Source organism: Malania oleifera, chromosome 5 (genome assembly GCF_029873635.1).
Source record: "Malania oleifera isolate guangnan ecotype guangnan chromosome 5, ASM2987363v1, whole genome shotgun sequence".
Lineage (NCBI taxonomy): Eukaryota > Viridiplantae > Streptophyta > Magnoliopsida > Santalales > Ximeniaceae > Malania > Malania oleifera.
Window position 1 is genome coordinate 97,996,520 of NC_080421.1, and position 70,431 is coordinate 98,066,950.

The window sequence follows — 70,431 nt, forward strand, 5'->3', positions numbered from 1 at the left end:
TTCTTATAAATTTTCTATTCATAATACTTCTAATAATCATAGATACATCTACTGTTTCAGTAAATCCGAATATACATATAATAACTGAGAAAATTTCTCTAGATGGATAGTTGTATGTAATGATGTAACCCCTCATGACAGGGTTGTGCGGCCCGTAGGCGAGACCTATCACTAGCTGGCCTACCAGGATAAGTCACTATACTTCGAAAGTCAGATCGGCCTCCTCAACCCTAACTGATGGGGAATCTGTCCACTACATAGGCACGATCAACTGCTGTAAATCCACATACTATCTGAGTTATGTGGTTGCACTCTGAACTATAAATAGCTACGGTACTGTACTCTGTAAACTGATCTGTAATAGGTCATCAGGGTCTAATACTATATAATACGTTTCTATATAAAATCTATCTATTTTACCATGATTCTGTATCAACTGTACTAACCAAGCTGTAATAAACTGTATTTCTATATTGACTGTATTTTTGTATCAATTGTATTTCTATATGTCATGATCTGTAAAACTGTATAATCATGGTACTATAAAAACTGTAAAAACATCTTCTTGTCTGTATATACTGTAAATCATGATCTTGAGAATATTGAAAAAAACATCTTTTTGTAGATATACTGTAAATTATGATACTATAAAAACTATATTTCTGAATAAAGTTGTATATCTGAATAAAACTGAGAATCCGAATAAGACTGTGTATCTAAATAGCCGTAATGCTGTAATTTAAAATTGTTTATTCTATGAAAAATAATTCTATAAATCTATATACTCGTAATTCTGTAAAAACTGCATAGAACATTGTACTATACCCGTATTTCTCATGCCACACAAATAAATAATACTCATTAACCATAACCAATAAAATTGTACAATTCTTGCTCTAGAAGACCCATAAACAAATACTATATTTTTTTGATGAAAATAACTGATTTACTAGCATAGCATATTTCCCTTACCTGAATTCTGAAAAACCCCTACAATGTCTAGTCTTATACCTGCAGGGTTCCCTATTCAACATCCTGAAAATAACATCTCGCAGATCAAAACTTCAGTATTTCTTTGACTACTACATTTTCTATAACTGTAAGTAAGCCAAATACTAAATTAAAGACCTTACCCTGAATTTAGGATGGAATTCAAGTTAATCCCGCCAATGATCCACTCCAGCAGACTTGAAGAGAACTTCCCCAAGAGTGTCGTGGTAGCTTCGAATCATCGAACGGGCAAGAATCTAGCCTAGAAACTTAGAGAGAAGGGAGAAGGGATGAAGAGGAGAGAGAGTTTCTGTGTGAAATTTCTACTGCAAAAATAGAGTTTGAACTATCTATACACTGGCTTTCTTTGTCGAGACACGTCACCTCGTTGACGAGGTCACAAAGGAAGTTCATCGACGATGCTTATTTTTCATCAACGAAATTTAGAGCTGAGAAATAGCCTCTTGGTATCTTCTTGTTGACGAAACAAGCCCCCATCAACGAGCCCAGCGCGTTCGTCGACGAGGCCCCTATTAAATTTCATTTACAATTTCTTTTCTCTCCTCCCTCTATTATTTAAATACTATAATTCTTTGGGTCGTTACATGCACCAAACCAAATAAGGGGAAACTAGCAAGTACCCCGAAGTGGAGGTGGTCCAGCACGTGTGTATACGATGACCCTGGATGAGGCAGATATTGCAAAGAGGGCAGGTATGAGTTTATGTTTAAGATAATGATAGTTTTATTTAATTATAGATGACGCAAAAGTTTATTTGGTGGTATATACTGAACTATATGACATATAGTGAGTTAGTAAATTGTAGAAATGTAAAAAGATGAATAATTAGCAAAATTTTGAGGACGAAATTTCCTAAAGGAGGGGAGAATGTAGAGACCCAAAAAATTTTAACTATTAAAATAATTAGGAAAGATAATAAATAGAATAAATAAATAAATAATAAGGAAAAAATGGGAAAATTTTTTTTTAAAAAGATAGCAGACCTCATCGACAAATCTTCTGTCTTCGTTGACGAGTGTCTTTCTAGAAATCATCGATGAAGTTCAACCCCTCATCGACGAAGAGATCCTAAACGACAGAAATTTCAGAATTTGGGTTCGTTGACGAAGTCCTACTTTTGTCGATGAATGTGCTTCATTAAGCAAACTCAAAACCATCATTTTTTTTTCTCTCTAAAACGGTTTTCTCTGCCTTCTCTCTAAGATTCCGGCCCCGATTCAGCCCGAATTAACAAACGGAAATCGCTACGGTGTTAGATTCTCTACACATTTAGCGGGCAGATTTCTAAACTAGGCTTTTCAGGCATCGCTCCAAAGTTGAGGTAAGGGTTAGGATTCCTATTTTTTGGAGTTTTAAAATATTTATTCGAGGTTTATAAGTTGATAAAATGTTGAAATAGTAGGTTATTTGGGGTTTATTTGATTAAACTAGGGTTTTTGATTCAGAGTTCGGGTGGCGCCACATGTATCATTTTGGGGTCCCTGCTGGCGTAGTTCGAGAAATCAGGTAAAGGGAATATATTAAATCAGGATTTTTGAGAAAATAACTGAATAAAAATGGAAATTTTATGTATATATGTATATGATTTTCATGTGGGTTCTAAAATGCCAAATATTTGAATTGGAAATTTCTGAGCCTAGGGCTATGCTACTAGATATTATTTGTGAAAATGGAAAGTTAAAATGACAGATTTTCTGGTTAATAGTATAAGATATTAAATGTATATTTTTAGTATATGAATGATGAATGTGGGTTGGCTTATTTTACAATAAACATATGAAATATGTTGTTAAATCGTGTGGCATGAGTAAAATGAAGTTTCAGTGTTTAACTATGATATATGTATGAGATGTAGGAAATACTGGAAATGTATTGAGAATTAAAATGTGATATGATTTATTTGCATGTGTTTGGTAATGTTAAATTACAATATATGGTTTGAGAACTCCAGTGAATCAGAAAAGGGCACAGTACTGCTGCGGATATATATGGTAATACTAGTGCACCCACACGTCTTAGATAGAGTATGGAGATGCGATGGTCGATTATGCTGGGAAGGGTAGTGTCCCCCTAGAGTCTAGACCAGTATGGGAACAGTCAATTGGACCTACAAACTGTAGAATATGGTTGATTTAGCTCTAGTAGGCTGACCATGGTTAAGTCCAACCTTCGGGTTGCACAACCCATCATGGGGCAGAAGCATGACTATGATTTTACACCGATATAGAGAGTTCTAAACGCATAATTGTTATTTTAACCATAGATAATATGAGAACAGCAGATATGGGAACAACGGATATATGAACAGCAGACGATAATGAAATGAAAATAGAGTGTGTGAAAATAGACATGAATATACAAATGAGAAATGTAGAATATGAATATGAATGTGAAAAGTGAAATGTGAAGTGAATAATATAGAGATAACAATACAGAGTAAAGAAAGAAATGTATTATATATTGTATTATAGTATGTATTTGAGGTGAAGTATATACTTCGCCTAAGGGCTTGCTGAGAAAGGCGAGTACTCTGATAGGTATCTGATGTAGTCATATTGGGCTGCATAACGTATTAGGGTAGAGGAAAGCTGCTTGTATGGACGGGTAACCTTCCCTATTCTTAAGAACTTCCACCAGTAAACCTTTGTGTGAATGCGTGAGTACGAGATAAACTAACCACGTGAGAGCTTACTGAGTAAAGTAAGTGCCCTGATATGTTTCAGTTGTGACCGTAGGTTGCTTAAGGTACCAGAGTAGAAGGGTGCTACTTGTATGGGTGGGTAATCACCCCTATCCTTGGGAACTCTCATTGGTAAAATACCTCGTATGTCTTTGTGTTGGAAAAGAGAATGACTTCATAATTGTGGTTTCATTTGAAAATAATGAATATATATATATATATATATATATATATTGAAAATAATGAATATATATATATATATATATTCATTATTTTCAAATGTACTTAAACCTCATGATTGTCACATACTGATTTAATGTATTCTATCCTTACTAAAATGTGTCTCACCCGATAGTTGAACTTTATCTTTTTAGGGACCTTCGCATGATAGAGCTTAATGAGTTCGGGGGCTGGCATTTTTAAAAGAAAGAGAGGGTATAAACTTTGGTTATAATTTTTGGGGTTGTAATATATTTATGCTTTCAGAGTTGTGAATGGTTGGGAATACTGGACGTTGGTTTATACTTTTGAAGTGTATAGATGTAGAAACTCTAGTATATCATTGAGGAGTTGTTATTATTTCCGCTGCATAATTGATTTAAAGTTAGGTATAGGTAAATGGAACACGTGGCACTCGGGCCCCACTTTGCGGGTTCGGGGCGTCACAATGTGGTATCAGAGTTATATTTAAAATAACACTTAGGACCCTAGTTTCGGATTCAGGGCGTTACATAGACCCTTCTTCGGGACATTGCAACACGAATGATACAGTATGTTTGAATTATTAGGGCGTAGTGTAATTGTATTATCATATGAGGGTATTTTCGGATTTTAATATAAGAATATGTACATATTGTAGCCGAGTGTTGGTAGTTCTTGTTCGATGATATGGTGGAAATTGTGTTGGGGCTCTATGGACGTGGGCACACTATCAAATCGTATAAATTCGTTATTTTTCTTTTCGATTTTGATTTTTTTTATATTTTTTTCATTTGTTGCGCATGTGTGCATAACCTTAAGACATAATTCACCACAATTTGTATCAGGCATATCCATCACTAGATCCCCTCCCCTTCCAACTGGCCAACAAGAATTAAGCTATTTTCGCACCCAAAAAGAATCGACTTTACTAGTAAACACTAACCAAACGAAACAAACATGCACAACCTAAAATAATGAATTATGTTACATACGTAATTTTATTTTTATCTTAAATGCCAAACATTTAAAAGAATATTAGCTATATCAAAGTGAAAGTGAAATATTAGTATACATAAACAATACAATTCACAAGAGGCTAATAATAAAAAATAAATAACCAAAATATCCCAATTTATTTTGACTAATAGGTCAACCCTTTGCTAAGTGCAGTGAGGACAATGGCAACAAGATACAGGGGGCTACATTAATTAGATATTAAGTGTATAGGAACAAAAGAGTAAAAAAGCAGGAATTTTTGCTTTGCATTTACTATGATACTATCTATGACATCCTCTAAAGCCTTTGGGCAATATTTTATTGAAGATTGAGGTTGACCCATTGGACTTCCTAAAGAGTGCATTTGATAAGGAAAATCATAACTGGAGGATTATGCATAATCTTCAAGAGGCCACCTAGATACCCATTCTTTTGTTTGCCCTAAAGTCTCATCTATATATTTAATTATCCAAAAAAATATCATATGTAAAAAAAATATTATATTATTCACACGATCCAATTCCTTGCATAGTTAAATATTCATTCTCATCTTTTTTTTTTCCTTTCCGATGTTTTGATTTTTCGGTTAAATTAAAAAAAATATTCATCGGATAAATATGTCTATATATTTAAAGTATCTCATAACTGTTTTTTATTTTTCAAAGATCTCGAAATGTTAAGTATATTGAACCAAATGAAAATGATCAAAAACTAATTTAAGGCATAAATATAGCAAACTAGATAATTGTGCTAGTAATGAAAATGTGACTCATTATTAAAGTACAAAGAATGATTTTGAAGAATAAGAAAACATAACACACTTGAATTTATTTGAGTTTTAATGTCGGCTTAATCAAGTAAAACCATATATAATTGATTATCAAAGGTTTATATCTATCTTTATGTAGAAGTAAGTTTGACTTTTTTTTCTATTTAAATTTTAATTTACATAGACTGAAATAATTAAACAAAGTGAAATTTATCCATTTCATGATTATTGAGAAAAACCATACAAATCTATAAAAAAAAATGGCCAAATAATTGCATAAACACATTGAGAAAGCAAAGCAGTAGATATTGGAATAATAAGATAGGTGTTCTTAAATTTTATTTACTTACTAATTTGTTTATTAATTACTTGCATTTACTTATAGCTTAAACTGCATTTGGGTGCATAAATTTCGGACCTTAGATTCGAGTTTGACTAGATTTGGATAAATTTTAATATAATTTTATATAACATCTTATTTAAATCAAATACAAATCTAAATTTTGACCCCCTCCAAAGACGGGATTAGAAAATTTTAGTATTGAGTTAATGTCCAAGAACTATGCAAATACAATGCATTAATTCCTGTATATAAATAAATAAAATTTATATATAAAAAATTAAACAACCAAATATATAAAAATAAAATATAGTTGGGATCCATCGAGGTGTGAGGATAAAGGCAAGTAGACAAACAGCTTTGACTACGCCTGTCATCATTGAATCATTCCAACCTAAAATTATGTATGTCAATATGACCAAAAACCCAAAACCAAAATGGAAAATTACCACGCAACTTCCATTCTTTCCGCTGGGATAACGGCGCTACAGGGGCATATTGGTCAACTCGGGATATCAATTCCCACCCCATTTTCCATTTCCACTTTTTCCCTTTTCCGGGAAATCGCCGGGAAATATCTTACCTTTCACCAAACAGCAGGCAAGGGTAACTACTGCCCTTCCAAATCGTAACACGTGGAAAACGAAGATGGGAATTGGAATTCCTTTCCATTATTTAGAGAACAGAAGTGAAGCGTAAATTTCATGTCGGACGCGATTCAACACCTACGCTACGCTGTCTTCCCCTGACAGAGGCGTCCGCGGGGATTTGTAATTCCACGCGCGCGCCATTCAATTTCTTCCCAGCCACCCAATCTCCCTATTCCGGATAAGACACATTTTGGATTTCAATTTTACTTTTTTTTTCTTGGATTAAGCACCGGATTTCCACGGGTTCGTTTTACGGTTCACGTGACTAATCCCCTCGTTCCTTGAAGCCGATTCCATAACTCCAAAGAGAGGTAAATTTCAAGAATTTGGAGGCGGAAACGAATCCGAAAAAGTTTGAACACCTGACCTCGTGAGAGGCATTTTCGCAACCCGCACTACCACCTGAACCACATCCTGTGGATTTAGATTTCAATTTACTTCACTCTTTCTTTCGCTTGCATGCCCTCCATTTTTTAGATTTGGTTTAAATCGTAACTTTTTTTTATTTTTAAAGTTTTATATTTGCATTAGGGCTCAAACACTCGATCATTTGGGTGTCTGTTAGTTTGTCTCGACCTAAATGGAATGATTCTCTTAATTACAATGCACTTCAACCCAAGTCCCCATATTTACTTTTTTCTGCACATAAGAAACTCGAAAAGCCACCTACGAACATTTTACATTCGATCATTTCGAATACTGCCAACATCCTCTATATGATCATGCTATTGAGTGTCAGCACGCAATTAATCAATATTCCTTCATTCTTCAACCATCAAATATAATGGGGTTAATTCAACCATCAAATATACATGAGTTTGATGATGCAAAAAAGTTACATAATTAATTTTAGTAAATATACAAATAAAATTTTACTAAAATTAATAGAAAGGATTAAAAACAATTACCACTAAAAAGGAGCGGAAAGTAAAATTGAAATTTGTAAAGGAGAGAATTACTTTTAAATTCTTAAAAATAATTAAGAGAAAGCATAATTATAGGCAATAATTTGCAAATTCTTAATTTTTTATTTTAAATAAATTACATTTGTTATTTAGTAGAAAAAGATATTTAAATAATTAAAAAAAACAAAAGATAAAAAGCCAATGCCAAACAATAATCACCTTTAACAAGTAATAAATCTATAATAAATAACAGGTACGTGACAAAAAAAATATTTTTATTTTAAAAAAATACACATATACTAAAAATTGACCTTTTATTTTTATATGGAAGTATTAACTTTAAAATATTTTTTATTTTAAATTTAATTAAAATTAACCATTTTTAATAATATAATTCAAATACAGTTCTATAGAATTGTGATATAATAATAATAATATAATTTATTATTATTGTTAAAATTATTATTAACAAATCGGAATTTGATAGTTGAAACGGGGGAAGACAGCATGTGTGCGGGAGATTCTGTAAGTGATGTGGTTGGGGTCCACGTGGGCGGAGTTTGAAGTTGACGCGCGGGGGAGGCGTCTGCGTTGAATATGTTTGTATCCAGAGAGACGGGGATTGTTTTGTAAAAAGAGAAAGTAGAGGGGCAAATGTGCAGAAGGACAAGAAAATGTTTTCCGGCATGGTAAAATATTTTCTCCTCTGGCCTCTGGTTAGATCGGTCTGTATCTGTGTGGACTTTTAATTAATTAAAAAAATGAAATAAAAACAAAACATTTTCCCGAGAAAAGGAGAGAGAGAGAGAGAGAGAGGAAAAAAAAAAAAAAACGCGGCTGTTATACACCAAAACCTGAGTCTCTTGCTAATCGAATCCTGCTTCTGGTATCGCACGAGGCGATCCGAAGGCAATAAGGGTTTTCAAGTCAGTCGATTTTCGTAAGCGATCGTGGTTTAAATGGGCTTGACCGGGAGTGGTTTAATTCAATTCTTGAAATTTATTGTTTGTTGGTGATATTGACGCCAGTTTGATTGTGTCTGATCTTGATCGAATCGGGAGAATCACTGGATGGGTTTTGGTGGGTTTCTGGTTTTCGCAGATGGGTCAGGAAATTTGTCGGGTTGGGGCGTGGGATTGTAGAGAAGGGGGTGCGGATTTGAGTGTTTGAGGGCTGGTTGGTTTTCTTTTTGATGATTTCTGTGGGTACTAGGGATGGACGGAAGGGGTTAGGGCTAGGGTTAGGGTTTGATGTCCGGAGAAAGATGGAGGAGACTGAGCTTGAAGAAGGCGAGGCTTGCTCCTTCCAGGATGATGATCCAAGCATCGACCCTGATATTGATTTCTCTTACCTCGTAAGGGTCTCTCTGTTTTTCACTTCAAACAAGTTTGGTCTTTTGATTCATTATTTTTTTTCCTTAGTTTTATAAAATGTGAATTTTTATTTTTTTATTTTTTAAAAATTTATATATGTTCTTGTTGACTTGCCTGAATTTATTAGATCGAACCTGTTAGCTTGTTTGAAATGTTGAGGAACACTAATCCTTTGGCCGATACAGATGTATTGGATGGTAGAGCCAGTGTGTTAATTATTAGGAACTTATTTAAAGAAAACTAACAAAACATGTCGAATGAATTGTCTTAATTGTTAGCTAGTTACAAAAAGGTAAAATTTTTATGTGTGCGAGTATATTTTGATCCAATCTCAAACTGGAGAGACATTTCTCCTTGACTTATAGTCAATATAAGGAACTGATAGGCCACAAATTTCTGGGTGTGGTTTGTCATTGAAGTGTATGGGTACTGGCATAGGGATTGTATGGTGGCTAGACTCAAGTTTTGGACTCAAATGGATGCAACTGAAGTTGCAATGGGAATCGCTCTATCATTTTATATGTTGATCAGAACATTTCTGAATATGAAAGTTGGAAGCCAAGAAAATTAGTTCATTCATAGTAGTATAGTGAACTGTAATTGTCTGACAAAAAAGACTACTTATTTCTAAAATAATAGCTGTGGCAGCATTATGATATAGTTTCACATCTATATCATTCCGAGCACTTCATTTCTACTTCAATCTCAGTAATATTTCTTCTGATTCCTCTAGTAATACTAATCCTTGTGGTTATAAAAAAAATCCTTATGTTTTATTATTGTTAAAGGATGAGAAGATTCAAGATGTTTTGGGGCATTTTCAGAAGGATTTTGAAGGTGGGGTTTCAGCGGAGAATTTGGGTAAGTCAAACAAAAGAGTTAAACTTTAAAATTTTCAAAGAGTTGCATATGAGGGGTTGGAGTTGATACTCTTAAGCTAATTGGGAGTGTGTGTGTGCGTGTGTGCACATACACGCACACATATACATATATTCATTTATCTATATCTCAGTCGTATGCATATACATATATTCATTTATCTTTATCTTGACAGGGGCAAAATTTGGTGGATATGGTTCATTCTTACCCACCCACCAGCGATCTCCTATTTGGTCTCATCAAAGGAGTCCACCAAGAGCTCAAAATTGTACACCAAGCTCTCCAAACAATTTGCAACTGGAGGTAGATATATTTTTCAGGAAAAAAAATGCAAATGCAAGGAGGAATTTATATTGGCTGTGATGGTTTTGGGAATTCCTTGTTTACTTGAGCACTTTAACTAATGCAATTATACAGGGTAACCGTCTTCATTCTGTAGTCCCATCAAGTGCACCTCAACCAAGGCTTGAACATGCTCTTACTGTTGGTGAGTCACTGCCTGCAGTAAAGGTACCCTTTGTGACAGAGTCAGCTAAACAAGATGTATCCGTGCCATCTGCTCGATGTGCTGCTGAGGAATTTCCTCCTAGATATGAATTAGCAAATAAGTCTGCTAATGTACCAGACCAGAAAACACTGAAGGTTCGAATTAAAGTTGGTTCTGATAATCTTTCAACACGAAAAAATGCTGAAATCTATAGCGGTCTTGGTCTTGATGTCTCTCCATCCTCATCATTGGAGGAGAGCCAAACAGAAAGTGAAGGATTGTCTCGTGAACCTCAAGATGCCTCAGATGAATCTCCTACAAGTATTCTTCAGGTGAATGAACTCTCTCTACTTTTCCCTTCTTATGTTTCTTCATTCTAAATGGATATGTGTGTTTCTTTGTCTTGTTGATGTGTTGGGGCAGACAATGACATCCTTTCCTGTGCATGGGGGCCTTCTGTTATCTCCTCTTTCCGATGATCTACTTTGCTTGACCAACAGGGCAAAACTTCTAAGAGATATTAGATCTGGACCTGTTTCTAAGGGCAGTCAAGATATTCCTGTCATGATGGGGAATGGATCTCTTTCTTCCAGAGGTGATGGGAAGGTGTTAAGGGATAAGAAAACAAAGTCATGGGAGAAAAATAGTTTTTCAGTGGCTTTGGAAAACGGAAATGATAAGGATGCTCGGAGTACATGCAAGAAGGAAGTAGACATTGATGCTTCAGCTTGTGAGGGGCTGGTTTCTAATACATTGAAGCTTCCGCTTTTTGCTAATCCATGTGGTTCTGCTGGTGGGGTAGAGAAAAGTTGTGGTAGGGCATTTGACATACCCAGGGAGGCCAATAAGGGTGTTGTAAAGGACAAATCTTTCTCTGATTTAGCAAAAGAGGAATCGTTGGAACCAACGCCCTCTCATGATGTTGGCTGGGTTGAGATGCCAATTGGAAAGGTTAGTTCAGCTGGAAAGGTTTCTGAGGATAAAAGGACAAATTCTCTTAATGATGCCTCAGTCTGCAGGAGGAAAGATGGTGATCGTAAAGCAGATAAAACTTATGACTCTGTCAAAACTGACTCAAATGCATCTAAGGGGAGCAAAGCTCAAAATGCTGAACTCCTGGATCCTTTGAAGGAGAAAGCTACTCAAAAGGTTGTGTCTCATGAGCAAAATAGCTTGAAAGGGCCCATTGGGAAGGATCTGTCATCTTCTGGGGGAAAGAAGAAATCAAAGGGAAATCAAAATCATGGCAATTCAGCAGCAGATTTACCAAAAGAAACGTTGCGAGTTGATTCATCTTCATTGCCCAAAAATAAAAGGAGCACTTATGCAGATAATTATATGCCTAAAAATGAATTAGAAGATCTCAAAATGCAAAAGGATTTTGGGAAGGCCAGTGATAGATACAGAGATTTTTTTGGGGACATGAAATTAGAAGAGGAAGAGAATGGAACGGATTCGTTGGAAATGCCCTCCGATGACCTGCTCAAGGATGCCAAAGTGGTTGAAAAATGCACGACTGTATCTAGCAGCGGATCAAAATACAGATTGAGTAGTAAGAAAATTGATAAGCCATCAAATCCAGAAGAGTGTCCAAAAGTGGTTTCAAATGCAGCTCCCCCAAGTGAAAATGGACCCTGTTCTGATCCGCGTCCTGCAATGGTGGCTCCTGCAGTCATACTTGAAAGTTGGGTTTGTTGTGACAAGTGTCAGAAATGGCGGCTACTTCCAGTTGGCACAAATCCTGACAACCTTCCTGAGAAGTGGCTGTGTAGCATGCTTAACTGGCTGTAAGTGTTATCCAGTATGATTTTAATGTTTATGATAGTTTATAACGTGATAGACTGGATTTTTTAGATGCATAATTGGACGAGTTTATCACTTGAGTAGGCACTAATAATTGGATATATTCATTAATACCATGACGAGAATAATAAATCAATGTGCATAATTTGAATTTTTAAGTTAAAATTGAAATTTCTGAATTGATTCCCCTGCCCCACCCCCCTTTTCTCTCTCAAAGTTTTGATGCCTTCACTGTCACACTTTTTTCAGGCCTGGAATGAATAAGTGCAGTATTAGTGAGGAGGAAACAACAAAAGCTCTATTTGCTCTTTACCAACTTCCTGCTCCTGAAAGTCAAAATAATCTGCACGGTCATGCAGGAGGCGTTGTGTCTGCAGCATCCTTGGCAGATGTTCGGAATCTTGATCAAAACTATCAAAACCATTTCCGTGCTGAACCTAGTAGTTTAAAGAAGAAACATGGATTAAAAGAAATGTCAAATGCAACTAATCAAGATGGTCCTATGAAAAAGAATTTACAGGCCTCGGTAAAAAGTAGAAGCTTAAATGATGTGAACCAGTCTCCTCTGGTGAATGAACCTGACTTCCAGCATTTTAGTAAGTCTGGCGACCCACCTATGGAGAAGCATAAGTATAAGCAGAAAGAGAAGCACAAACTACTTGAGCACAAATCTGATGGAGGTATTTGAAGCAGTCAGTTATTTGTTCTCGTTAAACTCCTTTATTTGGAAATGTGGTTTGTTTTTCTGATGTAACTTATCCACAGGTGATTCCAAAAAATTAAAGATGAAAAGCAGAAGGGAGATTGACCAAGATTGTTCTAGAGCTTCTAAGAAAATTAAGAAAGAAGGAATGCGTGGTACTGATGAGGATTGGATGTCTGACCATGTTGGGGCTATTGAAAAGCTGGGTCCTAGCTCAAATAGTGTTTTTCCAACTAATGCTGCAGGGAAGGATCGACCAAAATACAAGGATCGCTCTTCGTCCAGGGACTCAAAGATTGATTCAAAAGGAAGCTTACAAGTTTCTGTTAGAAAAACTAAGAATGAAGGTCAGGTTGCCATGGATGGTACATCAATTGACAAGGGTAAGCATGATAATCGAGATGGTGCAAAGAAGAGGAAAGTGAAAGAATCTCTGGATAATGAAATTTGTTCAGGATCCCTCACAGGTACAGAGCATCATCTCCGTGACAGTGGAGGTTTTGTGAAGGAAGAGTTCAGTGAAAGTGATCAGAGGAAGGAAAAGAAAACAAAATTATTGAACTTTGGGGGAATAGAATCCAGTGCAAACAAAGCTGCTGCTAGAGCAGACAACAAAGGTGAACAAATGGGGCAAGATCTGGGGATTACTTTGTCTCAACGGAGCTTGGATGGTTTGGATTCTTTGAAAAGGGATTTGGGAGCGCTGCAACCTTCTGTAGCAGCCACATCAAGCTCTTCCAAGGTTTCTGGATCCCATAAAACTAGAGCCAACTTCCAGGAAGTAAAAGGTTCACCAGTCGAATCAGTTTCGTCATCACCTCTGAGGATTTTGAATCCAGATAAATCTGCACCGGCAAGAAGGGATCTCCTGCGGAAAGACGATTCTCGAGATACTGGTTTTTTGGTCAATGGTAGCCCCAGAAGATGCTCAGATGGTGAAGATGATGGTAGGAGTGATCGATCTGGTACAGCAAGGAAGGATAAAACTACAAATGCGACACATCGTAGGTCTCTAGAGTCTTCTGTGCTTGATTTTACGGATGGAGATTTTAGTCATTTACCAAGTTGTAAAGTTAAACCACAGGTTTTATATTCTCCCGAATATGCAAATCACAATCTAACAAATGGTGTTGTTGATACATCGGGTCGCGATACTCAATATTTTAATGAGCCACAGGCTTTGGATCGATTCCACAATGAAGAAAGGAAAAATGAAAACTATCACCATGCTAATGGGTCTCGACCAAGAAAGTCTGGGAAAGGCCCCTCTTCATGGTCTAGGGACAATAACCGGAGTTCTAAATCTGAATTTGACAATGGTAAGATGAAGATTACCAGTTCTTTAAATGAGTCTCAAGAGCATGCACTTTCCTATCTAGAAAAATCAAGGGAGGGGAAGCATAAGTTTCAGGAGAAGTCTGGGTACAAATCTGACAAGATTGAAAGTAATTTTGTTGGCAAGAAAGATAAATTGTCAAGTGAGAGTAGCAAAAGAGAGAAGCAGTTAAAATTTGGAGGGCAAGATGGTCCGGATATTAAATCAAGTGCAATTTCTGGCCAGATTGCGATATCTACTCCATATCAGAGCCAACAGGAGGACTGTGATGGTGAAAGATCTTCAACAAGGTTACATTCTGATAAAACCGATAGAACAGAGATAATCCCTGCTAGAGGAAAGTCATCAACTCTGCCACCCTCTAGAGGATGTCCAAACGAAACCCTAGCTCGTTGCCCCCAACCAGCTTCTGTGTCTCAAAAAGGAACTGGACCTGATATGTTATCAGTTGACGCTTCTGAAGGTGATGATGCATTGCAGGTGGCAAAACATACTAGGAAGCTTGATAACCAAAATGGAGCTCAAAATCTAAGTTCAAGACAATCCACACCCAGCGGACACAGGGTCAGGGATGCTGATGCTCGAAGTCCAGTTAGAAGGGATTCCTCCAGTCAGGCGGCACTCACTGCTTTGAAAGACGCCAAAAATCTTAAACACATGGCTGATCGTCTTAAGGTTCTTACATATTCTTGTCTTTTGAATGGGTTGTATTGCATTCCCTATGGTTTTAACTCTGGGCAAATTTGGACATCGTTTTGCAGAACTCTGGGTCAAATCTTGAGAGCACAGGGCTCTACTTCGAGGCAGCTATGAAGTTTCTTCATGCAGCCTCTCTGTTTGAATCTTCCAACAGTGATGGTGGCAAACATGGAGAGATGATCCAGTCAATGCAAGTGTATAGTAGCACTGCAAAACTCTGCGAGTAAGTAAAAATCTGAAGCTGCATGAAATACCTTCCTTTGGTTTTTAGTTTATCATTTGAAGAAGTTTAGGGAAACTGAGATCTTGCATTATATTGTCAGGGATGTTTGTCTATGTGTTTGAGCATGTGCATGCATATGTTGTAGGTTGCCAAACATTCGGTTTGATGCCTGTACATAAAGAGTAAGTACTACAATTCTACTGTATGTGACAAGTTTGAAATTTAGCCTCTGGAACCACATGGCTGTTTAAATTAGTTCTATAAACCTAGTTACACACTCCAGATTTCGTTAGGAAAGCCCTAGAATACCACTATTCCTTGCAACCCATTAGGTCAACACTGGGGCAGAAAGGTGCAACCCCATAGCCAACAAGAACATTGGTGCCCCAAAAATGTCACTAACCATGTACTGGATTAAGCTCAAATCTCACCTCAGTTCTTTCCTTTCCTCTCTGTCATTAAATAATTGCAAACTTGTCAAAACTCTATTCTGTGTCAGTGGAAGTGAACTCAATTGATCCGATTCTTAATTAAGGTTACTTGAAGACTGGAATTTTTATTTTAATTTTTTTGTCAATAGGGGGTGAAGAGGGGGGTGGAGGTTCATGGAGAATCTATTATGTGGGCAGAGGTTTTATAATACTCACTTGTTTTTTTTTTTTTAACTTGTTTTATTCCTTGTATGGGTAAGTGCTAGTTTATACGATGTATTGGTTATGAGCATCTCCCTTGAGTCTAATGATAGTATGATACCTTATTGCTGTATGTTTATTTATGTTTGTGATGTGCTGCAGCCAGAGAAAAAGAGAGAAGAGAAGAGAGGAGGAATAAGAATGAGAGATGAGAGGATGTGAGAGGGGAGTGTGAAATAATCGGAGAGAGATGAGGAGATTTGGGGCAGAAATAGTTTATTCGATTCAATAATCAATAAGCCAACCCAGTCAACCCTAAAATATCATATTAAAAAACTAGAATTTTTTAAAAAGTACATGTAACCCCTTGCTAATAAAATAAAACCCCCTAAAACTCACATATTTAAAAATAAAACCCCACATGAACATACCCCGAACAAGTAACCTAAAACTGTTGGGCTTTAGGCCTTCAACAACCCATAGCTCTATTCTTCAAAATTGGCCTCCCAAAAGGGTTAAAGAGATCCATCAAATTTCCTGCTTCCCATCCTGCATCAGTTTGTCGTAAAATATGATTAAAGTTGTGGTTTGTACTTCTTAGTATCTGTCTTTTTCATTTTCCACTAGTTTCTCTTAGATATATTCCTTAACATGGATAAGAGGCCAGATGGGAGAACTGCTTACATAATAAAACATCAATTGTGGATTGTTTCATGCTCATGGGGCATTAAAAAAAATTGTAGCTTCCCTTTCCCTGTCTTTTTCACCAATCTTTTTTAAGATTTGCAGGTTCTGTGCCCGTGAATATGAAAGATTTAAAGACATGGCTGCTGCTGCTCTGGCCTACAAATGCATGGAGGTGGCATACATGAGGGTAATTTATTCCTCTCATTCCAGTGCAAGTAGAGATCAGAATGAGTTGCAGATGGCTCTACAGATGGTTCCTCCAGGTAATTAAACTAAAGCCTTGACAACATGTAATATATTTACTTAATTAGCTAACAAGAAAACTGTTTGCTAGTTTATTTAGTTCTCATTAGTAATTATGTGCCAACGGACCTCTGTTATCTTGGACATTTAGTAATGGAAAAGCTTAACTAGTAACTTAACCAAAGAAGAGGACGACTTAGATGGTATGGAGACTTGCAATGTAGGCCACATAGTACACCTGTGAGAAAGAGTGAGTTAGTTACTGTAGGGGGCAGTAGAAGGGGTAGGGGTAGATCTAAAATGACTTGGGAAGAGATAGTGAGTAAGGATTTAATATCCCTGAATTTGTCAAAAGAAATGGTTCATGATCACATAAATTGACGGAAAAGGATTCATATAGCCGACCCCACCTAGTGGGAATTAAGGCTTGGTTTTTGTTGTTGTTGTTGTATCCTTTGCATTTGTTTTGGTCTATAGAATGTCCATCTTGCTGGAGTAAATGTAGCTTTCCCCTATGCATTTTTTACCTGTTGCACTGCGTGTCCTTTTTGTGTGTTGGCTTATTGATGTTATTGGCTACATGCGTTATGATACATCTAAGCATCATCAATACTTGTGATAGTTTGTCTACACATTAGCATTCATTTACTCAATTATCTGACTTTAAATCTGAATTCAACCTACCGTATCAAAACAAATATGATTCAAAGGGGTCGGGTGCGTGTGTGCGTGCGTGCGTGTGTGTGTGTGTGTGTGTTGGTGTAGAGAGAGTGAGCTTTAGTAATAATATCTTGGTATTGATGTGACATTTGTCAAATTTTTTTCTATTGTGTTAGGGGAGTCTCCTTCTTCCTCTGCATCAGATGTGGATAACTTAAACAACCCACCAACATTGGACAAGGTTGCCTTAAATAAGGGTGTAAGCTCCCCTCAAGTTGCTGGAAACCATGTCATTGCTGCCCGAAACCGACCTAACTTTGTGCGGCTGCTGAACTTTGTAAGTATAGTAAAATCGTCTATGGTATCTTCAAACCTCAGTTCTGGGGTGTGAGATTTTACTATCAAATAAAGAGATGTTTAGCACATATATGACCTAAGAAATATATTATATACGAAGTCCAGGGTACACACATTTGCTTCCATGAGAAAGGTAGGACATTTGGAATAATAACCTCTATTTTGGCATGCTGCTGAAGCAAAAGCATCTTATATGGTGTCAACTCATTTTCCATGTCATGAAACGGTGTCAAGGGCCCCTTGACTTGAATTTGATGCAAGTGGGTAGGTGGAGAATACATAAGAGCATGAGACAACTGTTTCAGGAACTCAGCAAAATAAACCCATCATTTCAGTCATTCCTTGGATATATTGTAGGTGCATTGTGCACATCAAAGCTTATTTTGTCATTTCACCAGTAAAACTAGGGTTTTATATCTAATATGTTTTTTCAGAGGGGTAATTGCATCTACAAAATTGATGATACGCAGGTGCATGATGTAAATTTTGCAATGGAAGCCTCAAGAAAATCGCGGTTTGCTTTTGCGGCTGCTAATGTTGGCCTGGAAGATGTCCAATACAAGGAGGGTATTGCATCTATTAAAAGAGCCCTCGATTTTAATTTTCAAGATGTAGAGGGATTACTACGCTTGGTACGGCTTGCAATGGAGGCCATTGGTGGAGGATGACATTTTGTTTGTTTGGTTCTTTTGATGATGGGTACTAAGCCTTCAAGGCAGGAAAGAAATTTTTTTTTTGAAAAAAAAATGCCGAACTGGATATCTCTGCTGGATTGTTTGATACCTCTGTTATAGGAGATGGGTACTGTCAACTCAGTGCCCTTTGTACATGTGTACAGTACAAGATGAATTTGCAGTTTCTAATAGATTCTTTATAAAGTTTCATCTATTTTTGACACGGATTAGGCCCTTACAAGTTGACTTAATTCTGGGATTGGTAGAAGTTGTGATTTGTTACTAATTTATGCGGAAAAGATTCAGTGCTTGTACAAATTGGCAGACTTGTGGTTGATCAGGATTTTGGATGGAGAAATATTGTTGCATAAAGTTTGAAAATCTATTTCTAAATCAGTTCAGCATTGTTGAATCCTGGTACCTCAGCTTGCCATATGCCTGGCTGTTTTCATGAGGGAGTTTTTCTGCATGTCAACTTTTTATTTGATATTTACTTGGATGAAAATGAAGAATGGGAAATTTCTGGGATGTGAATGCATTTGTCAAAAACTACCTTTACCAGCAGGCACTTCTACTGTTCTCTGGGGTAAAGCTTTATTCGGTGAGGGTAAAGGAAACACCAGTCTCAGGTATACTATTATTTTATTTTCACCATCTTTTAATTATCATGTCTTTTTTACATCCCATCCATTTGTTATATTAAATATTAATCAATGCATGTATATGCAGGTTATCTTCTTGAGCATCTTTTACTGCGGTTGGTGCAATTTGCTCGTTTTTAAGGGAGTAGGAAAAAGTTGGCAAAAAACTCGAGTGATAAATATATGTATAGGATAATCTACATCTAGCTTCCGTTGATGAGTTTTCTTTAAGGTTTGTGGATTAATTGTTGAGCAGACCCATTGCTATTTAATCCGTGTTGACTGCTTACAGTTTATTCTCTTTTTTTTTGTGGCAGTGGCTATGTACATGGTAATCATTGAGTTAAATTTTAACTGGGAGCAGCACTAGATTTCTTCTTATTGAGAGAAGGAAATACCATTTTTATCAGGTTGCAGGCCCAGGAATCTAACACTAGACTAACAGGTAAAATTATTTACAGTAGCTCTTCCTAAAATATCTTCTTCCTTGAATGAAACTTCAATTGATTTGTTTAATGAACTCCTCATGAACTATTCCCTTGATCAACTAGTCTGCCTTGCTATTCATAAAGTTCCTTTTTGTTTGAGAGATTGATGAACAAAAAAGTGGCAGCCAGGGAGTGGCTGGTCCTGAGTTCAGTTGGCAGTTTTCAATTATGATTTTTTGCCACATCTATCCTGAAATTTTAACAAGAAAATGTAGGAGTTTCGGACAAAGAAGGTCAAATCAATCAAAATTTTGAAACTGCCAGGACTCCGGCCAAACTTGTTGAACGATTTGTTCCAGAACTTGATTCATATATGTAATTAGGAATGTCTGCTCATAGACAACTCCCAACTTACTGGGATCTCTTTCTAGCCATCCCTGCAAATTATTGTTCCACCATCCAAAGAAGAGTATGCAATTGTACGGAACTAAGGCTATTGTAGGAATGTTGAATGCATGCTGTTTAGTGGGCATTTCACGTGTAAATAATTTTCATTAATTGTTTAGCTGCTCTTAAACAAGAAGCTACCAAGTATAGTAAGTGCCCCTGCTGTTCAAAGTGAAGCTAATACTTTCACAGTTCTGCTGGCTCTCCCTCCCATAGTCCCGTGTGTTGAAAAATTCTGGTGATCAACTTGTAGCATTTTATACATTTCTACTTTGGGGCCCAGTCAAATTATAAAAATGAGTAACTTTCTTCCCCTTTCCGGGTGGCTGAGCACCATATCAGGCTAGTTTTCCACTTAGCCGGGTGTTGGGTTTGAATTTCTAATTGAATGCGTGCAGTGGTAAGCTTTATAAAATTGGCAAATATTGGACAGTTACTTGTGCAAGGAAGAAGATTGTTTACTGCTAACCAAACAGGATATTTTGGTTTCAGGTTGAGAAGATGGGGGCATTTGCTGTGGCTGGCCGCTTCAACTGGTGAATAATCTGGTGATAGAGCATTTGCTGCATTTACATGCATACTTTTACCTTATTGCTGATCTTTCTTTGCTTCTATTTCTTCAAATTGTAAAACAGCATGTTTATGCTATTCCCAATGAGATTTTGACCCTTCTATCTCATTCTTGCTCACCTACTCTGATGTGTATACCGGCAACATTTGTTTAAACATCAAGTAATAAAAATTTGGTCATGAAGAATCCCATTTCAGTTTATCTAAAGCTGTTTGCAGAAGTCCAATGTTTAGCGTCGTTTGTTTTTTTTCTTGATCAAGCAACATTACCATCACTTTTCTTGTGATTAGCGTGAAAGATGATAAGCCAAAGTAGAAACTTTAGGATGCTGTCTGTTGGGTGGAAATGGCCTGAGCGTCACTTGTCAATGAAAGGTTAACATGTCCAGATGAGACTTCTAAGTCGGAGTTTTTTCTAATACTTTAAAATATTTAGAAAATGTTTGGGTGGAACTTTATTTCCACAATGGATCTGCATTTCTATTTCCACGTCGGCTCCATTCTCCTCACCCAATCTCCTCTGCTTTCACCTCCGCCGCCGCCGCCAGTCGTGGCCGCGACCCAAACATCGCTCAAGTAGAAGTTGAGGCCATTGATGAAATCCTGGCAAAAGAGTGGTGTGTCGGTGTCCGCCCACCCTTCACTGTCCACGAACATCACGACGCGAGGCGAGAGGCGCTGGAGATTGCTCTACAACTTCACGATTCATCAGAATTCCCTCAGTGGATGAGTTGTTGGGTCTAGCCAGTGGGATTGAGGAGACTTGTACAGCATTCACCGCCTGGTGCTCCGGTTCTGCCTTGCAGGGCTGCTGCTGCAGCGCTTGAGGCCGACGAGACGACTGAATTGACAAAAGGCTTCGAAAATTTGAGCTTTGATGCGGCCACCCACCTCTGTTCTGGACATCCGCCGAGGCCCCAGCCCAGCCCCGCTACAGTGCAAGGCAGAACCAGAGCACCATGCGGATGCTCTACAAGTCTCCTCGACCCCACCGGCTAGGCCCAACAACTCATCCACTGAGGGAATTTTGATGAATCGTGATCTTCGGCGCCTCTCGCCTTGCATCGTGGTGTTCGTGGACAGAAAAGGGTGGGTGGATGCCGACACGTCACTGTTTTTCCGGGATTTCGTCAATGGCGTCGAGTTCTACTCAGCGATGCTTGAGTCGCTGGATGCAACCAGCGGCGGCGGAGGAGATTGGGTGGTGCGGATGATGGAAATGCACATCAATTCTGGAAATAAAGTCTCACCCCAACTATTTATAAATATTTAAAATTAAATTCAGAAAAAACTCTTCCAAGTCGTGCTACTTTTAAACTATATGAAGTTTTCCTAGTTCATCAAAATCCAATGTCCAGATGATAGGGTTTTGTTGGTGGAATGTTAAAAACCTCAGTTTTATTACCAATCTGGTGAAGTGATTGGGTTGGTCTAGCCTATAGGCGTGGATGGGTTTATCCTATTTGTTCATCTAATTTGATCAATCAATATCTAAATAAATAGTATTGTGTTGAATTTGAGATGTATGTGTGTGACGTGGTTTTACATCACGAAAATGATGCCAAAAGTACCACCCCTTATGTCTTCTTAGACTTAGGAGAATCCTCACAAATTCATTATTGTTGTCGCGCTGTCAATTAATAGTGTGCGTATACCTTATAAAATGCATTTTTTTGAAAATTAATACTTTGTATTAGCTTAACCACCAAATCAAACAATCCTAGGGGAACAAATACTAAATAAGAATTAACCAAACATACAACCCACCATACAAATAGTTAAAGGCTATAAGCCAAATAAATTCATAATTAAATCTAATACTTTGTAGAATCACTAAAAGTATGTTGGGGATGTGGCTCATATTTGACTGGAATGCATGCACCGAGAAAGCATCGTGAAGCAAAAAACAAGAGAGAAGTTTGCAGGAAGAAACCGTCACCGGTTTAGGCAACGGTTTGGATAATCGTCAACGATTTTAGGCAGTTTGCAGGAAATTGCTCTCAGCTCGTTGGGCGCAAGTTACGATTTTTGAATTTGGAGATCACTATACTAGGGGGATTAGAGGATTTTCCTCCGAGAATTGCTACATGTATGATTTAGATTTGTTTCAAAGTTCCTGTACGCTTAGGGTTTGTATTTAATCAATATTTGTAACCCTAGTTGTAAGCTTGATGTGGCGATGGTGAAAATTCAATTGCTGCTCCCGTGGAAGTAAGCACATTGCCTAACCACGTAAGCCTTGTGTCTTTGATTATTACTTTCATTGATTTTCTTTGTGAATGATTACTTGTTATGTATTGTTCATCATTGAGTGCTTGCATTGTTTGTTTCATGATTATTTAGAGTTTGAGCGAGGTTCATGTTGTGCACTTGCATCAACAATTGGTATTGGAGCTATTGGTTGCAATGGCTGAGATCTCTTCAATGAAGTTCAATGTTAATAAGTTCAATGGAACGGGGAATTTTGGACTTTGGCATATGAGGGTTAAGGACTTGCTCGTGCAGTAAGGTATGGTGAAGGTGTTATACGAAAAGAAATCGAAAGACATGGATGACATGAGTTGGAAGGAGTTGGAATCAAAATTTGTGTCCACTATCTAGCATTATTTGGCTGATGACGTGATGTATCACGTCATGGATGAGGAATCATCAGCTGCAGTTTGGCTAAAACTAGAAAGTCGGTGCATGTCCAAGTCATTCACGAACAAGTTGTATTTGAAGAAAAAACTATATTGGCTTAAGATGACAGAGGGTTCGGACCTGACTCAGCACATAGCGAGTTGATATGAAGTTCGAAGAAGAGGACAAAGCATTGATACTGCTTGATTCCCTACCTATGTCTGCTACATATGAGAATCTGGTTACGCCTCTAACTTGGGGGAAAGAAACCCTAGAGTTGGAGTACATCACGAGTGCATTGCTGGGGTTCCATAAAAAGAATAAGGCCAGCAATGAGGGTCACATGGTCAAGGGCTCGTGGCAAAGGGGAATTAGGATCGTGGGAGGAGACCTTCTGGGGTGGATCGAGCAACCATGAGGGTCGATCCAAATCCAGGAAGAGGAAGGATCTGCGGTGTTTTAAGTGTGGTAAAAAGGGGCACATAAAACCCAAGTGTTCGGAAAGGAAGAAGGGGGTGTTGAAAACAAAGAAGGTTAGTCAAACAAGACAAATGTAGTAGAAGAAGGAGACTTTGGGAGTAGTGACAGTGATATGCTCTCGGTTTCATCTGGGTCGAATGAGTTCGCAGATTCTTGGATCTTGGACTCAATATGTTCTTATCATATGACGCCCAACAAGGACTAGTTCACTACGTACACATTGGTGAGTTCTGGTTCCGTTCTGATGGGGAACGATGATGCATGCAAAGTAGTAGGGATGAGGAATATTAGAATCAAGATGTATGATGGTGTAGTCAGGATTTCATGTGATATGAGGCACATACCGAAGTTGAGGAAGAATTTGATTTCGTTAGACACCTTGGATTGTAACGGGTTTAGCTACAAATCTGAAGGTGGGGCAATGAAGGTGAGCAAGGGCATTCTGACCATGATGAAGGGGAAGAGCGTGACGAGGAATATATATACACTAATGGGTACCATGGAGCTGCAACCACAGAGTATGAGTCTAGTAATACTGTTTTGTAGCATATATGTTTAGGGTATATGGGGTGAGCGTGGAATGAAGGAACTTCACAAGAGAAATCTTTTGAAGGGGGTCAAATCATGTAAGCTAGATTTTTGCAAGTACTGTGTGCTTGGGAAGCAGAATAGGTTCAATTCATGACAGCCACGCAAAATACGTAGAGAATACTGAACTACATTCATTCGGACTTTTGGGGACCGGTGAAAGTGGCATCACGAGGGGTACGTGTGTACTTCGTGAGTTTCATCAATGATTACTCACGAAAGGTCTGGGTGTACTTCATGTGCACAAGTTGGAGACATTTGCCAAGTTTAAATTGTGGAAAGCTGAGGTGGAAAATTAGACCGAGAGAAAGGTTAAGTTCCTCAGGACAGACAATGGATCTGAGTACACGAACTCGTGTTTCAGAGAGTTCTACAAGCAGCAAGGCATAAGGAGGCATTTCACAGTACGTCAGACACCGTCACAAAATGGTGTGGAAAAAAAGATGAACCGAACCCTAACTGAAAGAGCTTGTTGTCTCAGGTTACATGTTGTGCTCACTATGAATTTTTGGGTCGAGGTAGTTAGCATGGCTTGTTTCTTGGTAAACAAATCACCAAAGGCATCACAAGATGGAAAATGTGCTGAGGAAGTGTGGACAAGTAACGAGGTAGACTGCTCCAAATTGAGAGTATTTGGGTGTCCAGCCTATCCGCACGTTCTTGGTGAGAAGAGATCAAAGCTTGAGGCAAAGTCTAAACGGTGCACCTTTTTGGGATATCAAAAAACATGAAAGGGTTCAAGCTGTGGGATCTAGTGGCAAACAAGGTGGTGATTAGTAGAGACGTGGTTTACAATGAGAAAACCATGTTTTGGTGTACTCATGAGGAAATAGAGAAACATGTGCCAAAAAATTGCAGCAGCAACAAGCATATGATTCAGGTGGAGTTGGAGACTCAGGGTAGAAATGCAGGGAGTTCTAACTCGAGAGATCAACCGGTAGTGCAAGTGGAGTCAAAAACTCTGGGTGGAGATGACAGTGTTTAGAACACATGGCGTTCTAGCTCGGATGATCAGAAGCTTCATCATAGCATAGCTATAGACAGACCTAGACGCATCGTCAAGCCACTCCCCAGGTACAATTTTGACGATCTGGTGTCTTATGCGCTTATCACTAGCAATGAGGATCCTACTACCTTTCAAGAGGTCGTATACAACCAGGAGAAGGGTAGCTAGATAGGCGCTATAGTGGAGGAGATGGAGTCATTGCATAAGAACCAGACGTAGGACTTGGTGGAGCTTCTAGTTGGGAAGTGGGCGATTGGATGCAAATGGGTATACAGGAAGAAAGAAGCAATTTTAGAAAGGGAAAGAGAGAAGTACAAGGCTTGCTTGGTAGCAAAGGGATACTCACAGAGGAAGAGAGTAGATTATGATGAAATCCTCTCCCCTGTGGTCAAGCACACTTCCATCAAGGTAGTGTTGGGACTGGTAGCGCAACACAAGATGCATTTGGAGTAGATAAACATAAAGACAATGTTCCTCCAGGGTGATCTGGAGGAGCTAATTTACATGATACAGCCAGAAGGGTTTGGCCAACTTAGACAAGAGCACTTAGTCTGCAAACTGAAGAAATCACTTTACGGGTTGAAGTAGTCTTCAAGGCAGTGGTATAAAAGGTTTGACACCTATATGATCCGTATTGGTTACAGGAGGTGTGAATATGATTGTTACGTCTATGTGAGAAGTCTTGAGGACAGTTCTCTCATATTTATGTTGTTTTATGTTGATGATATGTTGATTGCTGTTAAAGACATGATTGAGGTGAATCGGTTGAAGACTCTATTGGGAAAAAAGTTCGACATGAAAGATTTGGGTGCAGCCAAAAGGATTCTTGGCATGGAGATTCATAGGGACAGAGCTGTAGAGAGACTATGGGTATCTTAGGGCGGCTATGTGGAGAAGGTGCTGGAGAGGTTTAGCATGGCTAATGCTAAACCCGTGAGCTAACCGTTGGCGAGTCATTTTAGACTATGCCCAGTGCTTAAATACGGATGATGAGATTTGTGACATATCAAAAGTCCCCTATGCTAGTGTAGTGGGGTGTATAATGTATGTCATGATGTGTAAAAGAGCAAACCTAGCACAAGTTGTTAGCATGGTGGGCAAGTTCTTTTTGAATTCGAGTCGACAACATTGGGATGCGGTCAAGGGGATTCTCAGGTACTTGAGGGGTACAACCGGATATGACATTATGTTCATTGAACAATAGAGTGATCCGTCAGTGGTAGGGTACGTGGATGCTGACTACGTTGGATACTTGGATGACAGGAGGTCTACCACAGGGTACGTATTTACCCTTGTAGGAAGACCTATTTGTTGGAAGTCTATGGTACAGTCGTTCATTGCTTTATCTACTGCTAAGGTGGAGTACATGGCAATGGCTGAGGTTGCCAAGGAAGCATTGTGGTTTACAGGATTGGTCAAGGAGCTAGGTGTCCAGCAAGGTGGAGTTCGGCTATAGTGTGATAGTCAGAGCGTCATCTACTTGGCGAAGAATCAGGTGTATCATATAAGAAAAAAAAAAAACATTGATGTGTGTTTTCACAAGATCAGGGAACTGATTGCTTCAAATGAACTTTTACTTGAGAAGGTTCACACGTCTGACAATGCAATTGATATGCTGACAAAGTCGGTCACAATAGATAAGTTCAAGCATTGTTTGGACTTGATCAATGTCTCCAGGCGCTAAACGGGAGACAATCCCAATCCATTGTCCCAGGTGGAGCAGCAGTTATGCTTTCGAATTTCTCCTAAGTGGTAAATATTCGCAAAGGTGGATATTGTTGGGGATGTGTCTCATATTTGAGTGGAACGCATGCACCGAGAAAGCATCATGAAGTGAAGAATAAGAGAGAAGTTTGCAGGAAGAAACCATCACTAGTTTGAGCGACGATTTGGTATAACCGTCAAAGATTTCACTGTAACCGTTGAGGTTTCAAGCAGTCTATAAGGAATTGCTCTTGACTTCAAACCATCGATAGTTTAGCTAAAATTGTTAATGGTTACGTTCGGCGCAAGTTACGACTTTTGAATTTGGAGATCACTAGATTGGGGGGATAGGAAGATATTCCTCCGGGGATTGCTACAAGGATGATTTAGATAGGTTCTAAAGTTCCTGTACACTTAGGGTTCGTATTTAATCAATATTTGTAACCTTAGTTGTAAGCTTAACATGGTGATACTAAAAATTCAATTGCTGCTCTCGTGTACGTAGGCACATTGCTGAATCACGTAAATCTTGTGTCTTTGACTATTGCTTTCGTTGATTCTCTTTGTGAGTGATTGCTTGTTTCGTATTGTTCATCACTGAGTGCTTGCATTGCTTGTGTCATGATTATTTTGAGTTTGTCTGAGGTTTTCGCTGCGCACTTGAATCAAAAAAGTAGGTATAAATCAAAGTAGTACTCATCCATATTATTTGTCTCCTCACAATGCCTGCCTTCTCCCAACCACCATCTTTATCTTCTCGTTGTCATTCAAGTTATTGATTTCAATACCTCTAATAGCTCTAAAAGTTATGGATGTTTGCTCAAACAAAGCTTAGATAAAGAGTATGAAAACTTAATTAGTTAAGAGTTATCCATTAAATTTTTTATTTACGCAAAAAATTAATTTTTCCCTTGGGAAGTCATCCTCTCCTTCTCCGAGTTTAAGATTTGCTAGTTTCTCATTCATATTAGTTTTCCATTACTTGATTTATCGTAACATTAAACACTTTTTCCTTTATCAAATCCTTCTTAATATCAGCATGTTCAAGAGAGATAAGCAAAGCTTCTTTATTCACCTATCATTCTTATAAATTAATAGACAATACTCACTTTTAGTTTAATATTGACAACTTAATTAATACAAATAAAATGTATTAACATAACAAATATAATTATTTAACTCACTTTTCTAGCTAGTTTTGGTTGTAAAGAATCATCAAACCTTTCTTGCTCCAACTTGTTTCTTCTCTCAATATGAACTTATTCGATGACAAGCTAATTACACTCAAGTTAATAAGAGGGGGCTCGACTTGAATTCAAATGGCCAATTTTTATAGAAGTGGTGCAAAAGATGGGTGAAATTGACACCGCATAAGCATAATTGAAAAGTAGCAGTATAAGAACATTTAGTTTCATAAATCACAATCCATGACCTATTACAACAACAAACAATAACAAAAAACTAAACTTTAAGTCCGACAATAAGGCGTTAGTTGCATAAATAATTTTTAGCCAACTTACATGATCATATACACTTTCTCTGAAAATTTAAAGGCTATTAAATCATTATTTACTATCTCATTTCATGTTATTTTAGATCTTCACCTACCCTTTCTATTGCCACTAACAATTACGATCTCACTCCTCACTAGTGCACTATTTGATATGCTCAATCCATCTGAATTGTCCCTCTCTTATCTTATTTTCTTTAGGTGTTAAGCCTAACTTATTGCAAATATGCTCATTCATTATTTATCTTCTTTTTTAAAACATTATACAACCCACTCACCCTAATATTCTCATTTCAAAAAATTTTTTTTTTTTTTTTTGATATATTGTTCCTTGCTTGCCCAATATTCTGATCCATATAACATAACTAATCTTATAACTGTCTTATAAAATTTTCTTTCTAACTATAAGAGTATTCTATGATCAAATAAGATGTCCGAAGAACTTCTCCATTTTATTCAACTAACTTTTACTTTATGTATTACATATTTTTTTTTTATTTCTCCTTCAACTTACATAATAAATTATTAATTTCTTGAGCATAAAATTTTAATCTTTTCTTCAATATTCCTCTTTCCATAACTAAAATTACATTTCATATATTCTATCTTATTTCTACTTATCTTGTAACCTCCAAATTATAAAGCTTCTTTCTATAGTTCTAATTTTGGTTTTACTTCATCCCTAATTTCACCAATCAAGACATATCATCTGCAAACAATACACACAACTCATTATGTATACTCCTAGTATGTTCATCCATCATTAATCCAAAAAAAATTAAGGGTTCAAAATCATATCCTTGATGCACACTTATTGTGATTGAAAATTCCCAAGAACAAATTTTTTGCTATGACATGAAATTGTTGACATTGAAGCCCCATTGAATCAAGAATCTAAAAAAATTAATTTTATATATATATATATATATATATTTTATATCAAATGCTGTTAATAATAAAAATTTGTTCAAACACAATTTGAAGGGAAAAAAAAAGAGCAGAAGATAACATCATATATATTTTGTTTTATTTTATTTATTACTTTTCTAGATAATGAGACATGAAAAAAATTTCTTCCATAATTTAGTTTTTTCTAATATTTTATAAATTTCAAACATAACATTACAAAATTGCTCAACAATATCTTCATCTTTCCACTTTGGTTTGTTGAACATAATGCACGACAATATCAAGATCCAGCTGCCCAGAATTAAACTCTTATTGATAGATAAAAGAGGTCAAAGTCATTTAAGAACTTTGAGTAGGTAGAACGAGAATTTCATGCTAGCACATTTAGCTACAAATTGAAATGGGAAATAAATTGTATAAGTACAAATTTAAATAGAAAACATTTTTTTTAAAAGTTAATATAACATTTGGATACATTAAAATAAAATAAAATAAAATTAGACTTGATTTCATCATGTTCTCTATTTAATTTTCATTTAATACCTTTCTTATTCCAATTCCATGAACCAAATATGCACTTAAATCATTTAGCATCTCTCTTCCACGTGCCTCTGGGTCCACATATCCCATCTTATCTCAAATTTGAGGCTATCTCAATTCAACATTACCGCTAACTTGGCAAAATCACCAACTATTTACCTGCAGCCAATCAATTGGTTCCTAATGGGCTCAATTTGGACCTCAAAGCCCAATATATAAAGCCCGCGAAATACTTATCCTTTTAATAAATTAGTTACAATTAATTATATAAAAAATTATTTAAGTACTATCAAGTAAATAAAAATGTGAAGCATTTCCACTCTAATAGAAAAAAATAATTATTCTTAAATTTCATTATAAAAATATCTATATTTCTTTCTTATTACATTACATATTAAATAAAATAATTAGAGATATACAACAAATAACTATTTCATTGATTCTCAAATTTTAAATTACAGACACAATGCCAAAAATTGGGTTCACCAAACTAGGTACAACATTACCAGAAATTATATAGGAAATCAATCTAGCCCTCCACACATCAGCATATCTGCCTCGTAAATTCTAAATATACTGAAAATGAATCGCTTTCTTTATGTTTGTTTGATATTAATGAATATAGGATCAACATGTCACATATTAGTTATATAAAATACAGGCATACAGGACATGTGGAGTAGGTCCCCATACAATTTTCTGTACATTACATGCTCCTCATATAAAATTGACTCTGGCTGGCATAGCAGGTCTCTGGTTTTTGTTGTAAAAATATGGGAAGCACATATGCTCAGCTAGCTATTTAAACGTCAATCACTTGCAGAATTGAACATTCCATTACCTCTTTTCAGAGCTAATCCATGAAATGGAAAGGCAAAACGCAAGAAGTTAAAAACAAATGACATTCTGTCTTTTGCGGGGCAAAAATAATTGGGAGGAATTGCTGAAATATATAGTTGAGAGGGCTCAGCACAGCCCATCCCCATCAATGCAGTCAACACTCGCAGAATCAATTCCTAAATTAACACTTTTTTCCCCTATTTTTCCGAGGTGCTATGGGCCTAACTGCACAAAACCCAGTTAAGTCTGAAATTGAAGAACAATTTTCTCAGCTACTATGTCTAACTTCCTAGGATCTTTGGAGGCATCGTATCCACATGGAATGTACAGTATGAGTATGTAATTGAACTTCACTATAATTTCACTTCACCTTTCTGCTCTTTTTTGCATTCTGCTTCTCCGCATATGCTATGCTTGAATAAAGTACACGTATCAGCCAACTAAATCAGGCCAAGTACTTATATGTGTTCGGATTGTCCTTGTCTCTTTCTAGGTAGTCGCGGGTGATCAAGTCTTCAATACGCTTCTTGATTGCCTTAACATCAGGCTGCAAATCCACATTTCATCAGTCTCATTTCCATCAGTGCTGAGAAATTTCTCATAGAAACAATAATAATCTGACATTATCAGGGAGCTCAACAGAAGTCTTGCATAGATAAAGAGTTCTTGCATAATTTTTTATTTTATTTTATTGAACTAAGAAAACCCAATGATGTAATGCCAAAAGAGTCCCTTCCATTATTTTCATTATTTTTCCATTAGTTAAAGAGAAAAAATTCTATTTTCTATTGAAAATCTAGAAAAAAACCTTTAGACTTCATTTAAAAAATTTACATCTCTTGTTTCAATGGTTAGTCACTCTTCTTGCTTTATTTCAAGGTCCAGTGAATGGTGTCCAACACCTTTTTTTTTTTGCAAAGATGATCACATTTATTTCAGTAAAGTTTTCTCCAACCAAGAAAAACTCTGTTTAGCATTTTTCTACAAGTATCCTAGATAACCCTCTGTACCAGCATGTCACATATTTAGCGGCAGCTGCTTTACCTTGAACATACGACTTAGCTGATCAACACACTCCATGACTAACTGCTGGTGGCCTAAAACTTTCCGGCTCTTCATTATGCGCACAAGTGATGCATCAATAGCATATCGCCTATCTTTGTCCACATCTTCAACTACCTTCTTTCGTTCTTCCACCAGGGGAAGAGGTATCTACAGTTAGGGAGGATAAGAAATTTAATGGAAAAAGTAACAGAATAAGGCAACACAGAATAGAAACACTCTTATGAAACAAAAGTTTAGATAAGAAAATTTCAGACCCTGATTCTCCTCATTCTGTCAGTAAACTTCGAGTTGAATTCAAAGAAGTCAGTTGGAGATATGGCTCTAGTATTCGGCTCCTTGTTAAGAATCTTATACTTGGCACATGAGAGGGAATGCAACACTCTAACCAAGTCATCATGAACCAAGTTTGATTGAGTCATGATTTCTGAATAGCTTAATCTATCTGCAGAATTAAATAGCAAAAGGACGGCAGCCTGAAAACAAAACAACAGAAATTAAGGGTTGAAAAATTAGTCAAAACTTGATCAACCAGTAGAATACAATTTGCATACAAAATTACCTGATAGGTTGTTACAATCAGTTCAATAGTTTTTTGTTCAAACTTGGCATTAATGTTGCAATTGCCCAATGAGCAAATCCATGTAAGTTTTCTATGCTTTGTTTTAGTTTCATAGAATTCTTTGAAAATTTCAATACACCTCACCTGGAAAAAAAAAGTAGAAAATTTTAAGACAACGCCCTTGATGCAAAATTTATGGCAACAGTGGAATTCTTATTTCACTCGTAAGAATATAAATGTAACCATCTCTGCTGGGAGGTTAACATCAGTTGACTTGTAACTTGGCCAGAATCCAGTAGTGAGTACAGTAACGGTCAAATCAATCCCAGGATTCGCAATCCCATCGTTGCCAAGATATTCCTCAAAATTAGCCTGATTTTCTCTTGCCAATGTCAGATCTGTGATCTGGAGATAGAGAGAGAGGTGCACACACCAATAGGAATCTCAATCCCAATTATACATGTAGAGTATGAATAATCTTCGTCAGTATTTAACACAAACTCACCATCCCCTCCATTTTTGAGGTGAACTGGCCACCACATTGTTGTTTCAGCTTGGTCAGAATGCTCCTTTCATGCTCATCATTAGCGCTCCTGTCAAAAAGTAGCCGACGAGCAAGCTTTTTCCTGCCACATGCGAGGCAACACAAAACAGACTGTTGAATTGTATGTGAAAGAAAAAGAGTTGGCAAATGAAAGCAATTGAACATCTGATCTCAAAATTAGACAAACCTGTAGAATTCTGCAAAAAGGTCTTTATCACTAATATATGCAAGCAACTTAACTACCTGAAATCAACAATAGATTTCAACATCAATGTCAGGAATAGTCAAAAAAAAATTAATATGAGAAAAACTAGAGTATACCTTCTCCAGTATTTCTTCAACAGCTTCATCACCCAATTTCTCAATCCCGCCCTTCTTGAGGATACCATCACAAAATGTAGCCAGTAGTTCTGCACTTGAATTGCCAGCAACATTCTTGTTGCAAAATAACTCAAATGCCTCTTTTAAGGACTAGAGAAGAACAAATAAATAAAACTGGTAAAATAATAATGAGGAATTTTTTAAAAAATATATATAATAGAAAAAGGTAGTGTATTACTCTCCAGGACAAACCTTGTGGAAAAGGGTATGATTCATAAAACAGTCATTCACATATGCCATATACTTGTCATGTAGCTCAATAAATTTTCTTATGAGGACCTGAAGGCACACAAGAGTCAGTCTTTTACCTTTGAAGCCACAGCTATGATCCTGATAGTAAAGTTTAAGAGGATTTACCTGTTCCTGCCCACCTACATTCTCTCCCTGTGGAAATATAGAAAGTCAACGTCTCAGTGATCATTAACAAAAAATATACGCATTCTGCAAAACTAGCATGAAATTTACTCTTAAATCTAACATTAGAGAAAACAAGCAGCATGTAGGCAAACCAATTAATCCTATGCCTTTTCCAAAGACATCTCAAAAATGACTTCATGATTTGGTAAGCCAATCTTAAATAATTGGTTTGACCACCCCTGCCGTATGACCACCTCCCTTCGAATAAAGATTGGCAACACATTTGAGGATCTTTACATGGGGGTAGATAGACCATATTAGATGGTCAATCAACCCAACACCACATTGAAAAGCTGTTGAAGAATGTCGCACAAAAATATTTCTCCAGCTTGAAACAAAAACCTTTGACCTCATTTCAAGTGAAGAATATGATGATTCCCAGATCATGGAAAGAGGCCAATTTGGGTAATATTCCCAAAAACATCTTCAATAAATCCACCTCACCACACCTCAAAAATCCTGGAAAATTTCCATAATAAATCCATCAAGTCCCAGAGCTTTCTCTCTCTCTCTCTCCAAGCCAAACACAACCACTCTCACTTCGGCCTCAGAGGGCCTTTCCAACCAAAACAATGAAGCATTAGGAGATGGGACTCCAACCCATACCCTCAACCAAAGGTCCAGAGTATTCTTCCCTCCAAAAGATTAGCAAAAAAAAACAAAAGAAGAAAAAAACCCATAACCTCTTTCTCAATCAACTTAGCATCTCTAATGACTTCCTTAGATTCCAATTCTCTAATTAGATTATGTCTCAAATACCCAATGACCAACCTAAAGAAGAATCATAAGTTGCAATTGCCCTCCCTAACACTATTAAATCTAGTCTTCTGCCTCTAACTCCTGACTTCTTTAAGAAGCCCAGCCTCAAACTCAATTCTCAAAAAATATGCTTAGTAGCTGCACCATGCAACAGCCTCCTTACTTATTCTTCTCTATTCAATACATCAATGTCACCCAAAATGTAGCCTTATAGATCCTTAAATCACCAAAAACTTCAAGATTCCAATACTTCAACACCTTTTTCAGTCTCTGGATTTTTTTTTCATAAACCTAGAGTCCTCCCACCCCAACAAAAACTCCCTCGAGTATCCCTAATCAAGGAACAAAAAAATGGTGATCCATCAACATATTCTCAAAATAAAAAGGGGTTTGACCGCCCCCCTCCAAGACTAACAGGATAGTAAAATGATCAGAACTAGGCCAACATCTCGTGCATAAGACAGTCTCCACTCCCACTGACCAAAAAAACAAGTGTTTTCCAAAGGAAGATGTCTCAACCCACACTCCCTAATAATCCTATCAACATTCTGCATTCTCAAAGCAAGTATAAGACCCCCTTCTTCTATGACAAATATCAAATAACATTGCAATCACCCTCAGCAATCCACCTGGTAGAAGAAAACCCAAAGACCACATAAAAAGCTCACCCCAAAAATAAAAAAGGAGAGTAGGCCCAGTAGAACCATAAACGGATGTAAACCACCATTCTCCCAATAACATCAAGTAAAACAGAAACAGGAGACTCCTGCTAACCATCAACTCTAAGGGAGGGGAAACCAAGTCTCTCACACTCAATACCCCTCTCCCCCCCCTCCCCCCCCCCCCCCCCCCCCCCCCCGCCCCCACAAAAAAAAAAACTACTCCAAAATTGACATTATCGCACTTTGTTTCTTGTAAAAAGACAATGTCAGGGGAATGCCTGCTCAAAACCTCCCTAATTAAACCCCTTTTTTAATATCTCCTAACCCTCTTAACAGTCCAACTAATCAACCCTCATAACTTCACTATTTTCCTGCCCTGCACCCCCTACCCCACCCAACCACATATATTCCCCAAAAATTCAACCAGCAGAAGACATGACAAAGATTTTTGGGCACCATTCATCTGACCCTTTTCTGGATCATATAGAGAGAAGCAATGCAAAGGCTTTTGAAGGGACTGAAAGTTCTCTAGAAGAAGTAAAGTGCAGGTGGCTATATTTTCAGTGTTTTTGGACAAATGTTTCTTTCGAAACTCTGCTAACCCCCTCCTTGATTTTGTAGATACTAGATAGTTTATTCTTTATATAACTTTTCCTCTGCTTGGGCAACTCCCCTTTGCAATCCTTAGTTACGTTTCTGTCTTTATGAACAAAAAAATGTGGAACAAAACTCTATGGTTGATTTATCAACAAAAAAAATGAGAAACAAAACTCTATGGTTGAAGTGCAAAAACCCCTGACAAAGCACACATTTCATTTCCATATTAGCTCAAAGCCTACAACTAATCTTAAGATTCAATTCCATATAAGTCCTTCAATCTAGCTAAATGCGTTTTTAAAAAAATAATAAATAGTTAGCTTTTAATAAGAATTTCTTTCCTTATTCTGTCATATTGGCACCCACTCTGCTGTTGTTGTAAAGTATCTTTTGATACGGAACACCACATACAACCCAAGCTTGACACAGACAACCAATAGGTAAAACAAAAAATGAAAATAATGAGTTAAAAAAGAACTTTCCCTTGATTATACAATTGTACAACTGTAGGCAGAAGACACTAAAAGTTCTATTATTTACCCCCGTAAGACAAAAGTATCAACTGCACAAACAATTAAGTGACAACCGTTTGACAGAAATATGTGCTTTGCGAGTACATATAACAGTGAATGGAAATTTAACAGGAATATAATAAAATAAGAGCCAGGATTAATCGCTTGAAGAAAGATTATCAGTTTATCACACCTGGTTATTTGCAGCATCTTCAGCCTGATTGACCAAGGCAGTGCCCTCAGCTGCAACATGCTGGACCATAAGAATCCAAAGGAAGTGTAAGGAATGAAGAAAAATAGTGTGGATAGGGCTACTTTGATTGAAAAACACCAAAGTAAACAGAAAAACCACTAACCTGTTTAAACATAATAGCAACAGGTTCCAAGCCATGAGGTACTTTATTGTAAAGCCTATACATCCTAGTCAGATCCTCCACCTAACACAACATAAAGCAAAGATGACAGTTTTTCACAATGTATGATCTATTCAAAATTTCTATGCCATTGCATATAATACCTTATCACCCCTAAGCAACGCACGGCAACCAGAATGCTCTTTCTCAAGAAGTAGGGTTGCATGTGCCACCAGCAACTCATTCTGCACTGTCTGCAGAAGACATGAATAGCAGCCAAAAAATGAAAAAAAAAAATTGATATGTTAATTTTTTTTTCTTCTCAAAATATCCAAACGAAAAACTTGAAAATCTTGATTTTTTCCTCGACAGCTCAAAAAGGAGCTAAAAAGGAGAAACCAAATACTTTAACCAGCATTTGCGCCCATTTTAATGATATATCATGTATTTAAATAAAGTTTGTGCATGTCTCTGTGTGCATACATGGAAAATAGGGTTCTCAAAACATTTCTTATTAACCATAAGGCCCTCATTATAATAAACATGATCTAATTTAGGAGCCACTCATCACATGGAACCCAAACTTTTCCCCAAATTTTTTCGATTTTAGTTTCTTATTATATTTATGAATCAGTATAACATATCTAAAGCATCAAAAGATCAACAGAATTTGTCAAATTTTGAAATTTCTACTTCTATTTGTCATTAATACAGTTAAATAACATTTACAAACAAACATTAGGAACATTAAACTTTCTACTTAAAGAGTTGTAATAAACAGCATGTGCATGGTCATACTTTACAGCACACCTTAGGTTATACATGCAACTGCATAATATCAGCACACACAATTTTATTCCTTTTATAGAAAAGAAATTTCACATATAGAGATAAAAGAATAAAAGAGGAGGATAAGAAACCTTCCAAAAAAAATTTTCAAAAATATTAAAATAAAAGAAAACAAAACAGAGACAAGAAATCAAGCTATAACCACCAATCAGAGAAGCCTTAGCCCCCAAAAACATCCAGAAGATAAATCCATAAAGATGCAAAAAATTGATTCCATCTCACATCAAATGAGTAGTTGTGATAATCATGGAAAATGCAAGAATCTCTCAAGCCAAATCACTGATAAATTGCCAAAACTGCACAGCACCATAATCTTCTTGCTCCTTTTTTCCTCCTGAAACCTCTAAAAAAGCCTCCAAAAAGGTTAGGACATGCCCAACACTCTGCCAAATAAACCAAAAGGCTTGTCCAAAAAGACTCCAAGCATCAGCACAGTGAAACACAGGTGAGCATGGGTCTCACCACTAGAAAGCACATTACAGAAATATTGGGAGACAAAGCCTTGTGTAGCCTTCTAGTCTGCAACAGATTGTTGGTTCAACTCTATTATTAAGAATAGTCCCCACACAAAAGCCTTAACCTTAAGACAGACTTAGCTCTCCACAAAAATTCAGCATGAGGGAATGATTTGGATGACCAAATCAAGAACACATGAGCCATCCATAGTTGAAATCCTAAAATACGCTCCATAGGAGGGTCAAAAAGAATCCAGTAAATGAAGGAAAGAAATATCCTCAGCCTCCCTATAATTAAGGTTCCTATGAAGATGAAAATTCCAAGAGACACAATATTCATCATTAACCAGAAATAAGAAATTGGTACATGATAACAACTAGTACTGCAAAACAGAGAAGGGAACTCCACACAAAAGCAATGTCCTCCTACCCAGAGATCTCCCAAAAGCAGACCCGAAAACCATCCCCTATTTTATATTTAATGTGAGGAAACAGAAGTGGTGAGATTTGTGAGAAAAATTTTCGGACTTTCATGAGGAAGTCTATTTCCTTTATTAGCTTCACATCTGTTCCCATGCAAACTAATTTTACTTTCAATAACTTTATGCCAAAGAGTGTTGGTTTCCAAAGGGAAAAGCCATAAGAACTTATCCACAAGAGCAAGTTTTTAGACATAAAATTTCCAAGACCCAAGCATCCATTAAAAACCTCCTATGTCACAAGATGATCCCTCATCTCCCCCACTACAACAAAAGGAAGTCTTTCACAACCCTCTCCAACCAAGCTGCTACAGCTACAAGGACAATCAAAAACCAACAAGAAATAAAGAAGCCCCAAAACCGAATTGAACAAGGATTCTCAGTAAAAGGACTCCCTAAGTCAGTCAAAAGCCATTTCAAAATAACACATCCTGCAAGAGTAGTAGCAATAGTAGAGAACCCATCAAGACTCAAGTTATTCCCCACAGATAGACCTTGGACCGCACCCCTATCCACCAAACTATCAATCAGGCATATGGTCGGGTGGTAAGGACGAGCCTTAGAACATGCTGGTAACCCCAGTAGTCCGGGTTCGATTCCTGCCGCTCACGCTGCACATCCATGATTTACCTCCTACGTGTTGGCTGTGGGCACGGCTGGTGTAGGCAACAAATTAGTCTGCGCAAAAATGTCTGGGATACTATTGCTAATCCAAAAATAAAGAGAAACAAGACAACATGTTACCTTCACTCACCACCCTAGAAGCTTAAAATCAAATCCTAGGTGTTCCATTGACAATTACTGAAGAAAGACACCCACTAAAACCAAATCCTAGGTGTTCCATCTTGACTTGAAAGGCTGAAACCCTTCCTACCTAGAACCACATTACAAGAAAAGGTCAATTCACTATATTATATGTGATGCAGCACAGCATCAAGGGTCTGCAACCAAGGGGGAGATTAAAAGAAATTAAAGAGAGGAAGGAAGGAAGGAGAGAGGATACGCTCACTTTCAGTTCAAATTCATCAATAACCAATTCTAACACACAAAATTACACATATACCCCTAAAACTAGATGAAATGTAAAAACACCCCTGAAATACACAAGCGTTACAATCAAACCCCCAAATGCACATAATCCTATACTAATTAATCTAAACACATAATAAACTATTAACTAAACCCAACAATCCTTGACCCAATTTTTTTTATGAGTCTCCAACAAGGGTCTGCCCATGGTCAGATTTCTTTTTCTGCATCAAATCACCCCCAGTCAGAAAAAATTTGGCCATGAATTTTGAAATGTTGAAAGATCAAAAGTAAGAAGTGAGCTTGGACTTTTTGAAAGCCGGTGCTTGATTGATGAAAGAAACCACGTTCCACTAGCAAGCACCACAGACTTGAATTGAGAATTGGCATCAATGAACATATCAAGAATGACAAACTCAACAATAGGAATGTTTGAAAGAATTTCGAGTCCTTCAAACACATGCATTTCCTTGCTTGTAGTGTCTTCAAGTTGAGTAACTTAGAGACATGATCAATAATCTCAGATTCTTTGTCCTAGTTGGTTGGTAAAACAGGCTTCAAAATGATCTTAATAACATTATAGTGTAAGACATATATGCTCTCCATGTCCTTGAGTCACACTCAAATCATCAAACTTAGAAGAACCAAGGAGTACATAGCCAATATTCATGGGTATGATATCACACCAAACATTGTCAAAATAGTCCCCCATTTTGAGAGGAACCAAACAACTTTCACAAAAATGTAGAGTAGTGTCACCAATCCAAGATATGTCATAAGGCTTTGCATGGAGTTCTGAATGAAGTTGCATACGAGTGACTCCATTTCTAGAAACCACATTCATAGTACATCTTCCATCAATGACGAATCTGCAAACATTCTCTCCATGCTTAAGAAAGGTATGTAATGGATTCATATTAAGTCCAGAGTCTGACAAAAACCATTCATTTTTCCAGTAAGCTGTCATCATGTTGCTAAATTTATTTATATATACTGCAACTATATATCACCAAAAGCCCTCAATACAATTCACCCACAAGCTTGACTCATAATTTCTTAAGAACCTTCTTCAATTCACATGTAGTCTTCATTGTCGTGCTGAAATGAAACAAATTCACTTAGAAAATTCACAAAATGTGGCAATAGAACCTGATTTTTTAAGCTGGCAATGACTATTTCTAGGGTTAATATCACACTTTCTTGCAATATCATGTCCGCAATCAAAATATCATGCTGCAGATCAAAATATAATAAGAAAAAAAAAAGCCCAAATTTCGCAGCTGGAGCAATTTCTCCTGAAACTGGAAAATACAGGAAACTGGCAGGTTTCCCCAGGCATGTCTCCAGTAAGGGCCCTTCAGCAATGAAATTTCATGCCAAGGTTATCAGGGGGTGAGGATTGCAATAGTGATGGTGGTATACAGAAATATCCCAGAATTTAGGGGCTTCACTGGTGATCTGATGATGAAATTTCAGAGGAGAGGACTTCGGGGGATTTGGTATTCATTTGTATGAGTGGTGTTGCAAGATTAAGTCTGGAAACTAAGGTTTCTAAATCAGGGGTAAGACTATAATTTATTTTGAGAAGTTACAGAACAGTGCAAGCACATTGGATTTTGGTTTCTGCAGGATTTTGATGATCGCAAAGGGAAAGTAAAGGGGTGAAATGAACAGAATAAGCGGGAGAAGATTGAGTGAGAGGGAAAGAAAATGAAAGGAGAGAGAGAATTAAACAAAAAAAAAAATGATGAAGGGAGGAAGACAGAACAGAGAAGAAGACAGGATTAAAATCAGAACAGAGAATGAGAGAATAGAACAGGGCCAGAACAGAAACTAGAAATTGGAAGGGACTTAGAGAATAACAGAGAGAGAGAGAGAGAGAGAGAGAGAGAGAGACTAGACATTTAGAATAGAGAAGGGAGGAGGACAGGAAAAACGGGAATGATTGGAAGGAAAATGAGGGGCATAAAATGGAAGAATGGAGATCATGGTTGGGCTCTAATACCAAATGATGCAGGACAGCATCAAGGGTCAGCAGCCAAGGGAGTAGAAGATATTGAAGTGGAAGGAATGGGAAGAGAGGACATACAAGGGGGAATCCTACATTCACTTTCAATTCAATTCACCACCAACTACATGGCTTTCACATGCTATTAAGAAAGCCTCTAACACATGAAACTACGCATATACCCTAAAACTACATGAAATTACGAACACGCCCCTACACAACCATCACAAACAAGCCCTCAAAAATACACATAATTCTACACTAATTAAATTAAACACATAATGAACTATTAACTAAAGTCAACAATACTTGACCCAACTCTTTTGAATGAGTCTCCAACAAGGGTCTGCCCATGGTATGACTTCTTGTCCTACATCAATATGCATTCTCAAAATCTAGCTTCAGCAACCTCATTAGCTACAAGAATAGAATCCAAAATTTGTCTCCTTGCCTACAAACACCAGCTGAGAACTAGATATAGCATTACCTAACACTTCCTTCAATCTATTAGCAAGAACTATAATAATAATCTCTCTTATAGAAAAAGAACAAAGAATATATCAATGTACGTAAAAAATGAGCATACAATATCTTCTTAAGAAAGGGAAAAAAAAAAAACAAAAAAAAAAAAAATTATAGTCAAAACAGCACAGCCTACACAACCTTCTAATTAGTCTGTAAATCTGAAAAGCACACCCCCTTAAAACACTCAAACTACAAAAGCCCAAAGCAAAGCCAAAAATTGAACCGTGTCCCCAAGAAAAATGAAGACAGCTTTTTCTCCATAAAGACACAAGCATTCCTCTGGAACCAAATAACACAAAAAACAGCAAAAATACTGGATGTCCACAAACCCAAACCATCTCCACTCCTACCAAAACTCATATAAATGAAGTAGCCAATAAATCCTCCACCAAATGAGGATACACCCATGACCCAAACATACCAAAAAGCTTATCCCTACCCCTCCAATAAAAAAGGACAGTCAAAAAAGTGATGAGACATTGGTTTGAACTATCAAAACTAAGAGAGTACACATCCCCAGATAAAGCCTTAGAAGGCCTCCTACTCTGCAACAAACCATTGGGGCTAACTTTATTAAGCACAGCCAACCAAATAAAAGCTTTAACCTTCAAGGGAACTTTGGCCTTTCAAATACAACCTGATGGAATTAAATAATAATCTTGCACACACTCATAAGCAAACTTATAGGGTCAAACCTTGATGGAAAAATGCATTTTCAGAATTGAAGAGAGAGGCATGCCATTCATGTTTTCAGGAAGTACCCCATTGCAATAAAATTCCTGCAAGACTTTCAACAAATCATCTTTGACCACATCCTAATACTGCTAAAAAAGATAATATCAAAGCCACGAGGACGAAGCTTTATACCCTTCCATGCCAAAGACAGTCTTCCAAATATCCTCTTCCTCAGACGGCCTCTCAAACCACACCCCTTATCCCAAGAAACAGGATACCAATCAAATCCCTCAACCATAGGCCCAGAACTGACATCCTCCAAATAAATATTCCTAAAAAAACAGTGATTTCTTCTATTACACCAGATCAGTGAGAAATGATCATCCACTAACTTCAAACTCTCTAATCACAATCTTCCTGCCTACCATTATCAATCCTATTTAAACATTAAAAAAATAAAAAATAAATGGCTCGCAATCCCCCTCCTCAGCTTATTTAAAACTAAGCTTCAGCCTTCAACTAATATCTTCTTTCAACAACAATTCCTTCGAATCATTCTTTAAGGGACACCAAATAAAAAATAAATGGCTCGCAATCCCCCTCCTCAGCTTATTTAAAACTAAGCTTCAGCCTTCAACTAATATCTTCTTTCAACAACAATTCCTTCGAATCATTCTTTAAGGGACACCATCCTAATTCCCAACCCTGCCAAGAGCAGCCCCCTAACATCCAGACGATCAATGTCCTCAATCTCCTTTAAAATGGTAGACTTCCTGACCTTGACATCTCCCAACACCTCCACATTCCAACTACTTTAAGCAAGCTTTAAGATGATGTGATTTCTTCATAAACCTAAAGCCGTCCCAACCATCACTTGAACTACTGTTCCAACTCTCCTCAACAGAAGAAAGGAAAGCACAGAGTAAATTATATATTTGCTGCAAAAGGTATTTTTTAGTGCACAAGGCTCTGAATTATTAGATGAGCATTTATGAATCCACAAAGGCATCTTACAAGTCTTCTTACCATATCTTATCAATATTACTTAATGAATTATTCACCGCAAAAGTATTTTTTTAGTGAATATAGATCTGACTTGTTAGATGAGCACTTGTGAATCCATATAATCATATTTTAACCATGTCTACATAGATTTGAAAATTGCACCTAATTGCACCTTGAATAGCAGTGTGTTCCTCAAGACATTTCTTTACAGCAAGAATTCATCTCTAAACAAAACTGGAGACTGATTACTAATAAACTATTAATAGCATAATAACATAAAAAGGCATTCTCAAAAACAGGACAAGTGACAAAGGAAGAAGATTTGTACCACATAAACAATAACCAACCTATGCTAACCTTATTAAATATGTGCAGGTACTTCTTTTTCTCGGTGTATGTGTGCATGAAAAATCGTACATATACAGGCATGCACATTTCATGTGTGTGTTTTATGAACTGACCTCCACTAACTTCTGCTCGGTGCTTGAATGCAAGTAATGAGAAACTCTATCCCTCTCTTTTTTCAAGCATTCCTCAGCCTGCACATAGTCATAAAATGCGTTAAATCGCCAGAATGGTTCATAAAAATTGAGTATCCAACAATTGAGTAACATAATTTACAATGATTTGCCTTAATCATGTATTCGGGACAAGAATCCTCTTCAATCCAATTTGACGCCTTCCGTGAATAATAGGCAGCAGTATCTTTGAGCATGTCAAGTTCAAAATCATTTTCATAGCATTCCATTTGCCCCATTCCAATTTCAACATATACATCTAGAACATTCTTCAACAAAGCTCTATCAATCTGCCCTCCCATACGCTCTTCATCAATCTGCTCCATGAGCATTAGTTAATTAATCAACCATTATTTATATCAACAAATAAAGCTGGATATTTTAAGCATGAACTTACAAGAGCAATCACAGCATCCTTGGCTTTACCATTCAATATCCTGTAAACCTGAAATGGAGAATTTTCTAGCACACTTAAAAACAACCCAGTATTTTAAGTTTTTGCAGGGTTTCATTTGTGGTGGTACAGGGAGGGGGGGCATTAATGTATGGAAGTAATAATTTATCCTAAATTAGATGTAGTATTTTATTTTTCAAACTCAAAACTAAATAACAAGCATGATACAAAATAGAAAAAAACGAACCAGATCACGGAAGCAAGCCAGCCCAACTTCCTTCAGCACAGGAAGTGACCTACGAGCAACGAAGTAACGATCAAGATAATGAAAGAAACGTGACAACCATCTAACCATAACTTTATGATTCGCCCATCTATTCACAAGCTCCCTCAACATATACTCATCATGCTTCTCTTTTAAGGATGGCAATACCTAAGACACAACAAAGAATGTTAAAGAGTAAAATAAAATAAAATTACAATGATTAACATAACATGTGGTAAGCCAAGAGAGAGAGAATGGGAGTCCAATACAATCAATAAATAAATAATTCCATTCATAGGCTTTTGCTAATGAAAGCATTTAAACTTAAAAAAATAAAAAAGTACAACAAACTCTCTTAAATTTTGTCAAAAACCCATAGACCTCCCTTGATACCAAAAATTACAGAGACCTCCCTCAACATTAAGTTATGCCTCCACTTATGACCTTCAGTTACTCCCCTTAACGGCCTAGATCATAGTTACCTTGAATGTGATGCATTTCCAATTGTGGTACATGCGTGGAATAGAGTTGCCACTTAAGAGATACATGATTCTTGGGGGCATAGCCAAAGTCAATATGCCACTTAGGGTCGTGGTAGGCTTGAACCACTTATTTGGGTTAATAAGACAACATACAACATACTATGTCAGGTTGCAGTACATTTTGAATTATTTACTTTAGAAAAAATACAGAATATATAAAAACATCACCGTTATTCTTACTCAATTAACTTGTCTAAATTATAAAGAACAATGACAATTGGTTAGTAAATTAATTTATTTATTCTAATAAAGTAATGAGTTGATTTTTTAATAATAATACCATGCTAAAAAAGCTGTTGGACTCTTTGAACAAGTCAAGATTAAAAAAAATAATAAAATATATAATTAAGAGTTGTCCTCATATAACGTGAAATTTTCAAAACAATTAGGGTGAATGTCAAGGACTGCTAGAATTCCTTCCCCTGCCCTTTCTCTATCACAATAAGTCAATATTTTAAAAATAAAATATATAATTATGAGTTAGTGTTCGAATGATGTGAAACAATGTGAACGTCAAAGACTGTTGGCATTCATTCTTCCCACAAGAGGGTCGGGGGTTAAATTCCTCTCTCTCCACCCACCATTACAGCTGCAGGGAGCTGGAGCCCTCTTCTCTCACCCAGCAGCAGGTAGCCCTTTTCTCACACTATCACCCGCTTCGCAGCAGCAGGGAGCCCTCTCCCCTCACCGTTCAAGCCTTTGTATCAGCAGTTTTGTGGCAACAATTTCACGTTCTACCATCTCCTTGTCCTACAGTTCTATCATTCAAGGTTCCAGCACAAGTCGAACTTGAACTGCAACAAATGTTTGCAATTTGTTTTTACTGTTTGTTTTGAGATTTCCAAATATTTTTTGTACCATTCTCATTTGAAAATGGTAAACATATCCAGGTCGCCAATTTTGGCAATTTGGATGACCCCATTTGATCCAGTACACCATTAACGCTTGAATTGGTATGTCCAATCTGGATCGTGATTCCAGAGGGAAGCAACCCAGGTAACTATGGGTTGGACAGTATGTGTGATGGGGAATGTCAAGAGGTCACATATGAGCAAGATTGAGACATTTGGAGATGTTTGTGTTTAACTTATGTGTACACGTTGATATTTGGATTTAAGTATGCAATTTTCATCATTTAGGAATTTTCTATTATGTTTCATTAATTAAGGGATTCCTTGTGATTGTTTCTTTAATTGGTGTTAAATTATCACTTTACCTAAAAGCTTAAAATGTTATATTGTGGGCCGACAATGTAACCCATTGCGAGTGGAGAGATAAACAAACAATAAACAACACCATTACAGTAAGATGATTTTTAACAAACAAATAATAAACATGGTCGAACCAAGGACCTAAAGATGCCAAAAAAAATTTTAGCCCCTTCAGACAATTATTAATATTTAGATCAAGGGATAGATTAACATGCAGGTCAATCAAACAACTAACTGATGTGTGTGTGTAAAGAAAGAAAGAAGATAACCAACTACTAAGAGAACCAGAATCCTCAAAGAACGAACAACAAAAGAAAAAACAAAGAACAAAAAACATAACAAAATCTAAATAAGGGAGCTCCTTTCCAAACCTTGTCCATCATAATCAATAGAACAGTGCAAATTCGCTCACTCACACTGACCCTTTTTCACTTTATTTTTACCACCATCAGATCTAAGTTCTTTCCGTCAGGATCAGGGAGCTCCAAGCCCATCTTGTCCATTAATTATTAAGCCTCTACATCCTTCCCATGAACCTCCACAACACAAAAGACTGAGGTGGGCAAAATAGCATCCCAAATCTGCTGCATCAACTGCTGCTCTTAATCCATTCCATCATTATCAAAAATTGGAATACCTTCTAAGCCTTCAAGCGGTGTAGCTGGCACATGATAAAATATATCACCCACAAATTCATAAGAACCTGAAACATAACTGTATTGTTCACAAACCTCATCCAGTAGTAAACAGCCAACATAAGCAAATTGAGTATCAAACTCACTTTCATTATCAAATACATTCGCCCATTTATTATTTTCTTTAACACGATTTCCCTCACCAACCTTCTTGGCTGAGCCAATCTTTAAAGCAATCTGATTTTTTTCAATACAAAAACTACCATAAGAATTTCTTTCTAAAATCTTACTTACCCTCACATAAGGAGCAATCCGATTACCAACAGATAGTTTCTTTTCTCTAACCCCTTATGCATTGCTGCATAACAAGAAAAAACCTTGGAAGCCTCAGCCTTTTCGTACACCTTAGTACCTTACCACCTTCCAGAGACTTATCTCCCCCATAGGTTCCCGCATTACATCCCTTGCTATCAGTTCCATGTCTGTAATTGGTCCTTCAACATCTATTAACTCCAACTGTTAGCCCAGAATCTGATTCTCCAGCAGCTTTCATGAGATATCACCACGAACTCCTCTAAGAAGGACTTGCCAGACACCCACACAGCACAGACACTTCTATTTCGCACTTCACTTAATTACTCAATGAAGCCTTATGACATCCTTTTCTGTTGGAAAACAGACACTGAACCACATACTCTTGTCTCCTTCTCCTTTACAACCCTGCTGTCAAGCTGGACACAGAAAGCCCTCAACTTCCTTCCCCTTTTGTTTATCCTAACCCTCTCTTCCCCTTTGTCAGCCACTTCACAACTTGTAGCCACTTGAGGAGAAAATTGGACCTCACTAAGTCCTGCTCAAATTATTTCCTGAGCAGCATCCCTGTTAAGCACTTGGACTCCAGCAAGACAAAAACTGTCTGCTGGCCCCACTGAGAACATAAACCCATAATACCCTTACAACCTAATAAGTGGCCCAAGCCCAATATTAGTGTCAAACAGGCCGGCACACTCCACCAACATTCAACCCAGCCCGTCATAACCCTAGCCGCCTCTGCAGCAGGTTCTGCACTCCTCATCTAAAATTCCTTACTCTCAAGCACAGTACAAAGCTTATCCACCTCACAGAAAACATTATTCTTTTCCACTATTACCAAATACCACATCACTCAAAATTGAGCTGTCTTCTGTAACTCTGCATGTGACCCTCTATTATCAGGAGAAATCACCATAGCTAGCTGTTGGAATCCATTCACAAATCCTCCCCAAGCAGATCATTTTGACCCACCAGGTACAAACACTGACTACCATTCCCATTCATCACGATCCTTGCACCAAAAGCTTCCACCTCTGCGTAAGTCTTATCACCAACCAGTGAAATACCCCTCCCCCCCCCCCAGCTGATCCAACACTTCAAGAACACTTCCCTAATCATCTGAAAACTGACAAAGCCTATCAGAAAATCACTTCTCTGTGCCACCAAAGAGATCCTCATCCAACGACTATGTAGTTGATTTTGTTCAAGAACACAAAGAAATTCCCTTCCCCATTTTATCAACTCTCAGACCAAAACCTTCAATCTGAACAGATCCAGCCTTTTTTGTTTCAACAACTAACAGACAACTACAGAAATTACAGCAAACTCAATTTCACACTTCCAGAAGCATATAAAAAGATGGATTGAAGAATAAATAATACAAGTGCATCTTTACGCTCCCTAGAAAAGGCAAGCATATGTGAGGGTGTTACACCCCAAATGTGATGGTAAGTTCAAGCCACAGAAACAGTGCTCCAATGTGGAGGTGAGGCATAAATCATGCCCTCTCCTAACCCCCGTATGGCATGGGAACCTTGTGCTCCAGCTGTTTGTGTTATCTACACATTCCCTAAAAACCATATAACCAAAGAGTAAAAGCTTAATAGGATGTTCATAAACAAATAAGCCCACCAACTAAGAGAGATATTGTCTAAATCAACTAAAATATTCATTTTTGTTCTGTTATCAAGAAAAATATGTCCTCATTCATTTAAAGTTGCACACCTCTTTCTTAGTATGATCTCAATCACCATTTCCGCCCCTTTTGCTAATTCTCTCATCATGATTGGTTCTTTTATTTTTCCATTTTTTAAAGCAAAGGAAATTTTTATTTGGATAGGAAGGGCATAATATTAACTAGAGGAAGACAAAAAAGTCCTCAGAACCAAAATAGAAAAACAAAATCATAGAAGAGAAATCAAGAAAACTAAGACAACATAGTTAGAAAGCTTTATTCTCACCCTTCTCATTATAATATATGAAGCATATCAATTTTCCTACTCTCTTTGACATATCTTCTTACAACTGCCACAATCCAGTCTCACTTCTTGAGCTCCTGGAGCAATCAAACTGAGGCCCATCTCATCGTGTAAATCTTGAGGTTCAATATCCTTCTTGTTATCCTCCCAACTCTTTTTTCAATTTATATGCATTATCCTCCCAACTCTGGCAACATAGAGTTGGTAAAAGTCTATCCCCTTGCTCCTCCCAGCCTACGCACTTCCAACGTTAAAATTATTCCCTTAATCATCAAGAAAAGGAAACCTTTCCAAATCTAACTTTGGGGTCTTCGACACATGACTAACCCTATCCAAAGACAAACCCAAATTATGGCTACACTGTGTGCAAATGTCATCCAACAATAAGCCCTCATCGCACCCAAAAACACTGTCAAACTCACTCTCCTCATCAACTCAAAGCCCTATTTTTCATTCTCGATGTACTTCAATTTATAAACTGTATCCACAAACCTAAAAGCTCCCACCACCATTCCTTCAATGTATTTTTGTGAGCAACTGCAAACTTTGAATTTGCAATTCAAATACATGACACATTAATCCCAGGCTGAATTGTCTTCATTGGAGCAGCCTATTTCTCAGACCAGGAATGTAAAGCATCTATTTAGATTTGGGGAAGCTTTTGAGAACCATCATTAACCTTTAAGGGGTGTTGTGCTTGAGTTGTGCTGCTGGATTCCTGGGATGTAGTGTCTGGAGTGTTGGAGCCCGCATTGGGGAACTCACGGGAATCCTACATGGCATGCATCCTAGAAATGCAGCATGCCCCAAAACATGAGAATTTAATATGCACCATTCTCTTGGGTAATCTTTGGGATCCAACTTCATGGAACAATAATATCCCTACCATCACTGCTTGGATGAAATTGCCTCAACTTGTTCACTAATGATAAAGATAATAACAGTTCTCTTATTGCTATTACTACTACTGGAAGTAATATACTGATTATTTTTATTTACTACTAATAATAATATTATTATTACCATAGGTATCTGATATTATAATTATTATTATTGGTGCTTTAAAGGGGTATGTATTTTGGATTTACAGTGTGACTGGATGGCTGTGTTATTTCTTGTTTTCTACTTTTTGTTCTATTTTCTTCTTTGGAGGATTTCTTATGCCCCATCTGTCCTTCATTGATGAAATCTCTTCTTTTCTATCAAAAAATATTTATACTATTAAAAATTTCTGTTTTCATTATTATGGTTACTAAAAACTACTAGTTTATTATTTTCATCATAATAACTACTATATCTTTTAATTATTATGATTCAATAATTATTGTTAATGTTGCAGTTGTTATTGCTATTATGTGTTTATTTATCTAAAAATTTATTTATTTATTTTTATTATCATATATTACTACAAAAATAAAAATTATTACAACTATTATAAGAACTACAAGAATGTACATAATATTATTATTAAAAGGGTCTTTTGGTAATATTATAGAACAAATTGGTATTCCCAGGAATCCTGATAACTGAACCAAACAAAAAATATTCCGATGAGACTGCAATCCTATTCTTGGGCATAAAATACCAAGAAAGCCATAACACGAGAATATTTAGGATAATTCTGAACCAAAAAACCCCTTAGTCTACCACTCTATCCTCCTCGACAAGATCCACCTAAACTTATGTCTCTCTACACATGCAGCCTCATCGAAGAGGAGAAGACCCCCCCTCCATTGTTGGGCCAACAAACTGCTGCTTAGCAACCCATACCTAGTATCTCTTGGGCTGACCCAAACTTAACTTTGATAATGGGGTGCACTAGAAGCACACCCATCAAGCCTTGGCCTATAGATTCAAACATTCCACCTAATTGAACTTGGGCTGTAGAATAACAATTTTGAGCTGGTCATTTAGAAGATACTCATAGGGATGGGTCCAACAGAATAATTGGACCTAGTCACTCTGGCAAACTCTAGCCACAACTTCATCTTCTTGCCAGAAAACACTAGTCAACCCTCTGGCACACCACAACCATCATTCCATCTCCACAGCTAAACACCATTGTTCCACCAAGGTACACCATCACCTACACTTTTAACATTTTTACTTCATTCCACCTATCCATCCCGATATTCATTTCATCCTTGGAACTAACCTCAATCAAATATTTCAAATCACAACAGAAATCAAAACATCAACTAAAACTCTCAACCTATTCTCACAAACCCCCAAGGATGAAAATGTAGTAGCCCTTCCTTTTCAAACTCAAACCAACGACCAAAAACTTAGCAGTTTCAGTATTCCTAGGCTCCACACAATAATATAATCTTCCAAGCTTCTTTAACAAACAAAGTGCTCCAATCTACCAAAACTAAAGATTTGCAAATCCATCTCACCACTGATTAGGAAACCCTAACCCACTGACTCCACCTGTAATTCTTCTTTAACACATGCACCAAACCCCTAGCTAATGCATACACCAATCACAAATCAACTGTTGGATGGATTTCTGAAAATCCTCTACATTGTGCCTAGAGAAAGATGGTGAGAGAGCCAAAAAAGAAGCACCATCAAGCCATTTTTTATATTTGTTAAATCAATACCAGCTTTATACTTTTCTATAAGTACACATGCATGGTTACACATACCCAACACCAAAGTAAGATGCAAACATCCGCACAAACTCCCAAGAGCAGTCAAATAATTTATCTTCATTGACATAAGATATAAACACCCAAGATGTGTGTTCATTCAAATCATGGTCAGATCGCAGCAAAGTAAATGTTGTTGATGTCTCAAGAAAATAAGCAATCGTTTTGATTTGATGCAGCAGTTTATACATGTTCACAAGGATTAATCATAAATGCAGATTCATGAAAACAAGCACATTTAAAGTGCTTATGATTCCATGACATGAAGAGCAAGGCTACCCACCATTGCAACAAGGTATTCTTCAAATGCCTCCCGATATTTGTCATAAAGCTGCTGAGAATAATCATGGGGAGCCTTTTGGGTGCACATGTTATAGATAGTTCTAAACTTAAAATTAAGGAAAGATTAACCCAGTGCGACTAAGAAATGAACAGAATGCAAACAAGTAAGCAAGTAGGATCGAATAGTGTTACCTAGAATTTACTCTTTCGGTGTGTGTGTGTGTGTGTGCACATGGCAAAAAGAGGAGGAATGAAGAAGAGAGAGTTAAAGGGAGAAACAGATTGATTTTTCAAACAAAAACAGAAGTAGGATACGTGTAGAGCATCATGTAATCTTCTGAGTTGAACTGGGGCTCTGGGAGTCCTTCTAGAATGTTCTTCAGCTTTGTTATTCCCTTCTGCATATGTTCCCAGCCTTGCTCTAACTCAATAACCTTGCACTCAGACATTGTCCTAATGCTGTTCCCAGAAATTCTCCAATTATAATCTGAAAAATTACAATGCAAGCCATGGAAAACAAATATTAGAACTAAAATCCAGCTTGTGCTCCATACACTATGGACACTAAGTTAAATTTTTGAAGATAACGCAGAAAAGTGTAATTCATATACTGCTTCATTCAAATAAATAAATAAATAAATAAATTTTTGAATCGAAGGCTGTCCAATGTCCATTGCTCTCCGCCTTAAAAATACTAACTCCACTCAACATTGCCTAATACAACAGTTTTGGCTCAGTAAAGATCCGTTTCTTGTCAGTTGAAGCTATCCAGGCTCCCAGCATAGACAATATACATTGTTTTACTTTTATTTTTTCTTTCGTCGTCTTTCTCTACGTTTATCTTCCGTTAATTATTGTAGTTGTTCTTGTTGTTGATGGTGGTAATTTTCCCTCTTATATGAAAATTAGCATAACTTTTCTTCGTCTGATGATGATGTTGGTCAAAGAATCGAAATCACAACTACCAATATCGAAATTGGCAAGCAACTCGAACACAACGAACTAAAAAAATGCCGCAAATAGCATCGCTGTTCCAAATAACAGAACCACGAAGCAAATCTTACATATCAAAAATAGTCTAGATAAGTAAATAAAATTGAAACCAACAAAAAGAAAAACCCCCACAAATCTATTCATCACGATGCCCGCACAACGAGAGGAATATATCGACGGAGTGCGGACTAAACGCACAACTGAGGACCGTTAGGGAACATAATACCTTCGCTTCAGGAGCTGTATAAACCCTAACCCTAGAAATCGCAGAGGAAAATCTCACAGAAGACGGAGGGTAGAAAGAGAAGGCAGAAGTGAGAAGACTGGGTAAGGATGCCAATTTAAAAAGAGAGAAAACAGGCAGTGTAGAGCCCAAAGAAGTCTTCTTACCAGAGGAGAGCACGCAAAGCCATGTTTGGCACGCTGTTGCGCGGTATGAGTGTAGGGCCCTGTTTGGCCTGTATATTTTCCTCTCTGCACTTTGAAAAGGATAGAATTTACCTGAATACATGTCACCCACTCCGGAGCAGTTATAAAGTCACATGATTGGCATAGAAAAACTCACAATCCTATTAAATTTTCTATAACTCATTTTGAGTATTCAAGTTTATATTAAAAAATAAAATGACTCCGTTTGGAATGTCTTAAAAATAAGTACTTTTTTAAGAATATATTCTTATGAGTATTTGTGCCAATAAGTAGTGTTTGATTTATACTTAAATAACAATTTTTTCAAAAAAAAAAAAAATTTCTATACTATTTTTTCTTAGAAAAATAAGTAATTTTTTTATAAAAAAAATTGAAAAAAAAAGTACTTATTTAAAAATGTAATTATCATAAGTAATTACAAACTACTTTTTGATAATACCTTTTTAACATGAGTACTTTTTTACAAAAAGTATTTTTCTATAAGTGATTCCAAATGATCCATAACTCCTTTAACGAATTAAGAGCGACATAAATATTAACAGGTTTTATTACTATAAAAAGATAACTTTGGTGGAATATAAGGCATCTTTTAATTACACAATCTCAATATTATTGTTCATTTCTTCACACTTCATCGATCAACTTGAGCATCATATAAGGCCCCTAGAAACTAGCAAAGGGCTCCCAAACGTTTTTTTCTTATTGATTGCAAGTAATCGTCACATACTATGAATGCGAAAATTTAGTTTGAATTTTTATGTCAATAGTTTGGCACAATTTTGTCCGAAACGTGTTTTCCTTCATGACATTTCTTGTAATCAGAAAAGAAAATAGAGGATGTAGGAAGGCCCCTAAATCAGCCCCCTAAAATCAATGGGGGGTGCCAAATTTAAGGTCTTAAGAGGTTGCAAAAACATAGGGTTCGGTCCTAATGGGATGAATCCCACAAAATACTCGTTTTTCAGTTGCCTAAGCAAATGACTTTGAAATGGTGCACTTTATTCCAATGTTTCTAGTCACACATTTTGAAGAAGATTTTGATTTTTTAATTATCTTTTACTTTTTGGGATTCCAACTTTGCCCTCCTTTACCTGGAAGGGTGACCTTGCTATTCAAGCTTAGTACATCTAACTCCTTCTTACATTGTTTAACTTAACTGTTTGGAAACCTCAATTTCCTTTCCAATGGTACATTCTTTCACCTTACATTCATTTACTTCAATTGGTTAATAGATCCAAATGAGTTTTGCTCGTCTAAGAGTAATAGTTGCTCCAAGATAACACTTGAATATAGTCTTTTCTAGTGCAATAAAGCATGAGCAAGTGAATAAATAATTTATTAGTACTTAAATAAATATTAATTAGCATGCCGTATTATATCTATTGACACCGGTTCGAAAGGCTCATTTTGATTGCCAAACATATTTGGTGACTAAATGAAAACCAAATAAATAAAGAAAATCAAACTAATGTTTCCCTTACCATTTTTGTTTAGAAAATGGAGTTACACTTTATTTTAGTTTTGAAAAGGTAAAATAAAGGAAAGTCTTTTTAAAAGAGAACCAAACCAATGTTTCCCTTACCATTTTTGTTTAGAAAATGGAGTTACCACTTATTTTAGTTTTGAAAAGGTAAAATAAAGGAAAACTTTTTTAAAAGGAACCAAACGAATGTTTCCCTTACTTACCATTTTCATTTAGAAAATGTAGTTGCCACTTTATTTTAATTTTAAAAAGGTAAAATAAAAGAAAACATATTTAAAAGATATTTTGGTCCAAGAGCATCGTTGTGAATGGAGAAGATAGACCTTTTGTAGAGACCCGAAGAAATTTTAACTAAAATTCAATAGGGGTCTCGCATTCGTCAATGAAGTTGCTTAGTGGGGTCGTCGACGGGGGTGCGTCTCGTCGACGAGGAGATACCGAAAGACTATTTTTCAGCTCTAAATTTCGTTGACGAGGAATAGTCATTCTTCGACAAACTTCCTTCTTGGCCTCGTAGACGAAGTGATGTGGCTCGTCAACGAGTGCAGATGTATAAATAGCTCAAACTTGGTTTTCAGCACAGAAATTTCACTCGGAATTTCCTCTCTCTCTCTCTCTTGTTCATCCCTTCTTCCTTCTCTCTAAGATTTCGGGCCGGATTTTCGCCGGTTCAACGATCTGAGGCCACCACGAGGCTCATGGGAAAGTTCTCTTCAAGTCTGCTGGAGTGGATCATTGGAGAGGCTGCCTTGGATTTCATCCTAAATTCAAGGTAAGACTTTTTATTCAATATTTAGCTTTTCCATAGTTATAAGAAATGCAGTTCACGGAGAAATACTGAAGTTTTGTTCTAAGAGATATTCTTTTAGGATGTTGAATGGGGAACCCTATGGGTGTAAGACTAGATATTATAGGAGTTATTCAAAAGTCAAGTAAGGTAGTAAACTAAAACAGTTATTTTTCATGAAAATTATTATTACTTTTTAGCAAATTAATTTTCAGAAAGCATGTATTATGTATGAGCATATTGGTAAAAATGTATATTTAGGAAAATATTGTTGTTATATAGGAAATATGATTTCAGAATGGAATTTATGGTTTTATTCAGCATTGTGTGACATGAATATTATTTTATTCAAATTGTATTATGTTAAATCAAGTTTATAGGAAAAACATATTTGCAGATATTTCAGGAATAATAGTGTAATACAAATCTGATAGGCAGGGGCGTGGTTCTCCATTTTTCATTGCCAGTGTTCACGCACAGCACAGAGGCTTCTTTTCTTGGTTATTCATCTGTTACCTTCCAACGATCTCATCTCCTTCCTATCCACGCCATACCCACGACACCACCAACCTTCCCTGCAACTCCAGCCGCCATCACCTTCAACATCTCCAGATTTCGGCCTCCACCCACAGCCATAACCACCCTCTACCGCTACCATTCTCGCCCCCGCCATTCTCCCTTATCTCTCTCGCCCTCGCTGTTCACAGCTCCATCCCTCGGAGCCAGTAGCCGTCTCTCTCATACTTGCCCACACCAGCCGCATGTCAGATCCTCCATCAGTTTTCTCGTCAAAACCAGATCTAGCCACTCCTCACCCGCAGCACCACACTTCGCCGGCAGCCCACACCCATCTATTGTAGTCACCGCACTTCTCCGGCAGCCATCTCACGGTCAGCAGCTCTCCACCATCGCAAACAGCCAAGACACCAGATCCTCCATCTTGCCATCTCGACGAATCGCCACCCGCACAACTACGCACAGATCCATCGATTGCCTCTCTTTCTCTCACCCCAGCTTAGAGCCTCCACTATTCACCATCACGCTCTCAAACCTCATTGTCTCTCTTTTTCTCTTGCCCTCTACTCCCGAAGGTTCTCGCTAATAGCTCAGATTGCAGTATACTCTACTGATCCAATTTTGAAGCAATAAACAATGCTGTGGATTTGTTGCTTTTAAAGTGATTCTGGTGGTGTATGGGTTCTTCTGAAATATTCTGATTTGAGTGTTTGATTTCTGAGCTCATCGTGAGGTGGTGGTGCAACCAAACTCGCAAAGCTAAGACACCTCATGCACGACAGTCTGAATCAAATCACAGGACTCTCGATCTCATAGGTTGAGTATATTTTTCCCAAAGCATTGAGAGAGTTTATAATATATGTGAACCTTGTATACATATTTGTTATTGTTTCATCTGAGTTCATCTTGAAAGTTTCATACTCGCTTGTGAGCATGTCCATTATATTATCTCTAACATCAATAGTTTCTTTATAAGTAACTACTAATTTATCCTAAATCTCTTTGGCTGATTTACATGTCATGATCCTATTAAACTCATTTATATCAAGAGTACAATATAATGCATTCATGACACTAGAGTTTACTTGCAACATCTTATGGTCATTGTCGGTCATGTCTTTTTCTTCTTTGGGAATTTCCTTGCCATCTACGATTTTAGTGGGAATTAAGTCACCATGTGTACCAACCTTCCAAGCCTTTCAATCCATTGTTTGAAGATAGATTCTCACACGTTATTTCGAAAATTTATAGTTTAAACCATAAAAGATGGGAGGCCTAGTTGGGGATTGACCCTCTTAAAAAAGAGCTTTGCCTAAGTGTGCCATATAGATCTTTATGTAGCTTCTAGTTAGGATTTGCTACAACCCCGCTCTGATACCAATTATGTTAGCTATTCCCAAGAGGGGGGGTAAATTGGCTATTTAAAATTTCTCCCTAAGTTTGACCAAACATTTGCAGTATTACACAACTTAAAGTCTGTCTATGCAATCCCAAATGCGCAGATAAGTATAATATGTGGAAATTTAAATCATGCGTATCATTCACATAATAACATACATGTGCAGGAATATAAATTGCAAAAATATAAACAGATACACTATATGTTATTGGGGTTCGGCCAACTGTGCCTACGTCTCCGTCTCTAAGTCGTAAGCCCGAGAATTCCACTAATGCTCACTTAACGGGTGGAGCGGCACCGGTTACAACCAAGTCAATTCACGGGGCTGACCTTAACCTACACCTTACTAGACTGTTGCACCTAACTTTCCTAACCGGGTTTAAGCCAACTCGGAACTATCCAACAGGGCTAGTCTCCCTCTTTAGGTTCACGCTTGGAATATAACAAATGTGAAATACAATTTTTGCGTACACATAAATGCTTCTTACACTAAGCAGTTATGTACTACAATACGCATAATATAATCAATGTACTACCAAAAGATAGGATTTGATAAGTTCAATGTAGTCTTAATATCTACTCTCAAAGATTAATGCAAATACGACAATCAGTTCATGAGAGTATATATGAAATGATCTTTGTGTCAAAATAATAGTATCAATCACAATGCAGCAACAAAGATCACAAGTACACTTCAAATATCCCAACAAAATGTTTTTCTCAAAATGAACCTCAAGAGATATTCAAAAATAATTTGTAAAAATTTATTTGATCTTTGTATTAAAATGATAATCTCAATCAAAAGGTATAGCAACAAAGATCTTTAACACTCAAGCAAATATCTCAAAATATATTTCTTAAAGATAAGCACAAGAGATATTTTTAAAAACGATTTGTAAAATATTTTTAGCAACCAAAATCCAATGTGAATTCCTTAAGTATTGCAATAACAATGCAAAACCCAAAAGCTCAATGAAATATTCCTAAGGAAGACTTATTAACAAAGTCTCTTAGAAACACTTAGGGCTTACTCTCAAGATAAAGAAATTTCAATCAATCACCAAACAAGTGAGAGTGTAAGCCTTATGAGAAGAACACTCAAGCACACTTACAAAGAGATTTTAGTAATAAAAGTGAGTAAGAATGAGTGTAGGAGGCTTAAAAATGGAAGTAGGAATTTTTGAATTTCATAGGATTTTTGCTAATTAACATTGCTAATCATTGACTAATTTTTGCAAATGAGAGGGTATATATAGAATTTCCCAAAATTATAACCATTTAGTACATATTATTCATTTTTTAAAGAGTTTAACTGAGGTTAATAAATTTTAACTGCTTTTTAACTTTGGTAATTCTCGCCAACCCGAGAGCACCAGTCGACCGAACTTAAGGTTCGGTTGACTGAGTGGTTGGGTTTAGTCGACCGGAAGAAATTTGAACTAGAAGGATGGTCGACCGGACTTGTAGGGTTCAAGGGCAATTTTCCAAATCCGTGCGGTTTGGTCAATCGAGTCAATTTGAACTACGTGGTTCAGTCGACTGGGCGGTTGACATTTCCCACGTGGGGGTTCGGTCGACTAGGGGGTTGCCCATATAATTCTGGTCGGTTGACTAAGCGGTTAACTTGTTAACCCAGGGAGGTTCGATTGACCAAGTATTGCCTATACACTTTGGTTGGTCGGTCGAGCAGTCAACATGTTGACTCGGTTGGGGTTCGGTCGACTGAGGATCTTAGTGTAACTGAGTTTGGTCAACCGAATATGACAATTTTGGCATTTTCGGTCCTTTTCCCTTGAAATGTTGTCCCTATTCATATGATGATTAATTTTAAGATTATGAGGGATTTTTCATGCAATATTTTGGTGACCTAAAGTCAATCTATGGCTTTAAGCATTAAGTCCAAAAAATTCAACGTCAGTCGACCGATCCCAATGGTCCTACGGTTCCCTATGGTCTAACTATGGTCATTGAGCTTATCTGTCCTATCATGCATCCAATGCACTAATTATTACAGACCATAATTAATATTACAGACCCTGAAAAACATGAAATATGAATTACAAAATAAACACTTTAGGTCTTCAGTTTTTTTCAAGTCTATGTGCGTGCACCATATGAAACTTCCAATTGATCTTGCACACAAATTCATCAAACATTAGCTATCAAGGTATTTGTCATAATCAAAACAGGATCTGACCTATAAGGTCAACAGATTGAAAACTAAGGTGTAGTCCCAAGAGGGGGGTGAATTGGGTTTAAAAATTTCTTTTAAATCTTTTTATGAATTATTGACTTCTTGTTGATTTAGAATTCACAAAACAAAATCTTAATTCTCCATTCAATCCACAACCATACAATCAACCAAAACAACCAATCAACCGAACAATTGATTTACCAAGCACAAGTCAATGTATGCATTGTAGCACTATTAAGATTAATTCAAAGATAGATTTTAATGCTTGCAAGGTTCAATACTTAAAGTAAAGATTAAAAATGTATGTTTGCTGATAATAAGTCCTGTATTAATGGATTTGATTCAAGCCCTACAAAGAATGAATTTGATCTTTCTTTATGATAACCAATATAACATCCACACTCTTTTCAAAATCAGATTTCAAATAATCTTTTAGTTAATAAGTTTTGGAGTGTTAACCAATCAATGTACTCCCTTAAGGTTTTCAAAAATTATTGATCAACCAACGTACTTCCTTTTGGTTTTCGTAATCTCAAAAACCAATTAAACTTCAGTTGAATTAAAATCCAATCCACGTAGTTTTTATGATTAAAAAATATAAATCATCCACGCAGTTAATCTATGCTGAAAATAAAGAGAGTAAGGGAAAAAGAGTGACACCAGGTTTTTACAAGGTTCAATTTATCCCCAACTTACGTCCTCGCCTTAGGAAAACCACCTAAGGATTCCACTATACCAATTCCTTTTCGGGTGGAACAAAACCTTACAAGCGATAACCCACGCTCAAACACTCCTTCACTAGGTTAGAGTAATGCCTCTTCAAGTGATACCCCACACTTGGACAACGATCCAAACAATTCTTGAATTGTTAAATCTACAATAACAAGATCAATAATCTGTGTACAAAGAATTACCCTCATATAGGGAGGATTAGTACAATTTCAAATACTATATACTTCAATAAAAATATCAATATGAAATACAATTGAAGCACAACAGAGATTTCACCAAATTTTCCTTTTAGATGAGAATTAACAATTCAGAAATACAGAGAATGACTGATCAGTTGCTTCCAGAAAATCTCAACAATTCAGATGTGTAAAGATAAGAGCATGAGAGCTTTGAGAGTTTCAGCTTTGAAAGTTAATTTTCAATTGCTTGGTATAATTTGATTTGTAAAACCATGTATTTATAGGCTTTTGCCAATCAGGGTGAATGTAACACCCCGACCCCGAGGGGCCTGGGATATTAACTTTTTACTTCTGATTTACAGCGGAAGCAAAATAAACTCAATTTTTATTAAACCAGAGCGCTAATTATTCATGTTACAATCACTTATTTCAAAAGAAGAAAATTACACAAACGTAAATATCTGAAATCATACTAATGTTTCTAATTAATCTTTATTTTTCTAATCCCCACCCGCATGCTTGCTAAGCCTGATTTCCGACATGTCCTTCAGAGTTATCTGAAATAAAATATGATTGGGGTGAGACGACGCTCAGTAAGTAAATAAGATTATTATTAGTGTGTGGCCAAAATGAGCTTTTAAAGAATTTCGTAAAACAATATTTAATACTATAACTTCAAAACTGCTTTTAGAATAAACATAAATTTAAAAATTCCTGCATAAAACTTTTGTCATCAATTTCAACAGTAAATTTTTACAATCATATACTATAACTGCTAAATTAAACTTTTAACTTTAAAACTGTAAAAATATTTAATGATAAACATACATATACTTTTCCTTATACGTTTTCCTTATATCGTCATTTAAGTACCAAAATGATCATTTTCACGTAAACTTACACTTTTCCTTCAAATCATCAGTAACTTTGTACACGTAATTAAATATGTATAAACATATATTGTAAAAACCACCCTTAGGCCTGTTTGCCGTAAGTCATGTTTACCCCCATGACTGGGTTGTGCGGTCCGAAGACTGGACTTAGTTGGCTGGCCGACCAAACTAAATCAACGTACGTAAACTTTAAGTGAGATTTTCCTTATTAAGTCCTGGACTTAAACCAGGTGTGCACTCAGGAGAAATCCACTAACATAAATAACCACTCTGTAAACAGTGTGGGTGCACTCTGATCCGTATAAACTTTAAGCTGCGGTACCGAGCATCTGTAATTTTGAACTTTCGTTGCCATAAGGGGTTTGAAAATCATCTTATTATAATTTATGCAATTTAAAATAATATCGTGAAAATCTCATCTTTACTCATATTTACATAAAAAAATGTAACGTAGAAATAAACTCATGCCACACAATTTTTGTGTTAAAAATATATATAATTTTATTTTTGAATAGAAAGAAATGCTAAAAATTTACCCGAAGGGATTGGAACATTTCTTAACCCAAAAATAGATGCAAGTATATTAAAGATAGAACTGGTATAATTAAATATGCGTAAAAATAAACTCATGGAAATTTTGTGGAACTAAGTAACATAATTAAAATTTATGTACAAAATAAGCTCGGGTATGAATTTAAAATAAAAAGAAACTAACATAATCAAAATTTACTTACCTTCTTCTTTTACCGTGTGCTACGAACACAATAAGTAGCTTTAAGATATGAGATCGGAAAGAGTGGGTGAGTGAGAACTTACTCAAAATTCTCACTCCACCACAAATTCTTTCACTCACTAATCCTTCTCTTCCTTAGAAAATTGTTGTGAAAAATGAAGGTTGAGAGCTCCCTATTTATAGGAAAATTTTGGGGAAGAAATGGAATTTGTAAAAGTGTGGGGAGATGGGTGAAATTATAATTATTAAAAATTAAAGAATGGGCAAGGTATGGGTTGTGTATGGGATAGGGATGGAGGCCATGTGGGAGTGCTTGCCACCAATCCCACTAAATAATTTTTTAATTAATTACTTACCTAATTAATTAATCAATTACTTAATTAATTATTTTATTATTTTATTATTATTTTTCCTAATCATTATTATCATTATTATTATCATTGTTATTAATTTTAAATTACTTTTAGTATTTATTTATTTTATTATTTATTTTTGAACAAGAATTAAATTTAAATTTTGAAAACTCATGTGGGCCCCACATGGTCTTGTGGGCCCCACACAACTTCGAGACCCGAATGGATCCTACGTAACTCGAATAACTTTTATACGATTTTATGCATCCTACATAGCTTTGAGACTTGTGAAAACCTCCATACGGCTTCGGGACTCATGTGGGCCCCACACAGTCTTGTGGGCCCCGCATAGGATACCTATATTATTATTATTATTTTATCATATATTTCTACAAATTATATCAGTTAAAACATTATTTTATGTACTTATTTACGTATATAAACAGTGTCTTGTGGCTCCGGGACTCATGTGGACCCCACATAGTCTTGTGGGCCCCACATATGATACCTATATTATTATCATCTTATTATGTATTTCTACAAATTATGTCTGTCAAAACACTATTTTACGTATATATACTTATTTACGTGTACAAACAGTGTCTATCCTGTTTATCCTATGAAATTCCATTTTGACCAGGCCGACCTCCAGGGAGCGACTGAGCCGCAATGGTCTCTGAGCACTCGCTAAGACAAGGTATTTCTTAGGCATCAAACATGGAATCAAGGATCCTACAGAAAACACTTCTATATTGATATTAACTTAATGACTATTTTTATTATTTTATTATTATTGTACTTTAATCATATATATATATATATATATATATATATATATTTTTGGGTCATCACAGTGAATCTGGTATTTCTCGATCATATAGTTGTCAAGATAATCTTTCTCAGCAAGTTAGGGGAATGATTCGATTGGACTTGTTGGGTTTTCCTTCGTTACGCTTGTAACACCCCGACCCCGAGGGGCTTGGGATATTAACTTTTTACTACTAATTTACAGCGGAAGCAAATAAACTCAATTTTTATTAAACCAGAGCACTAATATTCCATATTACAATCATTTATTTCAAAAAAAAAGGAAAATTACACAAACATAAATATCTGAAACCATACTAATATTTCTAATCAATCTTTATTTTTCTAATCCCCACCCGCATGCTTGCTAAGCCTGATTCCCGACATGTCCTTCAGAGTTATCTGAAATAAAATATGATTAGGATGAGACGACGCTCAGTAAGTAAATAAGATTATTATTAGTGTGTGGCCAAAATGAGTTTTTAAAGAATTTCGTAAAACAATAATGAATATTATAACTTCAAGACTGCTTTTAGAATAAATATAAATTTAAAAATTTCTACATAAAACTTTTGTCATCAATTTCAACAGTAAATTTTTAAATCATATACTATAACTGCTAAATTAAACTTTTAACTTTAAAACTGTAAAAATATTTAATGATAAACATACATATACTTTTCCTTATACGTGTTCCTTAGATCGTCTTTAAGTACCAAAATGATCCTTTTCACGTAAACTTACACTTTTCCTTCAAATCGTCAGTAACTTTGTACACATAATTAAATATGTATAAACATATATTATAAAAACCCACCCTTAGGCCTGTTTGCCGTAAGTCATGTTTACCCCCATGACTGGGTTGTGCGGTCCGAAGACTGGACTTAGCTGGCTGGCCGACCAAACTAAATCAACGTACGTAAACTTTAAGTGAGATTTTCCTTATTAAGTCCTGGACTTAAACCAGGTGTGCACTCAGGAGAAATCCACTAACATAAATAACCACTCTGTAAACAGTGTGGGTGCACTCTGATCCGTATAAACTTTAAGCTGCGGTACCGAGCATCTGTAACTTTGAACTTTCGTTGCCATAAGGGGTTTGAAAATCATCTTATTATCATTTATGCAATTTAAAATAATATCGTGAAAATCTCATCTTTACTCATATTTACATAAAAAATGTAACGTAAAAATAAACTCATGCCACACAATTTTTGTGTTATAAATATATATAATTTTATTTTTGAATAGAAAGAAATGCTGAAAATTTACCCGAGGGGATTGGAACATTTCTTAACCCAAAAATAGATGCAAGTATATTAAAGGTAGAACTGGTATAATTAAATATGCGTAAAAATAAACTCATGGAAATTTTGTGGAACTAAGTAACATAATTAAAATTTACGTACAAAATAAGTTCGGGTATGAATTTAAAATAAAAAGAAACTAACATAATCAAAATTTACTTACCTTCTTCTTTTACCGTGTGCTACGAACACAATAATTATCTTTAAGAAATGAGATCGGAAAAAGTGGGTGATTGAGAATTTATTCAAAAATTCTCTCTCCACCACAAATTCTTTCACTCACTAATCCTTCTCTTCCTTGGAAAATTGTTGTGAAAAATGAAGGTTGAGAGCTCCCTATTTATAGGAAAATTTTGGGGAAGAAATAGAATTTATAAAAGTGTGGGGAGATAGGTGAAATTATAATTTTTTAAAATTAAAGAATGGGCAAGGGATGGGCAAGGTATGGGTTGAGTATGGGATGGGGATGGAGGCCATGTGGGAGTGCTTGCCACCATTCCCATTAAATAAATTCTTAATTAATTACTTACCTAATTAATTAATCAATTAGTTAATTAATTATTTTATTATTTTATTATTTTTTTTAATCATTATTATCATTGTTATTACTTTTAAACTATTTTTAGTATTTATTTATTTTATTATTTATTTTTGAACAAGAATTTAATTTGAATTTTGAAAACTCATGTGGGCCCCATACGGTCTTGTGGGCCCCACACAACTTCGAGACCCGAATGGATCCTACGTAACTCGAATAATTCTTATACGATTTTATGCATCCTAAATAGCTTCGAGACTCGTGTAAACCTCCATACGGCTTCGAGACTCATGTGGGCCCCACACAGTCTTGTGGGCCCCGCATATGATACTTACATTATTATTATTTTATCATATATTTCTACAAATTATGTCAGTCAAAACATTATTTTATGTACGTATTTACGTATATAAACAGTGTCTACCCTGTTTATCCTATGAAATTCCATTTTGACCAGGCCGACCTCCAGGGAGCGACTGAGCCGCAATGGTCTCTGAGCACTCGCTTAGACAAGGTCTTTCTTAGGCATCAAACATGGAATCAAGGATCCTAACAGAGAAACACTTTCTTTTTTTAATACTAACTATTATTATTATTATTCATTTTTTTTTTCTTGGGTTATTACAACGCTCATGATGTTTTGTGTTATTACACTTTTAGTGGTTTAGTTTCTTAGTTTTTTTGGTTGCTGGTGTTTGGTTTTTTAGTTTGGTTTATGTTGGTTAAGTTAATTTTAGGGTTTTGGAATTTGCTTTTGTTGTCCCAAAGTCTCAAAATTATAATCACGGTTTTCCTCTGTCATAAGTGATGGGTTTTCTAATAAAGTTAGGAGGTGCCGCCCTCTTTTACCAAAAAAAAAAAAAGAAGTATTTATAGGCTTAGAAAAGTGTTTTCGTGATGCCCAAGTTTATTTAGAGTATTTCCCAAGTTTCCATTAATTTTAGGGTACAAGAAACTTTTATTTGAAATTTAAAACATTTAAAATTTTTGACCATTAACAGTGTTCAGACGTCTCAGGTATCGAGTTCAATCGTTTGAGGTTCCTTAATGCTTTGAAAAATTTGAACTAGATTCAGGGTCAGGCGTCTGAAGCGTAGGTTCAGACTTTTGAAGTTCCTATTCAGATGACTAAACTGATCGTTCAGACGTCTGAAGATATTCTGCCTATTCTGTGTTTCAAAAATAAAATTTTCAGTCTTCTGAATAAATTTTTCAGTCGTTTGAGGATCCTGCTCAGTCGTTTGGGCGACCACTTTCGGTTTCTTTTTAGCTTTCAAATAAAATCTTTTTGCTCTCTTGCTTTTATTTCTTATAAAACTTTTTCTGAGATTTAAAATAAGATCTCTAAGTCCATAATTAACCCTAAAAGAGTTTCAAAAATATTTCAAAATATATTCAAACATGAAGTACTTACAACATGATCCTAAAACTTAAAAATCTTTTCTTAAAGCCTTCCATGGTATTTCTCTTTAAGATTTTTTTTTACTTGAATTCTGAGTCAGCTTTAAGTGTCATCGTATTCTGCTCATATTGAAGTTGCTTTGAGCTCTCTTTTTGAATCTTTTTTTCATGTGAATAAGACTTTGTGATTCTTTGAGCTTTCCATTCTTTTCTTTTTGAACTTTGTCTTATATTCAATCCTGAAACATCACCCTTCAACCAACTCATATTAGATTATCCTTTATTTGTTATCATCAAAACAAGATTGAAAAATCATGTAAGGCCAACACTAATAATAATAATAATAATAATAATAGTAAACTAATAATACTAATAATGCTAATAATACTAAAACTAATAATAATAATAGTAATAATACTTAATAATTATAATAATAATAATAATAATAATAATAGTGATACTAATAATATTAATCATAATAATACTAATAATAATAGTAGTATACTAATAATAATAATGGTAAACTAATAATAATAATAATAATAATAGTGATACTAAAAATAATAATAATAATAATAATAATGATAATACTAATAATAATGGCGCCTTTGTTATATTTGTTTCGGACAAAATGGGATGCCTACAATATATATATATATATATATATATATATATATATATATATAATATCAAAATTCCTCCAAATTAAAAAAAAACAATAAGTATATTTTCTCATCAAGTAATAAATAATATATATTACATATCAAACTGTCTCTTTCTAAAATATTTTACATATTAAAATGCCTCTCTTTATATCTTTGTGTTTTTTTTTTTTTTCCTGTACTAGACATTAAAATTTATATCAAAGCATTCTCACTATTGTTTTTTGCAACTTTTTTCACGATGACTTCACGCAGTGCATTAATGTCATACGAAACACTTTTGTGCTCAATGCTATTGTCTGTGAAGATAAATAAGCAATGATGTAAATAAGTGATGCTTTCTATGGGTAATGAAGTACAGACCCAACACTTGAGGAAGAAAATGAAGAAGACAAAGATTGGGAAGAGAACACATAAGGTGATGGAATTGTGAGTACAAAGGCTGAGGAAGTGATAAGAGAGGTGGTGAAGGTTTTAGTGGGTGAAAATGGTTTGAAGGTAGGCGAGATTGGTGTTGTACAATTGGAAGAGGGAATCCTTCAATAGGGAGTTCTAAAGTTTGGACCAATGACATATTAGATAAATGTAAATAGATTTAAGAACACGAGATTATAAATAATGAGATATTGAGTTGGAATTTTAAAAATCTAAGAAACCTATAATCCATGGTTGAAAGGTTGGAGCCTCCTAAAGTCTATGCTTTAGATTTTTTTTTTTTTGATTAAATAGGAACTCCAACCACCAACGAGCCCTTTGGACCCTCTAGTGTGGCATCAAATCTACGGATCAGCGTACTCCGCCCCCAAGTCTCGTTGATTTGGGTAAATGTATGTGTGTATATGTATGTGTGTGTGTATATATCTACACATTTATTAATTTATATTATTAAAGATTATAGATTGTTAAAGATGATAGATCCCTTAAAAAATTATTGGAATTGAACTTTGATGTGTGACGAAAATAATATAGTTTTAGAAGTCAAAATGTTAGGTGCATAGACAATGCCATATGCAGGTACTACATACTATAGATGGATAGGATATATGTGTATACAAATGTATATATAAGTTCATTTATAGGTGCAATGGCAAATGCGGTCACAAATTTTGTCATAGAATGCATTAACTAATAATAAGTAACTAGAATAGATCAATTATTATTTTAAAATCAAAGCAAATTCTTGATTATTCATCGAATTAACTTGAGATTATTGAAAATTCAAATTGTTAAATTTGTCAGATTAAGGTGAAATAAAACATTTGATTTTCTAGAATGAAAATTGGAAATTCCTTTAAAATCCAGTAATTCTATTGAAGAATTATAAGTTGCTACTATCAATTTATAAGGTTAGAACATTCTCTGATAGGAAAAACGACTATTGATCACTAATGCTCATCAAAAGCTGTTGGGCACTATTAGCTGTGATACAAACATGTGAATGGTGAATTGAACAAATAAAAAATTTCGTCCAAACTTGAATGGTCAATCAAAATACTGACATTTGCAACAAAGTTTTTTTATTGATCATCCAGCTGATTTCCACTATATGTTGTATCTTTGATTCAACGTGTGTTTATTGTAATATCCTTAGATAGTGTAACACACGTCTAGTATCATTGTGTAGGAAATAATGAAGGTGTTTAGTGAGGTAGACATTTATATTGGAAGTTCATCTTCCATATTTCTTATAATTTGGGATATATTGATGAAGTAGAATGAGGTATTGAAATGTAAGTGACTCTTATCCTTGGCAAGACTTTCAATAGGATTAGTATGATTCGCTAGAGTGAAGTGAAGTGATTGATCTCTTGAAAAGTGGGCCAAGAGGCTCCGGTGAGTATTCGATGAGGGATGGTGATCCTTTTTAAAGTAAATCGAGGGCTCTTTTGTACCATGGCTGTTTGGCACCATTGTCAAAAATTAGAGAAACGAAATCCAAAAACTAGCAAATAAATTAAAAACTAGAAACCAACAACCTATTTGGTTAATATTAAAAACTTAATACTCATTTTCATTTTAAATTAAATAATGTTATAAAAATATGATTAAAATAATAAAATTACAAATAATACACATTAAATTTTATTATAATAAAAATAAATTTATAATGATTATTTTACTTAATTGTTTTACTTTCAAATTTTATTTTATAATAAAAAATTTATTAGACATGACAATTGAAAAATAGTAAAAGTATTTTGAAATTGGCTTTATTATTATATTTTGAAATTTATGGATATTTTTATTTCAATTATATTTAAATCCTATGATCATTTAGTTTTAATTTTAACTTAAAAGTGTATAAAGTAAATAATTTAGTTCAAAGAAACTATTTCTGAATATTAAAATTTTTTGACAATAAGTTGTCAAAACAATTGAAAATCATAAAATTTAGTATTCAATTTTTTGGCAAACAACTGAAAATTGTCAACAATAAAAAACTGACAACATAAACAAATACGTTTTTGTAATAAGCTTTTTTCATTATGGAGAAATAAATTCAAAAAAATAGAAAATAGCAACGATACCAAACAAACCCTGAGATAGAATAAGGACGATTATCTTGTAAGAGTGATACTATTGTGTAAAACATATCCGAATCTAGTGAAAAAACTCAAGTTAGTTGGCTTTAGGAAGTGAATGTGTCCTGATGACCAACTCACTATAAATCTCTCTCTTTTGCATACTATTTGTTTTCTTTTGTGATTAATATGATATAAACAATTAATAGAAATCCAATTCTATATTTGCTAATATTAGTTATAACAAAGA

At 36.0% G+C, this 70,431-nt stretch overlaps 2 protein-coding genes across 4 annotated transcripts; one reads left to right on the forward strand and one right to left on the reverse strand.

The window, feature by feature from the left end:
* The first annotated feature begins 8,300 nt into the window (after positions 1-8,300).
* On the forward strand, positions 8,301-20,602 carry LOC131155587 (cysteine-tryptophan domain-containing zinc finger protein 7). The gene is made up of 14 exons (XM_058108823.1): positions 8,301-8,906; positions 9,714-9,786; positions 9,980-10,107; positions 10,222-10,623; positions 10,715-12,078; positions 12,344-12,774; positions 12,860-14,808; positions 14,895-15,055; positions 16,477-16,637; positions 17,454-17,614; positions 18,105-18,937; positions 19,038-19,181; positions 19,267-19,394; positions 20,317-20,602. Exons 1-11 carry the CDS (start codon positions 8,745-8,747, stop codon positions 18,300-18,302), a joined length of 5,190 nt encoding a protein of 1,729 aa, XP_057964806.1. The 5' UTR covers positions 8,301-8,744; the 3' UTR covers positions 18,303-18,937; positions 19,038-19,181; positions 19,267-19,394; positions 20,317-20,602.
* A 9,722-nt stretch (positions 20,603-30,324) lies between these two features.
* LOC131155689 (cullin-1) lies at positions 30,325-53,742 on the reverse strand. 3 transcript variants are annotated; one of them, XM_058108996.1, is made up of 20 exons: positions 53,637-53,742; positions 52,569-52,740; positions 52,255-52,354; positions 44,624-44,809; positions 44,380-44,427; positions 44,096-44,299; positions 43,926-44,003; positions 36,604-36,693; positions 36,443-36,523; positions 36,280-36,339; positions 33,497-33,523; positions 33,332-33,418; positions 33,080-33,229; positions 32,946-33,001; positions 32,720-32,840; positions 32,458-32,619; positions 32,215-32,358; positions 31,910-32,128; positions 31,635-31,802; positions 30,325-31,137 (listed from the first exon to the last, which is right to left on the reverse strand). In XM_058108996.1, the coding sequence occupies exons 2-20, from the start codon at positions 52,700-52,702 to the stop codon at positions 31,036-31,038; spliced, it is 2,217 nt and encodes a 738-aa protein (XP_057964979.1). In that variant the 5' UTR covers positions 52,703-52,740; positions 53,637-53,742; the 3' UTR covers positions 30,325-31,035. The 3 variants fall into 3 exon arrangements, with proteins under 3 accessions (XP_057964979.1, XP_057964980.1, XP_057964981.1); XM_058108997.1 differs by having other exon boundaries at positions 53,473-53,697; XM_058108998.1 differs by lacking the exon at positions 53,637-53,742 and adding an exon at positions 53,379-53,620.
* Positions 53,743-70,431: the final 16,689 nt, after the last annotated feature.

What these genes read in the sequence shown, in the direction of transcription:
- LOC131155587 (XM_058108823.1), top strand. Translation starts at nt 8,745, where the DNA reads ATGATTTCTGTGGGTACTAGGGATGGACGGAAGGGGTTAGGGCTAGGG. An exon ending in ATATTGATTTCTCTTACCTC is followed by an intron (nt 8,907 to 9,713) that starts GTAAGGGTCTCT and finishes TTATTGTTAAAG; the next exon opens with GATGAGAAGATTCAAGATGT. An exon ending in AGCACTGCAAAACTCTGCGA is followed by an intron (nt 15,056 to 16,476) that starts GTAAGTAAAAAT and finishes TAAGATTTGCAG; the next exon opens with GTTCTGTGCCCGTGAATATG.
- LOC131155689 (XM_058108996.1), bottom strand. Translation starts at nt 52,702, where the DNA reads ATGTCTGAGTGCAAGGTTATTGAGTTAGAGCAAGGCTGGGAACATATG. An exon ending in TGGCTTGCTTCCGTGATCTG is followed by an intron (nt 44,428 to 44,623) that starts GTTCGTTTTTTT and finishes TCTCCATTTCAG; the next exon opens with GTTTACAGGATATTGAATGG. An exon ending in GTCCCGAATACATGATTAAG is followed by an intron (nt 44,004 to 44,095) that starts GCAAATCATTGT and finishes GACTATGTGCAG; the next exon opens with GCTGAGGAATGCTTGAAAAA.